At 41.2% G+C, this 72,089-nt stretch overlaps 2 protein-coding genes across 2 annotated transcripts; one reads left to right on the top strand and one right to left on the bottom strand.

Moving 5' to 3' along the window:
- Window positions 1–28,075: 28,075 nt before the first annotated feature.
- On the top strand, window positions 28,076–32,960 carry avpr1aa (arginine vasopressin receptor 1Aa). The gene is made up of 2 exons (XM_020929302.2): window positions 28,076–29,104; window positions 31,584–32,960. Exons 1-2 carry the CDS (start codon window positions 28,171–28,173, stop codon window positions 31,865–31,867), a joined length of 1,218 nt encoding a protein of 405 aa, XP_020784961.2. The 5' UTR covers window positions 28,076–28,170; the 3' UTR covers window positions 31,868–32,960.
- Window positions 32,961–46,540: 13,580 nt separating this feature from the next.
- Window positions 46,541–48,710, bottom strand: LOC129409404 (uncharacterized). The gene is made up of 5 exons (XM_055155357.1): window positions 48,585–48,710; window positions 48,356–48,401; window positions 48,054–48,239; window positions 47,111–47,330; window positions 46,541–46,912 (listed from the first exon to the last, which is right to left on the bottom strand). Exons 2-5 carry the CDS (start codon window positions 48,391–48,393, stop codon window positions 46,541–46,543), a joined length of 816 nt encoding a protein of 271 aa, XP_055011332.1. The 5' UTR covers window positions 48,394–48,401; window positions 48,585–48,710.
- Between the last annotated feature and the right edge of the window lie 23,379 nt (window positions 48,711–72,089).

Below are 72,089 nucleotides of genomic sequence, written 5' to 3' on the forward strand. Positions count from 1 at the left end.
AATCTAATTAAATTGTTCATTTCTGATCGACCATAAAACGGCATTGTCTGATCCAAGAGACCAGTGCACCTCATGGCTGCATATTTTCATCAGTATTTCACTTCTGGTTTACTGGCTGTGGTCTCAGTTGGCGAGGCTCTTTTGGCTCAAACATAACAGTGAAAAGTTGAAGAGGACTTTGGATCTCCTCTGACACATCCACGGGATGGAGATGGCTCAAACTACAAACATGTCCTCCACCAGTGATCCTGCACAATGCAATACCAGAACAAGAAACCCGGCCAAGACTCATCCAGGCATTTCCACTTCGATGTTTTTCATCTTTTACTCAACTTTTTTTTTTCAAAGGTGCATGATGTAACTTTCCTGGTGGAGGGTACTAGCTGCTTATCTCCAGAGAAATTGTGTTGCCTTGACTGGAACATTCCGCAGTAAGGCATTAATGTTATCTGTCTCATAGAGCAGGGCTGTCAAACTCAGACTCACAGAGGCCAAAATTAAAAACTGGGACTAAGTCGTGGGCCAAACTAAATGTTTATTGAAAATTTGAGCAATACCTGCATGTTTTCTCTCTTTCGAGATATGTAATGTTAAACCTTTTCTTATTAAAATAAATGTTTAATAATAGTTTTGCTTAAACTTTGAATCCAGAACAAGCAAAATATAAAATAATAACACAGTTTTAAATAAATAATGTCTCTATAGTCAATCTGTAGCCGGCGGGCAGCTCTAATGCATATTTGACACGATCTCACGGGCCAAGTATAATTATATGGTGTGCCAAATTTGGCCCCCAGGCCTGAGTCTGACATGTCTGTCATATACCATCAGGTCTAGTTACAGGTCAGATCATAAACAAACAGTGTTTTGTTTGTAGAAAGGCTGTGGGAGAAGATAGGTGCAAACGAACACTCAAGACTAAAATGCAGGATTAGTCTAAATAAATCAAGATATTAGAACAAAAATGTGGCTGTTTGCTGCAGGTGTTCCAATCAGTGGGAGCAAGTAGAGGGTGCTCTTGACTCCAGCCTGCTATTGGTTGATGTGTTCTACTTGAAGGCCACGCCCATGCTCTGTTTTAATTAAGCCCTGATGAAGACCAGTTAAGGTCGAAACATGTTGGCTTTGGCCATTCAAATAAAGGCCTTTTAACAATATTTTTCCTCGTGCGATGTGTTAACTTTTTCTACTTGTTTGGAGTGTCTGGAATCTGCTGTGTTTGAAATCAAGATATTAGTTGAGAAGCTCTTAAAGGGACAGACCAGATTTTTGGACATAGGGCATCATTTTCTGGTGAGCCAGAGTGTTGGAGACGTGTGGAGACACTTTTTGAAATATTCCATCCAGTCCTTGTATTTGCAGAGGTCACTGGTGTTAGACTAGTGCATGTCAATGGTCATAGTTCTCCTGCCACTAAAACCAGTCTTACCCACTCCACAAAACACCCGAAACAAATCTATTATTACACCAGACTGTCCATGTGAATGTCTGTGTTGATGGAATCATTTTAAATGTAAAACCAAGCTTACATTTGAAGGATTTCTGTCTGAGCAGCAGCAGTGAGTTGTACTTCCTGATAGAAAGTTTGGCAGTGGTGGACTGATATCACCGAGCACCTGTCTTACCAACAAAGTAAAATTCCATTGCTGCTGAGAAAATAGTCCCTCAACATGCGATGATTCACGCAATGCAAGGTTAGTTTTATTTCAAACATGATTCTATCGACACAGACATTCACATGGACAGTCTGGTGTAATAACAGATTTGTTTCGGGTGTTTTGTGGAGTGGGTAAGACTGTTTTTAGTGGCAGGAGAACTATGACCTTTGACACAAGTGACCTCTGCAAATACAAGGACTGGATGGAATATTTTAAAAAGTGTCTCCACACGTCTCCAACACTCTGGCTCACTAGGAAATGAGGCCCTATGTCCAAAATTCTGGACTGTCCTTTTAAAAATCTCCTTTAAACACATGCTACCACCTTTGAAAATGAGAAAAGAACATATATTTTTAAATCTACAAACAGCATTTTTAAAGATATGATGATATATGACATCCAGGATCAGCTCGGTTTGAAGGCGATGTCTTGCTGCGATCCAAACAGCTTCTTTAGAGCTTAAGTTTTTGATTGTGCATCTCAGCAGGTGCGTCCATGTGTCCTTCTCGCTGTCACGGGGCACAGGCCAAACTCCCATTCAGTGATGAAGAAGTTTGAAGACATCCAGGTGAGAAATAAATAAAACAGTCAGGCTCTAACTGCTGGATCAACAAGTCTGAAAGGCGATGTTTCCAAACTCTTTCAAACTGATCCAGCAGTTATCCGGATTTGCTGTCAATGCCGCTCTCGTCTTTGGGGTCGTGATGTTTTGCAAGGAGGGTGCTGAGCTTGACAGAAAATAAGTTCTACAGACTATAAAGTTATTCTAAAGTCTCTAGGTGCCTTGTTGATTTGTTGGTGCACATGAACGCTGAACATTTTACACCAATCAACCTACTTTCTATCATATTTTTAGAAACGTTTCAGTAATTCTATAATGACTCACGAGTTTGGATATAGCGCTGCTAAGTTGGAGCATATGTGACTGCTTTTGGTCACATATCCATTCACTAACATTAGCTTGAGCCTGTCCAGTCTCCCACTTACAGCGTGTTTATTTTCATTTCACAAACTCCATAGGCCTGCTTTATAACAGTGTCTCTCTCACTTATGAGCAGAGCCAGCCCCCCTCTCTTCTACCATTACATGCTATGGTGTTATGATTTAATGACATGTCGTGATGAAGATGGAAACGTCTAGCAGTCCGTAATTGTGTGTGCTATATTTAAAGCCTGTTGCTAGTACACAGCCGGCCGGTGTGAGTGAAACAGCTCATCAGCATGTGTTAAAAGGGACGCTGAAATCCCTCTGGAGCTCCCTGTAATGAATCTGATGAGAACTGTCTTTGATGTGCGGAGGTTTCCGCATGACCAGTCGACATGATTTCAGTGTGGTCACTCACTACTGCATCCCACTCACCTCCAGATTCAGACAGTATCATCCAGTCACATTTGATTATTTCAGTGACAGCTCATTGGTCACCATCATTTTCAGCAAAATCAAAGGTCTCTCACCTCAGATTAACACATTTTAGGGTTTCGCTCATTGATTCTGCAGAAATATTTAATGTTTTTCAGTTCCCTGTGATATTTTTTTTTTCTTTCCTTTGTAAGCAGTCATATTTGGTTTGATATGGATGGGCCTTGCATGTCCCTAATTGGATAATCCATCTGTCAATCACGCCCGTCTAACCCACAAAACTTAAGTCTTTCATAATATGGTTGATTAACTAGCCTTTTGGTCCTGACTTTGTGACACAACAATATTATAAAAGTATAAAATGGAGCTGCAGGACAGGTCAGAATTCTATGTTGGAATTTGACTTTTAACTGTCAAAATGCACATGTTTTTTCCTGATGTATGGTTCATATCTCTAAACCTATGTGGACCTTTCTACATCAGGGGAGTCAAACACCAACTCCTGGTTGACCAGTCGCCCTTGACTCCAGAACCTGTCAGACCAACCTGTGCACTGGATTGATTACAAGAAAACCTCTGACTCAATGCCATACACATGGATCTCTGAATGCTTTGGAGCTGTACAATATCAACAGGACTCTAAGGGCCTTCACTGTAAACTCGATGCGGTTGTGGAAAACCACCCTTGAAGCCAACAGGAAGCCACTTGCACAAGTGTCCATCAAATGTGACATATACCAAGGAGACTCACTCTCCCCACTGCTGTTCTGCATAAGTCTGAACCCCCTCAGCCAAATCATTGACCCCACTGGCTACGGATACCGACTCAGAAACGGGTCCAGCATCAGTCACCTCCTCTACATGGATGACATCAATCTGTACGCTAAGAGCGAGCGAGACATCGACTCACTGATCCATGCTACAAGGATCTACAGCACAGACACTAGAATGTCATTCAGAAATGTCATAAGTCACTGAGAAATGTAGCAGGATGGTGACAAAGAGAGGGAAGGTGGTCCACACAGAGGGGGTGTCACTGCCAGAGGGAACAATAGCAGATGTTAATTACAGTTACAAGTACCTTGGTATCCCACAAGCAAATGGCTCCTCGAAGAAGCAACAAGGAAAGTGGCTATGGCCAAATACCTGCAAAGAGTGAAGCAAGTCCTTAAGAAGCAGCTCAATGACAAGAAGAAGACCCAGGCAAAAAACAGTTATGCTCTGTCAGTGATCAGATCCCAGCAGGAATCATACACAGGCCAAAGGAGGAGATACAGACCATAAAAGCTCCTGACCATGCATGGAGGGTTCCATCCCAAATCCAGCAACCTGAGACTGTACGCAAGCCGGAAGGAAGGAGGCCGAGGACTAGTGAGTGTGGGAACCACTGACCAGGATGAAACATCCAAGCTCCTTGAGAACATCAAGAACAAGACCCTGACAGATGACGAGCTCAGAGAATGTCTCATGAATGAACTTGAAGCGTACCACGAAAATATAACTGAAGTGACTGATACTTAGAAATCTGTGGTGGTGGACATTGTGATACCAAGCGATGGTAACATCAAGAAAGAAGAAGCACTGTCCCTCTGTGTGTGAGACATTACAGAAGCACTGTCCCTCTGTGTGTGAGACATTACAGAAGCACTGTCCCTCTGTGTGTGAGACATTATAGAAGCACTGTCCCTCTGTGTGTGAGACATTATAGAAGCACTGTCCCTCTGTGTGTGAGACATTACAGAAGCACTGTCCCTCTGTGTGTGAGACATTATAGAAGCACTGTCCCCTGTGTACACACTGTCTCTGTGTGAGACATTATAAAAGCACTGTCCCTCTGTGTGTGAGACATTATAAAAGCACTGTCCCTCTGTGTGTGAGACATTACAGAAGCACTGTCCCTCTGTGTGTGAGACATTACAGAAGCACTGTCCCTCTGTGTGTGAGACATTACAGAAGCACTGTCCCTCTGTGTGTGAGACATTACAGAAGCACTGTCCCTCTGTGTGTGAGACATTACAGAGGCAGAGACAGATGGACAAGAGCAGAAAGGAGGTTGTTCAGCTGCTGAACTATGAGAGGCTCTTAGCTCTGAGAGTCTTTATGAGAGGACTGAAGTGACTTTGAAATGTATTATTAAGTAATGCAAAATCAATACAACTTGACAAACCTGATGCAATGTGCAGTAGTTTCATTAGTGGAATGCATGCTGAGTGTGTAAAGACAATTTGTCCAAAGCATCTACACACATGGGGAAATATGAGACAAAAATCACATATTGGAATCAGATGGAAAAATCAATATTGGATCATCCCTTGTTTTTCTTTCTACTGAATAAATTAAAGGTGCACTTACTAAAAGAACTCAAATAGCCCTGTTGTGGTTATTTTTCTCTGGACCTGAGCGTATTCTTTTTGTCCTGGTGTAAAACTCATTGTGCTGCGACCTTGGTGAAAACATCAGCTCCATCAGACCAGAGGCTGTGAGAGAGATTTGGGACTTTAGACTCAAAATTGAACTGTGAAATGGCTAAAGACATTTCAAAACATCTGCGATCCTGCAAAACTCTTTCCAAATCCATGCAATCATTATCTGCCACAAACTTGGGACATAAACAAAACAATAGAGCTTTGATTTTCCATAGAAAGTAAAGTGTTATTCTGCCTTTAGACACATCCACACCTCTCATGTGATGGACGCAACTAATGAATGAAATCCATGAAGCCAGACAGGGTGAGACTATTTTCAGTTGTTAATGAGCTTTTCTGCACAGCTTTTCTATGTGTTAATTAATATACGTCACTGCATGAGGTGAGCAGATGTCCTCCATGAACATATGTCTGAAAATATAGAAAGTTCATCATGGTGAAAGTCGGGGCTGTGAAAAATACGATACTATTTGAATATCATAAACACAGGGAATGCAAGCCACCAGGGAACTGAACCTGGGACCTTCTTTCTGTGAGGTGAGATTTTGAGTCACTCAATCATAAACTACATGTGAACTGTTAGCCTTCCTCTTGTAAAGAACGTCACACCTTGACCATTTAGCGAGCTGACGTATGAAACATTTGGCAAATACGCTGCCGGATAAAATACAGAGCGGTGGAGCGTCAGGAAATGCAAGGCCTTCTCTGCTGGGCTAAAAAATGATATGATATGAATCATATGACACAAAGAAACAGTGTAGAAAATTACAAATACAAAACTACTGACACACTGTTATTTTAAACCTATTGAACCATGTTGCACTTCCATAGACTGTATATATAAATGGACATGGATAATGCGCTCACCCTGGTGTTTTTATTTCACTCTTTTGTCTGTTAAAAACATCTGATTCATAATCTAGAGCCTGGCCCCACAGCAGAGCTCCTTCATCTGAGCAGAGCCGTACGGTTGACGTCAGTCACACTTGCTGAGTCCACTTCTGTATACAGTCTATGTGCGCTTCATTATGACATTTGCATGCACATTCTTCCCATGATGCCCCTGTCCCGGAATAACCCCTCCCCTGTCGCTTACATTACATTGACCCTGTTTGTATACAAATGTGTGGGATGCATGAGTCAGAAATAGTGATATGAGAACCTAAATAAAACCAAGGATGTTTAGACGAGTGTCCTGTGGCTCATCGGTTATTCATCCATAATATACTAATACATAATAACATGCAAACTCCACACAGAAAAGACCCAGTGCCTCCTGGGAATTGAACCACGTCACTCAGACAAAAGATGCCATGTTCACTGTGAGCCTTGTCCACTTACACTGTGTGATTCTCCAAATGATTCCCAAACTCACAGTGTGATTGAGTTTGAAATGTGTGTCTGGGCTCATGAGGGGGTGTGTCCACTGGACATGTTTGTTGTTCCAGCCTCTCAGACCTGTGTTAGTGTTAGCGCCCCCTGCAGACATATTTTAGCATCTTCGTGCTATTTAACTCTTCTCAGGGGCGCCCCCCTTACTACAAATCAAAGCTGTCTCTCTGTGACTGTACCAGTGTGGCTTCATTATGAGCAGGTAAGCACACCTCACAGCCCCCAGCAGTCGCCTCCCTGTGTCTCATCCAACAAAACCCACTTTAAAATGCATCAGGCATCAGTCATTCTGTTGTATTTTCCTCCCAAACCACTGCTTGTGTGTATTGGCACAGAGAATATAGACATTAAAACGGTGAGAGGTCCTACATTTATTTTAATATCCGTAGAATGCAGATGAACCACTCAAGTGTTCCACTTTAGTGATGAAAGGTGATTAAATGTCTATAGGTTCAAATGCACACATCGCTCCAGGTCTGAATGGCCGGGGGCTCTTGAGGTTAAACTGTGAATGAGCTTTGAGCTCGAGTGGTTTCATTTGACTGAGGAGCAGGCTTTTAAGGCCCTTCACCAAACCACTGCTTTGCACAAACTGAACTGTGCAAATATGGTTCAAAGCAAGTCAGAAAAAACACACTCTCCCCATTCACTGCTCCAGGATTTCACTCTGGCGTCACCTTTTAGGTTTAATGTCATAGTATTGAACAATTTAGGCAAAGAATTAACATCCTCTTGAAGTACAAGGTAATAAATTAATAAAAGCTACATATTGCATCTTTAACATTTGACAAAGTTTGTTTCTCTTTTTTTTTTTTTTTTTTTTTACAGAGGATATTACACTTGTACAGAGTATTAACTGTAACACATAACACATGTGTTTTTTTGGCCCCAAAACAATGTATTAAAATGCTTAATACATTGAAGCTGTCTTCATTTTGGACGCTCTGAGTCTCCCCTCTCTGCTCTCTGTGCTCAGTCACTCCCCCTTCAGAGTGACATAAACAAAAACAAAACTCTTAAAATAAAATAAAACCTTATCAGACATGTGTTGATGAACATTATAACATGGCTGAAAGCTCTAAAAAGTCTGTTTTAAGTTCATAAACTGTATGTATCACAGTGGAGGGCAGTCTCCTTCATATTTAATATGGCCACATATATTTAGTCAAAGCACTGGTGACGCACGGTCAGTCCCATTGACCTTGAGTCAGTAGGAGCAAACATGCCTGAGACCTCCACACTTCTGACATCTACATCGATCCTGAAGGACAGACACCTTCTCGGTTTCCACAAACAGCCCTGACAGCCAGTGCCCTCCTGACTCTGACTATCTGTGTCAACAAATGTGTCCTTAACTTGACTCAAATCCATTTCAAGGTCAAACAAACAGGTGCTCACCAGGCTCGTGACCGATGTTCTTGGTATTAATGGGGGAATGGTTGTTGTTTCCAGTGTGTTCCAGTTTTATTCATCCAAAAATGTTAATATTTTGTTGTCATATCTGTGTCAACGACTGGTAAAAATATGGAGACTTGGAAGTATAGAGAATTTATGGTGCAAGATTTTATTTTATTTTTTTACATTACAGCTAAATTGTTCAGAATGAGATATGTTACTATTTTGTCATTATATTTTCATTTACAAACTTTTTTTTCATCATATTAAATTCAGATTGGACTTTCCTGAGTGGCCTGGTGAACCCACGGGAAATACAAGTGAAATGAAGCTAAACTGCCTTCATACTCTGACTCATTTTCAGCACCTTTTTGCATTTAAATGACATTTTGGATGCGACGCATTCAGTTTCTTAGACACTGAACGTTTTCTGAATTGATGGACTACAGTCATGTCTGCACTAGACATTGTCACGATTCTGCAATATCGGTTCCAATACCACGATGATTATAAAAAACATTCTTTCTTTACGTAGGGTTAGGGTTTAGGTCTGGTTTGAGTCCTGGTTTAGGTCTGGTTTAGGTCTGGTTTGAGTCTGGTTTGAGTCTGGTTTGGTAAAAGAATGTGACAATGAGGAAGACATTCAGGAAGATTCATTTCTGTCCTGTGAATGGGACTTTTTAATATCGATACATGCTCAAATGAGTATCTAGTTTCAAAATACAGAAGTTTTAGTATTGATTATCATCGATTATCGATGTGAATTTAGATACTTTTGACAAACCCAGTGTGAACAGGAGGAAACTGGCGCTCCAGCCCGGTACAATGGATCTCCCTTGTTAAGGTTAATTGACTGTGTGTTGACCCCGTCTCTCAGTGCAGAGTTTTTCATTTCTACAGCAGCACACATAATGAGATCAAATTAAAGCAGCTGTTTTTGTTTATCCAGATGTGTAACTCTTTTACCGTCCATGTGGTACTTTTAATTTTTGTTGAGTTTAAAACTTTTGCATCAAAACACTTAATTTCCTTTCTCATTACCAAGATGTAGATCTAGTATCTTGTAAGCTGCATGTTTGGTATCAATTAAAATGTTATAATCATGTAAAAAAAAAAAAAAATTTCCATTGTTTGTTTAGGACACATGGCTCTTCGTGGTCACAACTGTCCCGAGGCGCTGATACACATGTGGCTCTCATTCTGTTCCTATGGACTCTTTAAAACTACACAATGCAATTTTTATGGTGTAAGATCTTCCACCTGTTGGTCTCCATGGAGATATTATTACTTTAGCTTGTATGTTACACAGTGTGGCATTAAAGTGTGACTAAACACAACACATTTTCAATCATATCTTTTCTTTAGAACAGTTTCTAGGGTCATTAAAGTGTTCAAAACCTCTGGTATATTGTCTTGTTTGAACACCGATGCCCTGATTCCATGAGATTGTCAAGCATTTAATCCACAGCAAATGACTCCCATTAACACTGGGAGTGTTACACACTGGGAGAGGCTGGCACACTGTGTGTAGTGTTTATGCACTGTCATTAGCGCTACATGCCAAATCTGCTCATAAATCAGGTTCACATGGCTCTGGAGCCTGATGTTTGCAGCTAATCCTCACTTCCAGAGACATTATAAAGTACTCTGTCAGAGTTAATGATCAAATAATTATGTGTAATTCTGCTAAGTTAAGAAAGGAGATGTGAATTATGTTATAAATATGGTTCTTGTGAGCACTATATTTTGGATCACTTAAAGATCCAAGATCACTTTGCTTGTCTCCATGGAGATGTTCTTGCTTTCCCTAGAATGTTCCACAGTATGGTATTAAAACGTGACACTACCAGACCAAATTACAAGTCAGATCTGGTAAGCCATGTCACAGTTGTACCATATATCACTATGCAGTACCATATACTCACTGTTCTCCTCTGTACACGTCCACACTATCTGAGCCCGTCTGTCCTTGTGACCTCTCCACTTGTACTCACTTCAACACCGCGCTCTTTCCATTTTCACTCTGGTGTGGCAGGCGGGGAGCACAGACTGGGCCTCGTATACGTGCTCTCTGTTCTCTTTTTATGAGATATGACATAACACCATGAAACTTTAGGTATATTTTAAAAAGAAGTTATTAGGTTCATTTCTGGAGACTCGGGGTCATCTTAAGACATGTTCTAAAATGCATATCAGCACTAGATGTTATCTGTGTTGCTGCTGTCTGACAGTGTGTAGGTGAAGAGCAGAGGGCACGGGTGAGTCTGAACAAAGGCCAGGTGACGGGAAAGAGAAACAGGTCACACATCTTGTAAAAGGATCAAATAAGCATAAGAGATAATAGCTTTAATTGTATGTTTTTACTCGCAGAGCACCTTTAACCGAACTAATACCATACCACTTAACCACACCACATCTAATTTGATCCTCATGTAGGTCTAATTTGTGTCCTGGTTTAGGTCTAGTTTAAGTTCTGGTTTAGGTCTGGATTGGGTTTTACTTTAGGTCTGGTTTTCATTTAGATTTAGGTCTAGTATAAGTCCTGGTTTAGATCTGATTTGAGTTCTGGTTTAGGTAGTTTGAGTCCTGGATTAGGCCTGGTTTGAGTCCTGGTTTAGGTCTGGTTTGAGTCTTCGCTTAGGTCTGGTTTAGGTCTAGTTTGCATCCAGTCCTGATTTATTAAGTCTTGTTTTCATCCTGGTTTATGAATGGACAGAATGGACTTTTTGTTCACTTTCGTATTAAATTCATTCCATTTTGTAAAGAACAGTTTGCTCTTTTGCTGTTTTCATGTTCATAATTGGCTCTGCTGAAGCTCTGAAGCTGAGATGTTGCGTAAGTGTCTGGCTGGTCACTTGGAGGTCAGAGGTTATGTTTAGAGCGGGACAGATAGAGCTGCATTATTAGACTTACATAACAGCGTGTGCTAGACGTGTAATTAACAACCCGCTTCATAAAACAGGAGACGGACCACGAGACTTTTGCTTTAATTTCATTTTACTTATATTTCACTTTTTAATAAACCTGTAGAGTTTGGAGAGCTCTCATTTGGGTCAGTTACAGAGAGTATTTTTAAAGGCGGAGGGTCGGCCGCATACATTTCCCCTTATGGACATGTTATCGTTGTTGTTGCCCAAGTCAGAATACATTTAAGGTATAAAAACTACAGGTGAAACATAACATTAATATGGCAATGTTTATACGGCAACCTTATTGTTACCGTATTTTTCAGACTATAAGACGCACTTAAAATCATTTAATTTTCTCAAAAACTAACAGTGCTTCTTATAATCAGACGTGACACAGTACCTCCACTCAATTTCATTTCTCTCCAGTGACTAGGTCAGGAATCAGAATACACTAGACCAGGTGTGTCAAACATATGGCTAAGGGGCAGGATCCGGCCCTCCAAGACCTTTAATCTGGCCCTCGACTGATTTTCTACTAAAATATTTGAATTATATTTTCTATTAAAATATTGGTAATTTTCTGTGGTGTTTATCACAGCAGCGTCTCCAGTGTCTCTGTACGTGGCCCCTCCCACCAGAGCAGCACAAATGAAGACTTGTCTCTTTCCAAACGCTCTTAAAGGACGATCGTTTTGACTGTTGACCGTGACACCCTCATCAGAAAAATGTCCAACATGAGAAAAGTGGAGCCGAGTGCAGGATTTTACAACAAAAATTGACATACAAGTTCATGTTAAAACATTGTGTTGAAATAGAATTTTTCTTAAAGTTTCAGGTTGTTCATAATATTATAATATTTTGTAAAAGAAAGAGTTCATCAATTAAAAAAGATTTCTGTAATAGATTTGTGTTTCTCTGCACAAATCTTTGAACTTATTGTTATTTTTGGGGTTTATATGACATGAGTTTTCTGTTCTGGCCCCTTTGGGATCAAAGTAGGTTGGATACGGCTCCTGGACCGAAATGAGTTCGACACCCCTGCACTGGACAGTTTGCAAAAACCCCGGAAGTGCAAGTTCGGGCACCAGCCAATCAGCAAAGAGTCTTATAGTGTTGGCAACGCTTCCCGAGACTGAGGATTTAAAACTGGAATAAAGAGAATGTTTGGTGAATTTTATCAAGGGGAAAGACGTTATTTTTCTTCTTCCTACAGGATTTGGGAAAAGCTTAATATACCAGTTCGCCCTGTTAGTGGCGCATTACATACATCACAACCAAACAGCAGCGATTGGTTAAATAAAAAAAGTACCCGCCTTCGAGCGAACGAATCGTAATGCTGCGAGGTCAAACGTTTCTATGAAGTGAAACCTGCTGATGAATCGGGCTAACACTCCGGTGCTCCTTACGTGTTAATTCTGGTTGTGTTACTGACCTTGAACTTATTTTATGTGGAACACGGCACTCAAAAATCTGTCAAAATGTTTTAGTATGATTTTGGTAAACCATGAAGCTTGATGGATTGTCGGAGCATTACAACTGCCGTAGTCAGAAGCTTCGCGAAGTAAAACACATTCACCAAGACAGAGAGTCCACACCGGGCGAGTTGTTACCTGAGTTACCTCAAAGTCAAGTCTTTATGGGAACATGTGTGGGATAAATTTGGATTATTTTACAATGGAAATAATATGCCACGATAAAGGTTTAACGTGACAATACAGCTGCAGCAGTTTTGTGTCTGTCTATAAATGAATGGACAGAAACATTTGGCCCGGACCACACTCTCGCCTGGGCTGAGTTTTTGTGAATGAGTTGAATAAAGTTTGACTTATCTGACTGCTTTGTTTGGCTTAACGCGCTTCATAATCTGATGCACTTTATGTATGAAAATAGACGAGAGAATTCAACATTATTGATATCGTGCCTTATAATTTGGTGCACTTTATAGTCCTAAAACTACAGTATACAGACCCCTGCCTCCATCTGAAATTATAACATCAAATGAAAGCATTAGATACTTGAAAGTTGTGAACGCAAACTATTTGGAATATTTCTTGTCTCAAAAGTACAGCAACAAGAACATTTTCCCTATAATTATTTATTTGAGTTTGTTGTTCATTTCCATCTTGGTCTGACCCACAGCGTCACCACATCATTACATGTACAGTCTTGTGTATATTTGTGGCTTTTCCTATAAAGACTTCCATTTGGGGTAGTGCTTAATAGCGATATCCTGTGTGCGTGATGTTATGTGACAGAGGAGGGACCGGGCCGAGCACATAGCTGCACAGTGGAGGTGTGAGAGACAGAAGCCAGGGGCTCACAGGCATGTGGCTAAGTACAGCACAAGCAGACAGACAGACAGGCTTCTAAACAGACATTAGTGACAGGCCCCTGCTCCATTTAGAACACTGCTAATGGGAAAGTGGCAGAACATGCAAAATAAATGTACACAAGTTCACATGAGGATAAACCAGTCGTATATTTGAGCTTGTGCTGCAGATGTGTGTGAGCCAGACCTGGATGGGGGGATCTGGAACATTTGATGTATGTGAAAGATCGTCTGCTGAGAGAAGTCTCCAAAGATCTTGTCGTTGTTGCGTAATTTTCCTTGAATGTTTCCTTTTATGAACTTTAATACCAGCCTACAGAGAGACTACAGCGGCCAGAGCCCGTCCCTCTCAAACATTTTCCTCAAACAGAAAACACTTTGTTTCCACCTTGTGAACACAACTCCGGGTATGTTTTTAAATACGTAACAACGTTCTAATATGACTTAAAGCTCACAAGAGTCCATTTGGCATAATATAATATATAATGTATAAAGTGCACTGTCCAGCGATGCCCAAACACCTTCTCCAGATGTCACTGGCACTGCCCACATGGCTGTTGAAATCCCACAGTAGAACAACAGTACTCCTCCCAGGAACTCTAGAAGGAGGACTCTGCAGAGACCTGTCCCTGACCCGGATTTTCACGTGGTGGTTGAGCTGCTGGGCTATAAGCCCCACGGGCAACGCCAGAGAAATGGAGATTCCAACCTCTCAAGAAGTTGGGTTCCAAAGCCCAAGTTGTGCTGTGAGGTCAGACTCCTTCTCTTTTCAGGTCACAGAGGTCCCCGGCTTTGACTGCCCAGATCCCCTCATGATCCTCCTGCAGGTGGTGGGTCCACAGTAGGACAGACCCACATGGCTCCTTTGGACTGTGCCCAGCCGGGCCCCACGGAGGAAGGCTTGACCACCAGATGCTCACTGTCAAGCGCCCACCCCAAACCTGGCTCCAGGGTGGAGCCCTGGTAAAGCCAGTCTGAGCAACATAACTGGCCTTGTTGTTAAATTCATCATTCAGAGCTTCTAAATTGCTCCTAGGACCTGTTTGCCACAGGTGACCCTTCCAGAGGTATGACACCCATGACAACATATTAACTCCAAGGCTCATTCTGGCGCCCAAACCTCTCCACGGCGTTAAGGTGGAGGTTCAAGGAGGTGACTGTCACTGTCTTATAAAATAGACTAAACTAGTACGTACAATATTGTTAGATCTGTTTGTTGGGGCTTAACATGTGCCTTTAAAGATGATTTTTTTCCAGTGGAGACTGAGTTGTTATTGTTTTGCCTGAGTGGTTAATGTCTGTTTCTCACTGCCTTTTGACTGTTTTATATAATGCACTGTTGTGTATGACTCTTACTGCTGTGTTTTTAGGGTGACCTCCAGGGTTACCATCTCCCCAGGGACTGCAGATGAAAAATAGACTCTGGCTAATTCTGGTACATTTCCAGAGATGATGATTAATGAACACTGTCCCTGCGAAAGAAACCAAATACATGCAAATAAATAGAATATCCCACAGTATGGCATTCTCTTTTGTGTTTATTCAGTGATTTTTGTTTTTATTGCGCACCTAGAAATACAAATACAAAATACAAAAACATTCTTAGTTGTGATGCCTCTCCACACATCTGACCTGTAGCTTGGTTCTGTTTGTTTCTATAGTGAGAGATAAACAGCTTTGCTTCAAATGTAATTTGCTCCGGACCCGCAGAACCACCAGCCTCCTCAGCCTCTTCATCTTCTGTTCCCAAACTAATCCATCAGTCTGTCCTTTATCTGCCTAAGCCCCAAAGTTTACAATAAACGAGTCACCCCCTCACCTGTTTATCTGTTTAACACCCTCGTAGTTGAGCTCTGACCCTGAGTTTACTGTCACCACGCCCTTGGGCAAGACACTTGTGATTACTGCACAATTGATTCTTTCTGGTATCATTACATTTCATCAGATATATGAAACGCCCGAGAGCTTTTGTGGACATGAGGACTCCACTCCCCCTCATCTTAATGCATCTGCTCCTTTCTGTCCTAAAACAGCTTTAATGAGACGTTTCAAACAGAAAAGTCAGTGTCTGCAGTGATCATGTGGACGAGACAAAAATGACCTTATCTTCATGTACTCCTCCTTTATTATTTCACATCAAACTTTGAGAGATTTTCACCATAGCATAACTGTTTTCCTTCTTGTTTACCCAGTTATCCTGGCGTGATTCATCCATGTTGAGTCATCTTCATTCTCCTGAAGTCAAGACGTCATTGCTCCAAAGTTTCCTGTTTTCAAGTCCAAATGTTACAATAGTCAGTGTTGTGGAGTAACAGATTACATGTACCAGAGTTATGTAATCAGAGTACAAATTATGAGTAACTGTATTACTGTACTGTACTTATAGTTACTGTTTCAGTGAGTGGTAATTGGATTACAGTTACTTTGTTGAAATAAATAGATTTCACAGATCTATTTTCCTGTTTTCACATTTTGAGCTAAATCCCTTTTTTTTTTTTTTTTTTTTTTTTTTTTTTTTTTTTTTTTTTTTTGGTAATTCCTCTCATTGCCGGACACTAAACCAGGTCTAAACCAGGACTAAAACCAGGACTAAAACAGGTCTAAACCAGGACTAAAACCAGGTCTAAATTAGATCTAAACCAGGTCTAAACCAGGTCTAAACCAGGACTAAACCAGGACTAAAACCAGGTCTAAATTAGATCTAAACCAGGACTAAAACCAGGTCTAAATCAGGACTAAACCAGAACTAAAACCAGGTCTAAACTAGATCTAAACCAGGTCTAAAACAGGATTTAACAGGACTAAATCATGCCACACGGACATGTCTCCTCATCTTCTATCAATAATATTTTTAATTTGTTTAAGTAAAATCTGGGCTTTTTATTGTTTTTTAACAGACAAATCATCTTATGTGAAGATTTCCTCGTCTTTGCTTCTCTAAAGAAAATCAAGTAATCCAAAGTATTCAGATTACGTTACTCACCTTAGTTACTCACTAAGTAATTTAATAGATTACTTTACAAACTACATTTTGGAGTATGTAATCTGTAATCTGTAGGGGAATACATTTTAAAAGTCACCTTCCCAACACTGACAACAGTGTCATAGATTAAAATTATTTCACAGAAAAAGCATAAAATGTTTTCTGTAAAGGTTCATTTTGGGCTATTTTCTGATTTACGTTATAGTTTCCTCATCCCAAACAGACTAGAGTTGTGTTTTGTTTTATTCACACATGTTTAACACACAAACTCTCCACATTTACTATTATTTGAAACTGAAAACACTCTGTTCCACCTTGTAATGTCATGTGGGAATACAGGAAGTGCTTAACAGTCTTTTTAAACTCCATTCATCTTCACTTGAATCATTTGGATCATTACAGCCCAATCTTTACTGAACAAAATGTAAAAGAAGCTGTTCACTTGAAAACTACCACTTCATGACATCACAAAGTGGAACAGAGCACTTTAAGCATAAGAGATGTAGACATAATAATACAGGATTACTCAAGCATGTGTGAATCAAACCACATAACACAACTCCAGGTCTGTTTTAGATGAGGTCACAACATTCTCACATGATTTAAAGTTCACAGGAGCTCGGTTTGTGTAATATAAGACGTTTAACTTGAGTGACTTCAGGGTGGAGCTCTGTGTCAAATTAAAATCACAGTTTCAGTTGGTGCATTTATCAAATGGCAAAGGCTGCGTTTGTTCAGATAAATATGACCAAACATGAATCCCTGTTATATAATTAAACTAGTCCATGCCCACTGTCCCGCCCTGCAGTAAAAGGCTTCACTATCTGCTCTAGGATCAGGACTCCCCTTGTTAAGCACAATGTCCCGGAAATGGCGCAGACAGAGACAGAGCGCTCTGAAGCTGCTGCTGGAAACCCCTGAACAACAATAGATGCCCAGGGCGGCCATAATATTCATAAAAACACTGTCTTCTTCAATGAGCATCTTCACAAACAGGACGTGAGGTTAAAACAGTGTGCACATCCGCAGAGCCGGCCCTGACCCCCGGGGGACAGTACACGGAGGGCGGGGACGGGGACAGAACTCATAACAGGGCACCCATGGGAGGGGGCGGGGTCAGGGCACGGTGCCCATGAGAGAGAGCTATTGTGGAGGTCCGATGTGGAGATAAGCTCATGGACTAACAAGGAGATAATTAGGAAAAGTCATTACCTGCCTAAAGGAGTTCAAGAGGGCAGTGGGCTTTTTCATTAAGGCCCACTCAGTACACGATGTAGAGTTCTATTTGTATGTATAATGTACCGGATTTTTCGGACTATAAGGCTACGCTCAGACTGCAGGACTTAACGCTCAATTCCGATTTTTTTGTGAAATCCAATGTTTGCGAGGTCGTTCACATTTCCAATTAAATGTGACTTGTATGTGACTCCAGTGTGAACGTTAAATGGCCCAAAAGTGTCCCACATGTGACACTGGAGACACAAAGACGTCAACCACAGCGAGCGTCTCTGTGTTTACGGAAGTTGTCCAAACATGGACATCGAGCACCTGGAGATTTTAAAGTTCCTCTCGTACCGGAGCCAGAACATGAACAACTGACTTGTTTTAAGGAGGAGATTGAGAAGGAGAAGGACGAGGTTGAAAGGAACGTGTGGATGTGGAGACGGAGCCAAGAGTGGTGAGTGGAGATGTGCTTCACTTCAGTGACACGGAGTTCATTAACAATTTTCGCCTACTTCAGCGCAGAATAGTGACGTTTGTGTCTTGTTGATAACGTGTAGGTGGATGAATGCACTTTGGCTGTTCACACTGAAGTCACATGTCAAAAGATTGGACATGTATGGGCTTCAGGAGCACATATCCAAGTGTCCTGGGTCACATTTGAAAAAATCGGATCTGTGTCGTGCAGACTGTCATTAAAAGATCAGATACAGGAACATAGAGGTCAAAAAATCGGATTTTGATCACTTCAGGCTGCAGTCTGAACGCAGCCTAAGTCGCTGTTTTTTCCATGGTTTGGGTGTTTCCTGCAACTCATACTCTGGTGTGACTTATGTATTTATTTATTTATTTCTGACAGGCGCGAGAGGCTCTAGGCTCGTGTGTCAGTTTTCTGTGCATGTCTCCTGCAGAAAAAGCTGCTGTCCTGCTGCAAGTCGTGAAATATGCAGCAGAAAATGGTAATCGAGCAGCAGAAAGAAAGTTTGGAGTGAGCGAGAAACTTGTGAAGAACTGGAGAAAACAGCTTCACAGCAACCTGACGGGTCAACCATGAAACTTTCCTGGAAGTCATTGGATGACAAAGCCTGGACTCCAGTGACAACCGAAGTTGTGCTGAGTTGCTCAGAAGTGACACCGACGATGAAGAATAACAATGGACTCAGTGGATTTAGTGATTTGGAGTGAGATGGACAGTTTGGTAAACTTAAACTTGTTGTTCATGCTCTAGTTATCTGAAGTCACTGTGAATATGTGACACCTGTTCAGTCTGTTGTTCTCTGTTCTATTGTTGTTATTAGAACTTGACTTTCAAGATGAAATGTCGGTTCCTGGTCTCTGATTTTATAAAACAAATTTCCCCCAAAAAGTGTGACTTATACTCAGGAGCAACTTATATGTTTTTTTCTTCTTCGTTGCACATTTTTTGTCTAGTGTGACTTCTAGTCCGGAGCGACTTATGGTCTGAAAAATACAGAATTCTTTTATTCATTTGATTTTATTCACTCTATTTTAACCACTTTAACTTCACTTATTTTAATGCTTTTTATTGTTTTATGTATTGATTTATTTGATACAGGCAGTGCACATTTATGAACATTTTTAATTACAATGTAAATATAAAGCTCATTTTCATCTGGTGTCCCTCAGCAGGGACACAGAAAACTATTACAAAATACAAAACACATAAAGAGACACAACACACAGTAAAGAGGCAGAATCCATGTACCATTCATTCATTTCAAAATCAAATCAAAAATTAGAAAATGAAAAACATAACAATTTCTCTGTGTCTAAAACCAAAATGAAAAAAAAAACAATAACGATTTTTTTTTTTTTTTTTCAGTTTTCGATTTTTAAATGATACCAGACTGAACCAGGACTAAAACAGAAATATAACAGGACTAAACAAGTATTTTTAAAACAGGATTAAACCAGATCTAAGCCAGAACTGAACCTGGACTAAACCAGGTCTAATCTAGTCTCAGTCCTGATCGGCCGACAGTCGACACGGGCGCACCTTTGGGCCCGTCCTGACACTCCTAGTTCAGTCCTGGTTTAGGACTGAAACCAGGACCAGACCAGGACTGAGACCAGGAGTGAGACCGGTTTAGACCTGGCTTAGACCTGGTTTAGACCTGGCTTAGACCTGGTTCAGTTCGGCTTCATAGTTTAAGTTTCCATTATTCATTTAAACAAAAATCAAAAACTAATAAAAACAAATCGACATATTATGGAGAAAATAGTTTGTTTGTTTGTTTTTTTTTCATTTTCTTATTTTTGGTTTTATTTTGAAAAACAAACAAAAGTAGATTGTCTCTAGCAACTGCTCTGCAGCAGGCCCAAGACTATGCCTGCTATGAGTTTGCCACCTCCAGTAGAGTCACCAAGAGGAGACATAGTGTGTGCAGGTGGCAGCCCAGCCCTGCTTGTTCAGCCCTCCTTCCTACACCTCAGCTCCCATCTGTTTCTCAAGAGCCATTGATGACATTGTTAAAGTTCCTAGGACCTGGTGCACTGCCTCTAAAGCCATTGAACTTCCCTGGGCCACCTCCATGGCCACCCTTCAAGCTGCCTTTGCCTCTGCCTTTGGGACAACAGACTGTTCTGACTGAGTTTTTTCAGATCTCTTGTCCCTCCTCCAGGTGACCCTCCACCCTCCCGACTTCATTGTGACTCCTTGGGACGTCTGGGAGCCGTCCCTTCGGGGGGGGTACTGTCATGGTTCATGTTTTGTAGTCGTTGTTTTTGCTTATTTTGATATCTTTTTCCTGCGGTGTAGTGTGCCTTTAGTGTTTTATTTTGACATTTGTCTAATGTCTCGTGTCATGGCATTTTAGTTCAAGTTTTGAAGTTTTGTGGATTGGTCACTGAATACTTTGAAGCAGTCCTGCATTTTGGGTCCTCCCTCTGTTTCTACATGACAGTTTTTTGGTTTCTTTTATGTCTTCTGTATTGTCTTGTTCTGTGTCTGTGCATCACTCTAGAAACTCTCATGTTGATAAAATGTGTTGTATAAATAAAGTGGATTGGATCAGATCAGTTCTCTTGTCATCTCGACTTCCCTTTTATCATTTGAGCTTTGTGTTGTGTTGGAGGCAGTACAGAGGTTGTGTTAGACTTAATAAAAAATGCAAAAAAATTTTTTAAAAATGCAAATCATTGATCAAATCCAGACAAAATGACAAAAGGCAACAAAAGATGATAACACACCACCAGAAAAGTTACTCGTTTACTAAAATGATCCTCAGTTGTAGCCCCACTGGTGGACAAAGTACTCAGCTTTGTTACTTAAGTAAAAATACAGAGAAAAATTCTACTTAAGTAAAACTATTGAAGTACCTGTTTAAAATTGTACTTTAAGAGTAAAAAGTAAATGTATTTTGCAGAGACTTTTTGAACAATTAAAGCATCAAGTGTATAACCTGATTCATCAGACGGTTTCACTTCTGACCTCGCAGCATTAGGATTCGTTCACTCGACAGTATTGGTACTTTTTTAATTTAACCAGTCACTGCTACTTGGTCTTGATGTGTGTAATGTGCTGCTAACAGATCTAACTGGTATATTAAGATTTTCCCAAATCCCGTAGGAAGAAGGACAATAAAGTCTTTCCCCTTGATAAAATTCACCAAACATTGTCTTTGTTCCGACTTTAAATCCTTGATCTCAGAATCGTTAACAACACAGAATGTCTGACACTTTTCTGTTTGGCTGGTGCCTGAACTCACACTTCTGGGTTTTTATGAACCATCTAGTGTATTTTGATTCCTGACCGAGTCACTGGAGAGAAATGAAACTGACATGTCTGTGTTATGGCTCGCGGCCTGGCTCCACCTCGCCTGGCGCTCCCCGTTTGTTTTACTGCGTGTGCCTTCCATATTTACATGTCCTGTGTGGTATCTGGCGCCTGATTGGTGGGGTGTGGTCCCGTCGCTGTTTGGCGAATTCTGATGTTCCTTGTTCCTGGTTGGAGGATTGACGTCCCACTCCTCCAATCCCATCCATCCATCCATCCATCAATCCCATCACCTCGTCCAGTAAAAGTGCTGTGCGCCTGTATGTCAGTTTCAGGTGGCCACCGTCGTTGCTAGACGTGTGTTTGCCACATCCCTTTGCAACTCTAGGGGTCGCTATTGACCTATTGTTTGTTTGTATTTGCCAGTTTGGCTCAGCCCTTGGGCATTTGTATTTTCTTTGAGTTATTTAACCCAACAGAGGTATTGTTTAGTTGTATTTGGAAATTTGGTTTATTTATTTTATTTAAGTCTTTATTTATATAGCTCTTTCCACAGACATTTTTTGCCACAAAGACACTTTACAGAGCATTACATTCACTCACTCTATACCCGGTGATGGTAAGCTACTGTTGTAGCCACAGCTGCCCTGGGGCAGACTGACAGAAGCACAGCTGCCATGCCAATCAGCACCATCAGTCCCTCCGACCACCAACATCACTGTGTCTTGTCTAAGGACACATGATTGAATTGCTTGTATTTTAACTGCCCTTTAACTATCAACTGTTCTGGAGACCTGGAGCATGTTTTGGGTTGATGGGGGAAACCGGAGCACCCAGAGGAAACCCATCCAGACACAGGGAGAAACATGCAAACTCCACACAGAAAGGCCCAGGCGACAGGGGATCGAACCCAGAACCTTCTTGCTGTGAGGCATGAGTGCTAGCCACTCAGCCACCGTGCCGTAAGTAAAACAGCTTTTTTTGTTATTATACTTACTTACATTTACTTTATAAAAGCCACTTACCTTATATCACATCTTGTTTGTGTTACTTTCCTTCGTCCCTCGCACTGGTTCGTAACAGTCTGTATTTTGCGTCCTGTCCTGGGCGTCTGCAAATGTCCAGGTTTTCATTACCGTTCATTGAGGACATTAAACTGAGCGTCTCTCGTAGCATCTGTGACTCAGAAGGAGCGAGCAAACACAAACAGTCGGTCAGTCTGCAACACGCCGAAGTGCAAATGCTTATTTAACAATCACTTGTACAAGAAATTTTCTGGTTTCCGTCCCAGTCGAGACAAGTGGGAGAACATGTGCACAGGTCGTGAGGTGAGAGTAGCTCAATGTCGAGGCCTCACCTCCCAACCCCCGAAAGGTGTCCCGGTTTTCACAAATGGAATTATGGTCACCTTAAATGTAGAGATTCTGATAAAGAATTTGGCTGATTTTAAGTGATTCAATTGTTTTCTGAAAAAAATCTCACTGTTTTTGTGTATTTGTGTATTTGGTTTGCTCAAAGTTGGGATGTTAACTCAAAAGAAAAGTGCTGAAAATAAATCTCAGTTATTTCAGCAGGTCTTAAAGAAAAGTACTTTTAACTTTTCAGTCCAGATCTAAAATATAGTGGAGTAGAAAGTACAGATACCTGCTGTCCAGTGTAGTGTTGTTAACGTACAAAAAGTATCCACTGTAAAAGTAGTTGAAAATTCTACTTAATTATAGGCGAGTTTCACCTGACATCATTGTTATTAAAAGCCCGCGTTGCATGCTGGGAAATATTTTGTTCGGAGGCAAGAAACATGATATCGGTCAAACACAGTGCGTAACCTCACGTATTTCTCCCCGATAATAGTAAATTCCTGCTGTATTATCGGATGCACAAATAGAAGCACAGAAGAAGGAAAATGTCTTTTTCGTATTCTGAGTGAAAAGAACCACTAACGGTGAATTAAACGACTTTCAAACATTCACAGAGCAAACGTAGAAGATCCTAACAAACCGTGGACTCCAACAAGTTCAACAACACATCGAGACTCTTGGAGGTTTTCATCTTTTCTGCTGTGAATGGCCCAGGAGTTTCCACCAAGTCATTGTGGATATCACCCAAGTGAATATTTGTCCAGGTAGTTGGCGATTCTGACCAGAAATTTGGTTTGGTCCACCTTTTGTCGGGGTTGAAAAGGGTGATTTGGCTCCATCGATGCTTATGACCAATTTGTGGTCAAATGGTCTTGGGTCCTCTGCCGTTAGAGTGGATAAATAACCGGGATCAATACCCTTTACGTGCTTTCTCACTCCGTCCGTCATGTTGAATTCATGTTTATTGCCGCCGACCAAAATAATTCCCAGCATGCAACGCACGCTTTTGTCAACAATGAAACTCGCCTATTGTACTTTTACTTTTGTACTTTGTTACCTTCCAACACAGTGTAGCTTTATGCTTGAGTAATATTGTCCCACACAAAGATATAAGCTGCGTCTGAGTGAGTGGAGTTTGTCTTAGTGGAGGTCTGCTGGAGGCTCAGATTAGGCCTGAGATGTGCAGTGTTTATAACGACTGGAGCGGTTGAAGAAGGCAGCGGCGTTGTCAGTGGAACAGTCCTGGTCCATGTAGGGTCGGCTCCTCCAGCGCGGGGCACATGTCGGAAATGAAAGAAAGCAGACGTGCAAATTGAGAGCCACAATAAAGATAAGGATCTGGTGGTGTATCGGCGCATGGATCAGAGCCTCTGCAGACACACATGTGCTGTCGCAATGGAAACCCTAATAAACACTGTGCTGTGTTATGGCTGAAAACACAGGCAGAGTAAAGAAGAAGCAATCATCGATAAAGAGAAAGTCAACAAGGCCAAGCAGCTGCTGTACACGAGCACACTCCATTACAGTTATTCAAGTTTGTTTTTTCTGATTAGGCGACGAAGAGATTTGAAATACATTATGGAAGAAATAAAGACAGACGTATGGGACTGAGAGCTGAAAAGACCATGGATCATTCAATCGTTTTTCAAACTAAAACTAAAAAGAAGAAAACAAAAAAACATTTTTCTTTATTGTTTGTCTCCAAAACCAAAATGAAAAAAATGAATAATGATTTGTTTTTTGTTTTTTTTCAGTTTTTGATTTTGTGTTTAAATGAATAATGGAAAAAACAGATCACGGCCGTTTCCTGTTTCATCCAATTTTGACCCTTACGGACTGAACCAGGACTAAACTAGGACTAAACCAGGTCTAAACCAGGTCTAAATCAGGACTAAACCAGGACTAAACCAGGTCTAAACCAGGACTAAACCAGGACTGAACCAGGACTAAACCAGGACTGAACCAAGACTGAACCAGGACTGAACCAGGACTAAACCAGGACTAAACCAAGACTGAACCTGTCTCAGTCCTGGTCTGGTCCTGGTCACAGTCTTGGTCTGATCCCCGTCTCAGTCCTGATCACCTGACAGTCTACGTGGGTGCACCTCTGGGCTCGTCTCAACACTCAGTCCTGGTTCAGTCCTGGTTCAGTCCTGGTTTAGTCCTGGTTTAGTCCTGGTTTAGTATGTATGAAGCGCAAAAGTCTGGCATCACAGTTTAAGTCACAGAAACAGGACTTGGCTGTTGCCCTTTTTTTTTTTTTTTTCATTTTGGTTTAAAGACAAATAATGAAAAAAGTAGTTGTTATTTTGTTTTCTTATTTTTGGTTTTATTTTGAAAAAACAAATTAACAAATTATTAATTAATTAATGAATTAAGCATTACATTTATATAGTGCATTTCAATACACCCAAAGCACTTTACAGTTCATTATTCATTCATTAATCACTCAGTGGTGGTAAAATACTATTGTAGCCACAGCTGCCTTGGGGCTGACTGATGGAAGCGAGGCTGCCAATCTGCACCATTGGCCCCTCTGACCACCACCATCACTCACACACACACTACTTTCATACTAGGCAATGTGGGTGAAGTGTCTTGCCTAAGGACACAATGAGAGTTTTTGCCACTGGCGCCTCACTGTGGCACCTGATTTTCCCAGTGTCTCTCATCCAAATACTGACCAGGCCCGGTCCTGCTGAGCTTCTGAGATCTGACGGGATCAGACTTTGACAAGCCGCTGTGGCCACTACATATGATATGATCCACGGATTGTGAAAGTGCTGCTGCTTTTGTTATTGGACTTTTTGGCATGTGTTTTGGAGCTTGCACAGTCCACATAGAGACAGAGATTACAGTCATGAAATTCCATCCGTTTTTATTATTCTTTCTTAGTCTTGATTAGGCAATTTCTTTTTGCAGCCCTGGATCCTCAAGCAGCGTGTTTGCTTCACTTAGAGTTATGATGTTAAAAGAATATTTTTGCTCTTGTTTCTCAGATATACAGATAAACAGTACAGTGTAACAGTACAAACACTTTCCTACTTCCTTAAAAGTTGTGGTTATAACTGTGACTAAAAATGGTTCTTCACAGTTTTTCTACCTCACTTTGCATTCACACACTTATACACTAGTGTACACAGACACAAGGCGGGCTAAGTGTCTTGCCCAAGGGCACAATGACACATACTAGGGCTGTAACTATAACCGAAATATCGTGATATCGTATCGTCAAAGTTCTCACAGTAATATCGTGGACCATCACAATATATCGAATCACACGTCTCTTTGTTTAAAGGATGAAATGTAGGGATTTGGTTGATTTTAAGTGATTCAGTTGATTTCTTCATTTTTCTAGCTGATTTGCTCAGAGTTGGGACATTAAAACTCAAATTAAATGTGTTAAAAATACATCTCAGACATTTCAGCAGGTCTCAAACTTTCTTCGTTTCAGTCCAGATCAAAAATGTAGTGGAGTAAAAAGTACAAATACAGATACCTGCTCTTAAATGTACTAAAAGGAAAATGCATTCACTGTAAAATGTACTACCGTAAAGTACAGATGACTAAAATGTGTACTTCATTTACCTTCCACCACTGCCGATCAAGAAGCAATTTGTGAAGAAAAGTTGAAAAATCTGTTGAGAATTACAAGAACATCACACTGGGAGAATTCTTTCCAAATATTTGACACAATTTACACAAAATAAACTAATTTTTCTGATACTTTAAATGAAGAGTTGTGGTGCAGCAACAGCTAAAAAAAAGATACAGGGAACTACCTAGACCATGATCCTTTGCTCCATTCCATTTCACTGCAGACTACAAGAAGAAATAACAGTTCTAAACACTTAAGTTTTTGGATTAAGTCTTGTTGAGGCATTTTAAGAGAAAAAAAGTAGCACATTAACAGTTTTAGCCTCCACAAAATATCACAATAAATATCGTAGTGTGAGGTTCATACCGTGATGATATCGTATCGTGAGACTTGGATATCGTTACCCTCCTAACAGATACTCTTACTTGAGCAGTACATTCTCTTTTTTAAAACTTCTAATAGAGTAATATTTGAGTCCTGTATTTGTTTAAATAACAGTATTTGTATTTTGTTTCGTCACACCTGTATCAGAAGAATAAACAGATAATCTCGTGGTGTTGTCGTGAGCGTTTAATCACATGATCCTGTACTTTATTAGTTTAGTTTGATTTGAGGCTTAGGTGCTCTGAATTTCAAAATCAAGAATAAGAAAAGAGGAGGAGAGGAATATTATGTTGATGTAGCACAGGTCACTGCAGACGAGTAAAAGAAAAGGGTTTTTCCAGAGTCAGCGTGTCGTCACAGGTTTAGATCACACATTTTTGATCAATATTTGTCATTTAAATTCAAATCTGGTGAAGTGCACAGGTTAGCCTGAGGGGGCGGCGATCATTTTTACCTGAGGCCCCTGCTGGAGCGCAGGCATGTGGAGGAGGGCCCCGCACACATGTTAATAAGCTCATTTATGCTGCAATAATTACAGGCCCTTAAGGCGATCTTATCAGACTGCACAAGACTGTCAACAACAAGCACGAATAAAAGAGGAGAGGAAAGAGGAGAGGATGAGCCTGTGGGCTCGTGTCACTCCAGTCACTCCAGAGTGTTAAATGTGAGCTTCAAGTCACCAAATAAAGAGTTCACATGTTCATGTAGACGACGTGCTTGGACAGATTAGTCTGTGTTCAGTCCTGAGCTGTCGGGGCAGTGCTGATGTGGAGCTGCTCAGGGGCAGGACTGCACTGCAAAAAATACCACACTCCCAGAGTTAAAATGTTACACTCTGTAGTCTTTTGTCCTTTTGTCCATTTGACAGAATTGAATTTCTTAGTTTGCTGTACACTGTATAATGTTTCACTCAAGAAGAAACAGAAAGTTTGTGTACAATTCTATAAACAATATTATTGTCATTTTATTATTTCTTTCCTCCTACATCTGATAGTCATTAAATATGTCAATATTCTATTTTTTATTTTTATTCACCTTAAAGTGCATTTGTGAGGAAATCAACATTTGATGAGTCTTAAAATCTTCTCTTTACAGAGGCCACAGAACATTATTCACTTTGACTTTATGATGAGCAGGACGTGTTTTGTGGATGTTAATGTCATATCCAGGTTAAATCGTAAATGTCTTATGAAAGTGCGCGTGTTTTGGTGTGAACAGAGGGTCTGGGCAGAGCTCTTTCTCTCTCCTCTCTTCATGAGCTCTTGGTGGGAGTGAATTTTGCAGTGCGTCGCTTGACGCAGGGGCGCGTGAAACCTGACTCGGCTTTAAAAGCCCGTGGCAGTGGTCGCCCTGAACACAACGACCACTGTCTGCGCGAGCTCAGGTCCTGACCACTCACGGCCCGCGCGCACAGGCTGTGCCATGCACGCAGCGGAGCGCGCGCTGCTGCTGGGCGCGGGGAACTTCTCTGACGCGCTCACTCCTGACCTGACCATGGACAACAGCAGCGGCAGCACCAACGGCTCGGACCCGTTCGCGCGCAACGAAGAGGTGGCCAAGATCGAGATCCTGGTGCTGAGCGTCACGTTCGTGGTGGCTGTGGCCGGGAACGTGAGTGTGCTGCTGGCCATGCGCCACACCAAGAAGAAGATGTCCCGCATGCACCTGTTCATCCGACACCTGAGCCTCGCGGACCTCGTGGTGGCCTTCTTCCAGGTGCTGCCGCAGCTGTGCTGGGAGGTCACGTTCCGTTTCTCGGGTCCGGACGCGCTGTGCCGCATCGTCAAGCACCTGCAGGTCATGGGCATGTTCGCCTCCACGTATATGATGGTCATGATGACCGTGGACCGGTACATCGCCATCTGCCACCCGCTCAAGACGCTGCAGCAGCCCACGCAGCGCGCGTACATCATGATTGTATCCACGTGGGTTTGCAGTCTCGTGCTCAGCACGCCACAGTACTTTATTTTCTCTTTGAGTGAGATCCAGAACGGCTCGGAGGTGTACGACTGCTGGGCGCACTTCATCCAGCCGTGGGGAGCCAAAGCGTACATCACATGGATCACCGTGGGCATCTTCCTCGTGCCCGTGGCCATCCTCATGATCTGCTACGGCTTCATCTGCCACAGCATCTGGAACAACATCAAGTACAAGAAGCGCAAGAGTGCATCTGGAGCCGCGGGGAAGAATGGGCTCATAGGCAAACACTCCGTGAGCAGCGTCACCACGATCTCCAGAGCCAAGCTGCGCACGGTCAAAATGACTTTTGTGATCGTCCTGGCCTATATCATCTGCTGGGCGCCTTTCTTCACCGTACAGATGTGGTCCGTGTGGGACAAGAACTTCCAGTGGGACGGTGAGTTTGGACAATGATTCTTCAAAACATAAACACTCCACTTTTAGTGCGCAATGAGGGAAATCCCGTGCGTAGAGCCAGAGCGCACCACTTTTACGCATGAGTGTTCGGAACAAAACAGGAGAGAGCAGGATAATAATTACAGTGCTTAAAATTACCAAAACAAAATAGATGAAAGAGGCATAATTTGACACTGACTTTTAACTTTTAATGAAGGTCATGAGGGGCGGGTTAGATTATGTTTTCTTATGTCAGAGCGGAGCCGGAGAGATGAAGTTACGAGGCTCCTGTTGCGTTTCTTATGGACTCCTCGTCTGCACAGTTTCTCCCGCTGAGCTGACGTGCCCCACACGCACGAGCCTGACCTCCACTTTACCATCAATCACCTACACCTTATTTATCTTACTCTGTCCCAAGCTGCAGTCACTTTGATTGATGTTCAGTCACAAAAAAACATTATATACATGTATATTTTCAACATGTGGTGTAGGTACCCGGGGCTCTTGTATTTCTATAGAACTCTCCAAGAACTGTGGATTTTACAAGTCTGCACCAACCCTCTGTCCTCCTGCTGTTAACGTAACAGTCTGTAGTGCAAAGTTGTTCTTTTTTATTATTTCTGGCTGTGCTTTGGTTCTGTACAAGACGCCGTCACTGGAAGAGTTTGAGTTTTTTTGGGGTGATTTACAGTTATGTCCTGAAAGAGATAGAAGTATTAGGTCTCGCAAAGTCCTGGTTTAGACATACCATATTCTTGCATTGACTGGCAGGTTGTGCCTATGGACTGAGCTCAGTTCAGAGTTATTCTTGTGAAGTTAAAGGTGTACAGTCCAAATGTTCTGGAGGAGGGTTCACCACCTGCTCGTCTCCACGGAGGTCTTATTGCGTTGGTTAGAATGTTTTACAGTTTGGCATAAAACCTGTTTATCTCTATAGAGACAAGAAGAAAGCACAGCTAAGCCATGTTACAAGCGAGATCTGTGGAGAGGTGATCCTTCTCACAATAGGAAAGCAGTATTTTTTGAGCAGTAAAAACAGCCTGACATAAATGAGTCACACAAAATGCCATTCTGAGTGTAGATAATAAAACGATGTTACTCTGATGTGTCCAAGAAACCCGAGCGGCAACGTGCCAGAGTGTAGTGGCTTTTAATCGGACATCTTCAGAATCACTGACATCATATGTACATGCAGTGTTGGGAAGGTGACTTTTAAAATGCATTTCCCTACAGGTTACAGATTACATACCTCAAAATGTAGTTTGTAACATATTCCATTAAATTACTTAAAGTGAGTAATGTAATCTGAATACTTTGGATTACTTGATTTGCAGTAAAGAAGCAAAGACGAGGAAACCATAAAATAAGATGTTCTGTCTGCTAAAAGAAAATGAAAAAGCCCAGACTTTACTTAACCGTATTAAAAATATTATTGATAGAAGAGGAGGAGACACGTCCACACAGCAGGATTTAGTCCTGGTAAATCCTGGTTTAGACCTGGTTTAGTCCTGGTTTAGATCTAGTTTAGACCTGCTTTTAGCATGGTTTTAGCCCTGGTTTAGTCCTGGTTTTAGTCCTCGTTTAGTCCTGTTAAATTCTGGTTTAGACCTGGTTTTAGACCTGGTTTTAGACCTGGTTTAGACCTGGTTTAGACCTGGTTTAGACCTGGTTTTAGACCTGGTTTAGACCTGGTTTTAGACCTGGTTTTAGTCCTGGTTTTAATTCTGGTTTTAGACCTGGTTTAGACCTGGTTTTAGTCCTGGTTTTAGACCTGGTTTAGACCTGGTTTTAGTCCTGGTTTTAGTCCTGGTTTTAGTCCTGGTTTTAGACCTGGTTTAGACCTGGTTTAGTTTCTGGCAATGGAATTACCAAAAAAAGAAAATAAATAAATAAATAAATAAATAAATAAATAGCCCAAAATGTGAAAACAGGAAAATACCGCAGTGTAATCCATTTATTTCAACAAAGTAACTGTAATCCAATTACCACTCATTGAAACAGTAACTGTAACTGAATACAGTTACTCATAATTTGTACTCTGATTACATAACTCCAGTACATGTAATCTGTTACTCCCGACACTGTTTACATGTAACATATGCACATGCACACACTCTCATACACTCCGATCTCCATGGAGACAAGCAGAAGGTGAACCAGCAGGCTATGTGGTCCTAGTTTGGCCCAGTTTAGTCCTGATGTAGACCTGGTTTAGTTCTGGTCAAGGTTTAGTTCCAGATTTAGTCTCATTTCAGACGTGGTGTATGTGCGAGGGCGATTCACTCTGTTGTCTCTGTTGTCTCTGTTACGTGCAGCACTGGAGACTTTTCCTCACTTAAGAGATATATATGTTTGTTTTAAATTGTTGCTATGGGAACGGTGCTAATCTTTCATCCTTGTGAAACCTATGGAAAAACAGCTCAACATAATCACAGCGTATTGGTCTAATGAGTGTTTTCCTGTTCCTTTTCTTCTCACAGATTCGGAGAACACGGCTGTGACCCTGTCCGCGCTGCTGGCCAGCCTCAACAGCTGCTGCAACCCCTGGATCTACATGATCTTCAGCGGGCACCTCCTCCACGACTTTTTGCACTGTTTTTCCTGTTGCCATAGATTCCGCTCAGACCTTAAGAAAGAGGATTCGGACAGCAGCCTCCGAAGGACCACTCTCCTCACCAAAATGACCAACCGCAGCCCCACGGCCAGCTCTGCCAACTGGCGCGAGTTGGATAATTCTCCCAAAATGTCCATTCAAGCAGACTAACGGAGCTCGACAGTCCCTCCCATTTCACAGCCTGCTCTGGTTAGTTGTTAAGTCCAAAAAGCACATTCTTTCTCTTTTTTTTTTTACAGAAAGTCTATGGGAAAATGAACGGGAAATGTATTTTGTGAACCACTTACTGTCGAGCTCCACACAAGCTTATGTTTACAAAGGTACTCATTCATACGCAAAGGGACTTGAGGACATGTAAGATAAAAAAAAAAAAAAAACTGAGCAGATGTCTTAAAAGCTGTTTTTAAAGTGTGTGTCTCATTCCCGACCAGATGGATTGTTATTGTGGGAACTCCAGGAATAGCCAGAATACTTTGATTATGCGAAACTCATTTTCCAGGAACCCCCTCTGCCCGGCTGACGCTTTAGTGCCACCGAACACCACATCCTTTCTGTGTGTTTACAAAGATAAAAGTTTGGTGCGGCCAGAAGGTAGAAGCGCTCACACTCTCTCCAGACCACAGGCGTCTAAAGTAACACAAGAGTCACTCAGAAAAACAGGCCTGAGCTACAGTTTGAAAGTTTATCTGCAGGTAAATAAAGAACTGCGGATTGATTTTGGCTAAAGGTGCAATCTGTAACTTTTATGGTGGAGCGTTACATCATCAGCTCGTCCCCATGGAGATTTTATTGCTGTTATTGCTTCGCTGTAATGGTCCGCGGCATGTCGTTGCGTTTTACAATCTCCACGGAGACGAGCGGACCAACATCGCCAGGCCGGATGACAGGACAGGTCTGTGGAGAGGCAGAGAGAATGCACGATCTTTCAAGGAATTCAAGGAAAGTTTTCATTTCATTTTTGAGTCTGCTTAAGAGAAACACGATGGCCAAATCATGTGATAATTAAAGGTCCTATAGTACACAAAATGGACTCTTGGAACGTTGTTACCTCCTCAAAAACAGACCTGGACTTGAGTTTCGTTACGTTCGCACGCGTTTTAGTCACTTTTATCATTAGTCTGTCCATATCTCCAAAGCTCAAACTGCTCTTTTCCACAGCTACAGCAGCTTTTACCTTTAGTTCAGTAGAGATTCTCAATTCCAGGACTGAATCTGTCCAACAAAAAACACATTAGAGCAGTTACTGTATTACCTCATGACATCACAAGGTGGAACAGAATGTTTTATGTTGTAGAGAAGAACTCAAAAGTGCAGGGTCTGTGTGTTGAACATGTGTGAATGAAACAAAACACAACTCCAGGTCTGTTTGTGATGAAGAAACAATATTAGAACATAGATCAGCTTAATTTGGAACCTTTAAGAATCGCTTTAAGATCAGTGAGTGTGTACACATGCACATCAGTATCCCGGTTATGATCCATATCCCGGTTCTGTCAGTATTCGGGTTACTGTGTTTACATGCGCACTGAGAAACTGGGACACTCATATCCTCATATCCTTTAGCATAAGAAGCTAAGGAGCTACGAGATCTCCCACAATCCACTGCACACATCAAACCAACAGATTCTTCAATAAAATCTTCTGCATAAATAAACTCAACTTTACAACATATAAACCAGAACCACTGTAGAGCCACATCAGCCCGTTTGATCAGATCATTCAGCTCTGATCACATTTGTTTATGTTTTACAGAAACAAAACTTAAAACCGCATCGCTAATTAGCATAAACTGTTAGCGGTGATAAAAACAGCTGCTCCTTGTGCCGCTGATGCGATTCAGCTTCTTTTGGACTAAAAGACATGATTCTGTGGATTATGTGTGTTCTTTTAGTGACAGAAGAGGTGCTGATGATGGTGAGTCTGTTCTGTGTGTGTGTTGTGTAGGAGATAGTTCATGTTTTAACTTTTCATTGATCACACGAGTGCAGGTCGTACGAGTGCAGATTGTACATGTGCAGGTTTAGCGCAGCATTTATGTTGGTCAATTTATTTATGTCGCTACTGTTGTGGTGAAAATACTGGAAAGTGTCTTTTGGACTCATGCGCACTCAACTTTATGTTGCAGTAACCGGGATACTGTGTTTACATGCCACAAGTATCCCGGTTACTATCGGAATAAACCAGCTACACTAAGCGGGTTTCTAATAACCGGGATACTGAAACTCAAGAAACCCGATCATAACCGGGTTATTGATGTGCATGTATACACACTCACTGGTAGAGTCCAAAAATATCTGTACAATGAGTAATGAAAGTCAGCATTTTACCATCTGTACCATTGCGAGACAGGAGCAGTGCCTTGGCAGAGTTCTGTGATCTTGAATGTGCTTTTTTTTAGTCAAGATATTCCACCCTTTTGTTGCAACTTTTTCTTCTTCTTATATTGAAATCCCTAATTTCATATCCTTAATTTGACTTGGGTGCGTATGAAGATCATTTGTTCCATTGCATTTTGAATTTTTTACATACCATGAATTTGTCACTCTGAAAAAAGAGGTTTGAATTATTTTTATTCAGAATTTTACTTGCTGAAATTTTAAGAATCCTTTTTCAGTTTCAGTTCAAAATCAAAATTTCACCTTTTAAATATTCAGTACTAGGGGTGTGCAAAAATATTGAAATATCATTATATCTTGTCGGTTAATGTGTTGATACAGTATCGATATCGTGGGCTGCTGTATCGATATATCTCCAAGAGTATTTTTTGGTGTATTTTGCTCAATTATTTTGTTTCATTGCTACAGTTTTGTTGTTTGTTCAGAGGAAGGAAACTTTTTTATGCAACACATTTGACATTTTTACTGTTTTGATGATTCATTTTGCGCAAGAAGTGAAGCTTAACAAAGACTTTTAGTATCAGAGCCATGATTTAGCCTCTACTTTTTTTTAAACATATCAAATTGATTTCAAATATATCGCATTGAAACGAAAGCTCACTGTATCAAGGTGTGTATCGTATCGGCAGTTTGTTAATGATACTCAGTCCTGTTTATTACATATGATTTTCAAGTCTTCAAAGTCAACAGTGAAAATTCAGAGTGGAAAATTCGCAGTGGAAACATTTCACAACAAAGATCCAAGATGCCAAAGCAGAAGCAATCGTGAGTGAGGAGGACTGTTTCCAATTGGCTGTTCTCATCTGTGGGCGGGGCTTACACTGAAGAAATCAAAGAGATGAGGTTTTGATGAGGCGAATTCTGACCAATCAGATCGTTCCTGTTAGATCAGATCATTTTGGATTGATTCCTTTTGCCTTGGCGTCTTGGATCTTTCTTGCAGATCTTTTTTTTTTTTTTTTCACTGCAAATTTTCCACTCTCAATTTTAACTGTTGAATTTGAAGACTTGAAAATATTTGTGCTGAATATATGGATTTGTTTCATCAGATTTTGAATTTTATACCAATGAATTTCTTATTTTGAATTTTTTAACTCTGAAAAAACATGTTTGAATTATTATTATTTTTTTTTTTAATTATTATATTTTTTATCTGAATTTTAGTTGCTGAAATTGTACGTTTTCATAAGTGTTAAAAAAACAAAAAAAAAACAAACTTAAACTTAAACTTAAATATTCAGCACAAATATTTTCAAGTCCTCAAATACTGAAACATATTCAAAAAGTACACTTTAAATTTCAGCAACAAAAATTCTGACAAAAAAAATAATTAAAACATCTTTAATCAGAGTTAAAAAATTCAAAGTGAGAAATTCAGTGGTATGTAAAATTCTAAATCTAATGGAACAAATGATCTTCCAGATAATTTTTTAAAGGTGTTTTTTTTTTAAATATTGAATTTTAAACACTTAAATTTCAGCAGCAAAAAATCAAAATATAAATAATTCAGAGTGAGAAATTCAACAGTATTTTAAATTCTAAATCAGATTAAACAAATGATCTTCTATAGTTTGGGGCATTCCTCAGAAAAATTGTCTTCTAATTTTCTTTTCAACAAATTTTTTCAAGTTCGGACCAGTCAACATGATGAGTCAGTGCGTGTACGGCTTCAGTGGACTTTGTCTCCAAAAGATGTGCTTGGGTTTGTGGCTGAAGGTGCCATTTTCAGGACTTTTGACCATACGAGACACAATATTTAGACTTGAATTGTTAAATGATACGAGAACAGTCCGGAATTTATCTTCAATCTGCCTCCCGTGGATTAAAGTAGGTTTGGAGAGGAGGACCCCCCCCCCCTGTGCCTCCTCATAACGGCCGGTGCATTCCTCTCCCAACACGTCACTTCCTTAATATTCCACATCCTGGATCATGGGGGGGGTGAGTTTTGGCTTTCATTTAACCACCAGATGAAAACTATTGTGTGGAGTTCGCATTATGCTTTGAAATATCGTCAACTGTCTCACATCCGCCAGTGTAACAGTGTTTGAAGCCATGCCAAAGAAGTTGTTTTGAGCTTTACAGGTGTCACTACACGACTGAAGGAGGTTGAAGTCGTTCAGGTCGTGGTTTACAAGAATACAAGCAGGAATCTGAAATCAAAACTTGAAAGAATTTCCTCTCAAATACATTCTGTTTTGTTTTCGTAGGTGGATGTGGCGTGCTCTTTCACTTTGTACCGCTTCGGGGTTTTGGAGTCTTCCAAAAAAAACAAAAAAAGCGAATTTGCATTGCGATTTTCTAGTGAAGGGCACTCCACCTGCCTGTCTCCACGGTGATGTTATTGCTTTGCCTGGAATGTTCCACTGTATGGCATTACATATAACAATTCTACATTTATTCCATCAAAGGTGTTTTTATGTACCGTATTTTTCGGGCTATAAACTACTAAAAATCCTTTTGTTTACTGAAAAATCGACAGTGCGCCTTATGTATTAATTCTGGTTGTGTTTACTGACCTCGAACTGATTTTATGCGGTACACGGCGCTCAAAAATCTGTCCAAATGTTTTAGTACGACTTTTGTAAACTACGAAGCCGCACCACTTGATGGATTGTTACCGTAGTCCGGATCCTCGTGGAGTAAAAGGCGAAATATAGTTTTGCGTCGACTCACCTTGTCACCGATGTTTTTGATTTATGGATCTGCGTCGAGGTCTATGCGTCGCAAAGTAATCCTCTGCCACAACACTAGGAGCTGATTTAAACCTGGCATTTGTGTTTACCAGGGGTCGAGAACCTTAAATACTCCAAGAGCCGTTTGGATCAACTCCCACAGAAAAGAAAACACCCAGAGCCACAAAACCCTTTTGACTCTAAAATGAGGAGACACTGCAGATCTTTTTTGGATTAAACTAAAGTGTGTTGCAGTTATCAAATCACTGAAATGCTCCAGAGAATATTTGTTCATTCATACATACAGTTTGTGCGTATGATCTACAGACTTATTATCAGTGTTGGGAAGGTGACTTTTAAAATGTATTCCCCTACAGATTACAAATTACATACCCCAAAATGTAGTTTGTAACGTAATCCATTAAATTACTTAAAATGAGTAATGTAATCTGAATACTTTGGATTACTTGATTTGCTGTAGAGAAGCAAAGATGAGGATATCGTAACATAAGATGTTTTATCTGCTAAAAAAACTAAACAAAACAGACTTTACTGAACCGTATTAAAAATATTATTGATAAAAGAGGAGGAGACACGTCCACGCAGCAGGTCTTGTTAAATCCTGTTTTAGTCCTGATTTAGACCTGGTTTAGGTCTAGTTTAGGTCTAGTTTAGACCTGATTTTAGTCCTGGTTTAGACCTGGTCTAGTTTCCGGCAATGAGTTGAATTATTGAAAAAAAACAAAAAACAAAAGGGGGATATAGTCCAAAATGTGAAAACAGGAAAATCCCGCAGTGTAATCCATTTATTTCAACAAAGTAACTGTAATCCAATTACCACTCACTGAAACAGTAACTGTAACTGAATACAGTTACTCATAATTTGTACTCTGATTACGTAACTCTTGTACATGTAATCTGTTACTCCCTGACACTGTTTATTATCTTTGAAAAATTTCACATGAACCATTTCCAATGCACAGAACAGACTCACCATCAGCAGCACATCCTCTGTCACAGAAAGAACACTCATATTTCTCTGAGTCTTGTCCAAAGAGCGAGCTGTTTTTTCAGCGCTTAGAGTTTATGCAAAAGAGCCATGTGGTTTTAAGTTTTGTTTCTGTAAAACGTAAATAAATGTGCACAAAGCTGCGTTAAACACATTATTACTGTATATTTGAGTTGTCCTCGTAGGAAATAAAAAAACTCATAAACTTAAATGATCCACCCACATTCACCAAGACAGGGAGGCAACGCCAGGCGAGTTACGTCACGATCTGCCGACGGATCGTGGATATCTCTAAATATCAGTTTCAAGTGTCATCTGTTTGTTTCACTTAATGCTCTTTATAATCCGGTGAAACTTACGTATGAAAATAGACGAGAGAATTCAACATGATTGATATTGCGCCTTATAACCTGAAAAATACGGTACTACCCAAAAAGACGCGTTCTTACTGTGCGCGGGCTTGCCTTTCCACTGAACTGACCTTTAACTCAACAGGCAAAATTTATTTCATATTTTGGAACATTCCAGGGAAAGCAATAATATCTCCAGGTCCTCCGTCGAGAAAGTTCCGCAGTGCGTCTTTATGTCACGTAATGTAAAAGCTGCATAACTCTGCCTTCAGCCTTGAGTCTAAAATCTAATATCATAAAGTTAATGATTGTCCCGAATGTTTACAGCAGCATGTGTGGATTCCATTAGTGTCGGATTTTTTGATCTTTGCCCAGTTTAATGAAGAGAGTTTCCGTTGACGCAATTTCAGATGTTAAGAAGAAGATGTTTTGTTTTGTTTCGTGCTCCCAGGCTCCTTAAAACACAAAGCGTGGAGCAGCGTGGGGCCGAGAGCCTTCTGAATGTTTAGAATAGAAATAATAGTAATAATTTTGACCTTTTCAAATGACTCCAGTTTTTGTTCAGTGCACCTCTCCCCTGCTGTCACAAATGTGGTTCCTTTTAAAACAAGACTGCATTAGATCACTGTTGTATGCTCTGTAAATGTTTGTACATAAAAGTGTAAATATAATTAATATATGTAAATGAAGATGTCTGTATTGTCCTGAAAGTGTTTTATGAAAATATATATCTGATATCAAAATGTCCTGATGCTCGTGTTTTATTGTTGAGCACAAGTAGAATTGAAATGGTAGAAAATTTATCAGCAGGTTTCACTTTGTAGAAACCATCTGACCTCACAGCATTAGGATTCGTTCACTTGACAGTAGGCGGGTACATTTTTTTATTTAACCAATCACTGCTATTTGGTCGTGACATATGTAATGCCCCAAATCCTGTAGGAAGAAGGACAATAACGTCTTTCCTCTTGATAAAATTCACTAAACATTCTCTTTGTTCCGGCTTTAAATCCTCGATCTTGGGAATCATTGCCGACACAGAATATATGACTCTTCACTGATTGGCTGGTGCCTGAACTCGCACTTACGGGGTTCTTGTACACTGTCTAGTGCAGGGGTGTCAAACATATGACCCTCCAAGACCTTTAATCTGGCCCTCGGCTGATTTTCTACTAAAATATTTGAACTATATTTTCTGTTAAAATATTGGTAATTTTCTGTGCCGCTTAGCATAGCAGCGTCTCCAGCGTCTCTGTACGTGGCCCCTCCCACCAGAGCAGCACAAATGAAGACTTGTCTCTTTCCAAACGCTCTTAAAGGACGATCGTTTTGACTGTTGACCGTGACACCCTCATCAGAAAAATGTCCAACATGAGAAAAGTGGAGCCGAGTGCAGGATTTTACAAGAAAAACTGACTTATTCCTATTTGCAGACAAGTTAACATTAAAACATTGTGTTGAAACTGCATTTTTTCTTAAAGTTTCAGATTGTTCATAATATTATAATATTTTGTAAAAGAAAGAGTTCATCAATTGAAAAAAAAAGATTCCTGTAAGAGATTTGTGTTTCTCTGCACAAATATTTGAACTTATTGTTATTTTTGGGGTTTATATGACATGAGTTTTCTGATCCGGCCCCTTTGGGATCAAAGTAGGTTGGATATGGCCACCGAACCAAAATGACTTTGACACTCCTGGTCTGGTGTATTCTGATTCCTGACGTAGTCGCTGAAGAGAAATTAAATTGAGCAGAAGCACTAGGTGACACCACCCTGGCAAAGAATATTGAAATTAAACTTGAAAATGTTTGTAAAATCACTCAAATTCAGATGTAAAACAATATTTTTAAAGGTACTGTGTAACTTTTCCAGTGAATGGTCTGTCTCCTTCTTGTTTCCATGCAGATGCGATTGCTTTTCTTCACTAGCATATAACCTGTCTTTCTCCATGGACACAAGCAGGTTACACCATCTGGCCATGTTACAGGTCAGATCTGTGCTGAGAAGAGCCTGCACACAGTAAGAATAAACACATATGTGGCAGACAGCAGGGGGGGCTCTTCATTTTTGATCACCTGACACCAACTTCCTGTACCAGAGGAAGTCGGGCTTAAATAGGCCAAGTGGCAACGCCTCAGTCCCAACTTCAGAAGACTGGTGTCACAGCTACAGAAACCAGCGGCAGATCTTCTCCACCCGTGTACTGTATTTTTCAGAGTATAAGTGGCTCTGGAGTATAAGTCACAGAAGAACAAGAAAAAAAATCATATATAATCACACTTTTGGGGGGAAATGTATCTTATAAACTCAGAGACCAGGAATTGACATTTCATTTGACTTTAAAGTCAAGTTCTAGTAATAACAATAGAAGAGAGAACAACAGACTGTTAACGTCATATGAACAGTTCTTCAGATAAACTATAACATAAACAACAGAACAGAACAAGTCACTAAATCCATTCAATTCTTCATCCTCCGTGTCACTTCTGAACAACTCGGCCTCGACCTCCGGAGGTAAACAGAGCGCCGCTTCCTCTTCTGTGTCGCTGTCGTCAGATTCAGCATCAGTTCCAGGTAGAATTATTCAGGCCTTTCTGAATCCCGACAGGATGGTTTCAGTGTCACTGAAGTCCAGGCTTGGTCCATCCATCCAGTGACTTCAGGAAAGTTTCATGGTGCATTCTCCTGGTGTCACAAATTTCTCTCTCACTCCAAACTTTCTTTCAGCTGCAGATTTCACGACTTGCAGTTTGTAATCTGCAAAATCTGATTTTCTTTTTGGCAGCATTTGTGTTCAGTCTTCTCAGTCGTCTTTAGAAGTTTGTTTAAATGTTAAATTGTTCAGTGGTGCTGTGACCAGGACGGGTAGAGCGGCTGGATTGCAGTGAGAAACACCAGAAAAGATGATGGAGGCAGGTTTAGCGTGGTCCACATTTTTTTTATTTCTTTTTTCCCAATATTCCAAAAGTGTCAGTGCAAAAAAAAAAAAAGTGTGGTGCAAAAAGTGCAGGGAGGATAAGGAGCAGCAGGTGTCTCCTGCAGCAGAACATCGAATGATCTAATCAAGCGCCTGATATACTACTGGATAAAACCATAAAAACTCCAAGGGGTGTAAAATAACCTTAGCTGTATAAAACTAAGTTAAAATCCTCCAATAAAATACCCATAGCCAAATAAACTATATAAAACCCAAATACAAAAAATAAATAAAATAAAACCCTGGTAACACTTTATAATAACTACACCTTATTTAGCCTTAATAAAGCATGAACAAAGACTTAATTAATAATGATTCAGGCTTAGTAACTACTTAATTACTACCTGAATTAACACTTAACTTGCACTTAATTCACTTGTGCTGTAAATAGTAACTCAATACTTCTTAAGTACTCATGAACTAACCATTTGCATGTTTACAAATGTATATTTAAGTACAAATTTGAGCATTTACTAATAATGCAATGCAATGATCATTCAGGCAGCTGTTATCTGTTAGTTAAATCTTTCTGAGAGCTTTTCTAAAGTGAAGACTAATTATGCTTTATTAATCATTTGTTAAGGTTGATCAAATTCCAGAGAAACAATAATGCATTACTAGTAAATCATTCTCTCATGGCTTATTAATCATTAATAAATGCTCAAATGGTTAGTTCATGAGTAATTAAGTAAGAAATACTTATGAGTAACTATTTATAGCTCAGGCGAATTAAGTGCAAGTTAAGTGCTAATTCAGGTAGTAATTAAGTAGTTACTAAGCGTGAATCATTATTAATTAAGTCTTTGTTCATGCTTTATTAAGGCTAAATTCCAGTACTCGCTTTTCCTTCTCTCGGTTAGAATGATTGGCACAGCCGTAAACTACACAACACATAGACATTTTCCAGACAAAGACGCGACAGTGTTTCACTAGCTTCCTCCAGTCGGTTCACTTCCTGCCCTCCATTTGATTTCCCGCGCTGACAAACGTAATGTCACGTGAAACCCAGCTATTGCGTTTTATATTAAATTGGGCCTAGTGTCGTGTATAAACAGTTCCTCTGTTATTGTACATCCAATGCTAGGAGACTATTTAATCGCTTAATCACTTAACAAGAGGCTTATACTGAAACTAACTCCAACTCCAGTTTAAGCCTCAACTCGTTCCATGACAGAAATAAATCTCTGACCAGAGCTAACCTTCTCGGAGCTGTGGGCGTAAGGTCTGTGGTGCCTGTCGCGGCGGCAATCCCCGAACCCGGTGGTGGACACCGGAAGTAAGGGATGCTGTCAAGCTGAAGAAGGAGTCCTATCGGGCCTTGCTGGCTCGGGGGACTCCTGAGGCAGCTGATGGGTACCGGCGGGCCAAGCGTGCTGCAGCTCGTGTGGTTGCGGAGGCAAAAACTCGGAGCTGGGAGGAGTTCGCAGAGGGCATGGAGGAGAACTATCGGACGCCCTCAAAGAGATTCTGGCAAACCGTCCGGCGCCTCAGGAGGGGGAAGCAGTTCTTCACCAACATTGTTTACAGTGCGGGGGGAGAGCTGTTGACCTCGACTGGGGACGTTGTCCGGCGGTGGAAGGAATACTTTGAGGATCTCTTCAATCCCACCGTCACGTCTTCCGAGGAGGAGGCCGAGGCTGGGGACTCGGAGGCGGACTTGTCCATCACCCTGGCTGAAGTCACTGAGGTGGTTGGAAAGCTCCTTGGTGGCAAGGCTCCGGGGTTGGATGAGATCCGTCCTGAGTATCTTAAGTCTCTGGATGTTTGTGGGCTGTCTTGGCGGACACGCCTCTTCAACATCGCGTGGCAGTCGGGGACAGTACCTCTGGACTGGCAAACCGGGGTGGTGGTCCCTCTGTATAAGAAGGGGGACCGGAGGGTGTGTTCCAATTACAGGGGAATCACACTCCTCAGCCTTCCCGGTAAGGTCTATGCCAGGGTACTGGAGAGGAGAATCCGGCCGATAGTCGAACTTCGGATCCAGGAAGAGCAGTGTGGTTTTCGTCCTGGCCGTGGAACACTGGACCAGCTCTACACTCTCCATCGGGTGCTCGAGGGTTCATGGGAGTTTGCCAAACCAGTCCACATGTGCTTTGTGGACTTGGAGAAGGCATTCGACCGTGTCCCTCGTGGTGTCCTGTGGGGGGTGCTCTGGAAGTATGGGGTCCGGGGCCCTTTGCTAAGGGCTGTCCGGTCCCTGTATGACCGGAGCAGGAGCTGTGTTCGCATTGCCGGCAGTAAGTCAGACCTGTTCCCGGTGCATGTTGGACTCTGCCAGGGCTGCCCTTTGTCACCGGTTCTGTTCATTGTATTTATTGACAGAATTTCTAGGCACAGTCAGGGGCCGTAGGGGGTCCGGTTTGGGGACCGCAGGATCTCATCTCTGTTGTTCGCAGATGATGTTGTCTTGTTGGCTTCATCGAACCAATACCTGCAATGTGCACTGGGGCAGTTTGCAGCTGAGTGTGAAGTGGCTGGGATGAAGATCAGCTCTTCCAAGTCCGAGGCCATGGTTCTCGACTGGAAAAAGGTGGCTTGCCCTCTCCGGGTGGGTGGGGAGTCTTTACCTCAAGTGGAGGAGTTCAAGTATCTCAGGGTCTTGTTCATGAGTGAGGGAAGGACGGAACGTGAGATTGACAAGCGGATCGGTGCAGCGTCTGCAGTGATGCGGTCGCTGTATTGGACCATTGTGGTGAAGAGGGAGCTGAGTCGAAAGGCGAAGCTCTCGATTTAACGGTCAGTCTACGTTCCTACTCTCACCTCTGGTCATGAGCTCTGGGTAATGACCGAAAGGACGAGATCGCGGATACAAGCACTCGAAATGAGTTTCCTCCGCAGGGTGGCTGGATCCTCCCTTAGAGATAGGGTGAGGAGCTCAGTCACACGGGAGGAGCTCGGAGTAGAGCCGTTTCTCCTCCACGTCGAGAGGAGCCAGTTGAGGTGGCTTGGGCATCTGTTCCAGATGCCTCCTGGGCGCCTCCCTCGGGAGGTGTTCCGGGCATGTCCCACTGGGAGGAGGCCCCGGGGAAGACCCAGGACACGTTGGAGGGTCTATGTCTCTCGGCTGGCCTGGGAACGCCTCGGGTTCCCCCGGAGGAGCTGGAGGACGTGTCTGGGGTGAAGGAAGTCTGGGGGTCCCTGCTTAGACTGCTGCCCCCACGACCCGCCCCCAGATCAGTGGAAGAAAATGGATCGATGGATGGATGGACTTCCAATTTTCCAAACAAATTGAAAATAAGAGGCCTTGATAGTTTTAGCTCAGCTCAAAGTATATGTACTATTTAGGCGTGTCATAAAAATGCTCCTGTTCTGGGTATCCCACCTGGTCGTATTGAAAACGGCCGACTGTAAGGCATTTTTAGCTCAGCTTGTGAGCTGTAAGATCAAACTGAGTTTATGCGATCACCCATTGTCCTGCATCCATCCCTCCGTCCGTCTGTCTGTCTGTCCGTTAACCATGGCTGGACAAATCTAGACCAATCTAGAGTCCATATGAATGTCTTTAGATTCCTTAGGGTAATAGCTCTTTCCAATTCTTGAATTATGTCACAGTGACCTACTTTGTGGATTTTATAGTCAGTGTTGGGGAGTAACAGATTACATATACCGGAGTTACGTAATCAGAGTACAAATTATGAGTAACTGTATTCAGTTACAGTTACTGTTTCAATGAGAGGTAATTGGATTACAGTTACTTTGTTGAAATAAATGGATTACACGGCGGTGTTTTCCTGTTTTCACATTTTGGGCTATATCCCCCGTTTCTTTTCTTTTTTTCTTTTTTTTTTCAGTAATTACACTCATTGTTGGAAACTAAACCAGGTCTAAGCCAAATCTAAACCAGGTCTAAACTATATCTAAACCAGGTGTAAATCAGGTCTAAAATAGGACTAAACCAGGACCAAAACAGGACTGAACCAGGACTAAACCAGGACTAATTCATGCTGTGTGGATGTGTCTCCTCTTCTATCAATAATATTTTTAATTTGGTTCAGTAAAGTCTGGGCTTTTTATTTCTTTTTTGCAGACAAAACATCTTATGTTACGATATCCTAGTCTTTGCTTCTCTACAGAAAATCAAGTAATCCAAAGTATTCAGATTACATTATTCACTTTAAGTAATTTATTGGATTACGTTACAAACTACATTTTGGTGTGTGTAATCTGTAATCTGTAGGGGAATACATTTTAAAAGTCACCTTCCCAACACTGTATATCCATGTAGAGAACATTTAAAACTATGGTGGGTCAACATTTCTCTATTTGTCCAATAAATATTAAAATCAAGGTTTTGTTTTAATCAAAAATGCATCATAATCTCCTATATTAAATAAACAGACAGAATATAAAGGACACTTGTAAATGTCAACTTGATATCACTTATGTAACCAAGTGCAATACTTCAGAATACTACAAGGTCAACAGGTATTTACTTCTGTTTAACTGGAGCATTTCTTATAAACAATACACATGAAAAAGGAGATCTTCACTTTAGCATTACAGCATACAGATACAGCGCGGTCAAAAATCCTCCGAGTATATTCTTATATTTATTTCTTAAGCATTTATTTATTTATTGGAAAACAGACAACACACATTAATGAATATTTAAAATGTAAATATGTAGAGATTATAGCCATCACATCTTCATTTCTTCGGCAGGTTGATGTGAAATGACGTACAGGACTGGGAAAAGTACAGCAACAATCACACAAAAGCACACAACTACAGCACACTCACTGTACATACAATTCACTCACAACTTTCAACTTCAACTTTATTATTGTTCCAGAGGGAAACTGTTGTGCAGACACACAGTAGACTTAGAATACAACTCAATAACACACTAAACCACAGCTTAAGTTTAGCTCAACAGTGCAGACAAACATTCCCTTAAAAATAGAACAAGAAATGTAACCGCATTTCACCACGACTGATCCAAGCAGTAAGATTCATTCTAGCATCATCCTAGGTATGACTTCAGAAACAAAGGAAGTCCGAGCTCTCTGAGTTCTGATCCGGGGCATTCTCAGATGTCGCCCAGAAGGAAAGAGGTTCAACTCCTCACAGAGTGGCAGCTCAGGGCTTGCCATTATTTGTTGGGCCTTGTGAATCACCCTTGTAGTATTTTAAAAAATGTCATTCTGCTAAACATGGTGACATATTTGACCACTGAACATCACTGTTTTAAAGCTTTAGAAACTGCTGCCAGTGTTGAAAGTTCTCATACATGAACTGCCCTGTGTTCCATGTTTGAACTGTTCCAGAAGCAAAAGAGTCTGTGCAAAAGCACTTTGAATTTCTTTTCACAAACTCTTTTACAGGAGGTGGAGCAAGATTATTAAAAATGTTGTTTTCATTTCACTAGTGGCACATCCATGTATCTGTGCCTGTTCACACATACTGTATCTGAGGAGGCTTCACTGGTCCAGCCACTGTCCTTTGTCCAGTTGGTGACGGACATACTGACAGAAGCACACAGTTCTGGGCAGGTGGCCACTAGAGACCGGTGTGTCGAAGGGGAAGTGTTTTTTAGCGAGACAACATGTGTAGCCCGAAGAGAAGAACAAGAGTGCTCGGTTAAACATGTCTTCAGAGCAGGCCCTCTCTGAAAAAGTCTCCTCAAACACCTGTCTGCATCCGTCCAGAGAAACATACACCAGGTAGATCTTGGAATTAGACCGACAACCCATCAAGACCTTCTCCTTTGACATGAGAACATTTGCTTGGCCTACAGCTTTCTGCATCTCCCTCACTATGTTCCGATCGTCATCCCGTCTCCAGAGACAGAGCTGAATGAAAATCCCCAAAGGGACAGTAAATATAAGTGTTAAGTTAGCGAGCAAAAGTCCAAGAGGGAGTGTGGGAAGTATTGTCTCATCTCCAGATAATAACAGAAGTGAAACTGCTTGTATTGCATACCAACACAGGATGAATAAGACCCCTGCCATGTAAACCAGGATACGTTTCCAGAGTGGTTTTATCCACACTTTGGTTTGTGAGACTTTGTTGATGATGGCGATGGCCTGCCTGTAGGTGTCTTCATTGTGCACGATGAGGCGGAGCTGGTCGGGGATGTCCATGTCACTAAACACGCCGGCGTCCCAAGACCTCAGGCTCTCCTCGTTGGCGGCGGTGAGTGACTGGAGCGCTTTACCGTTGTAGACTGAAGGAGGCTGGTACGGCACCACAGACGCCCCCCGGAGCTCCCTGTGAGGTACACACATATACTGAGATCATCACATCAGAAGGACCTGTTTAGTTCCTGTTACTGATGCATCCACCCGTCATTCATGGACAGCTACAGACGCATTTATTTTAATGTGCACAGATCAGGATCCTGAAATATCAGCACATTTTTACAGGCAGAGTGGATCAGAATATGGATTTGAACTAAGGTTGGGTGACACACACACACTAGTTTTTTGTACATATTCCTGTATTCATTGTGTGTTCTAGAATAACATTTATTTATACATTTCATTGATGATAACTGAATATTCCTCGTCTAAAAAGATCCCAAGAACTAACTGCACTATTTAAGCCCCGTGTGAAATGGCTGATGCTGGAGAGGGTGGCACTAAAGCTCCTGGATCATGCAGGAGTGAGGAGCCCCTGATACAGTGTGTGCTCTGGGCGTGTGCTCAGGTGAGGAGCTGTGTGTTGGCCTGTATGATCTGTGGCTGGAGCATGGTTTGTGTAGTTCCAGTGTGGAGCTATAAAACTGTACTGACAAAGTGTCTGCTGCGCACTTAATGCCATGCACTTTTTTTCTCTTCTCTCTTTTTTCATTTGGTGTTAAACACATGAGCATGTATCTAGTGCATCTTTTTTTTTTTTAAAAAACCTTGAAGTGTAGTTGCAAAGCCACTTTAATTCCATGTCGTTATTATGACGACTGGAGTATGTATGATGATATTAGAGCAGTCTTGCCTGTTGGGGGTGCAGAGCACGTGCAGCAGCTTGTTGATGAAGTCGGGGTGGTCGGCCTCGAGGTAGGTGAGGTGACACAGGTGCAGAGGGACACACACCTCTGGCTCCAGGAGAACAGGGATGATGGGCTTCCTCTCCAGGCAGTCTCTGAACAGAGACATGTTGGCTTCCAGAAGGCACCAGCGACTGCGCACGAACTCTGCACTCAGCACCAGCAGAACCTTCTGACTCTGCTGGATGCACTCGGACATGTTCTCCAGAATAGTGCGTCCTGGAATGAAGTCTCGCTCGTGGTAACACACCTGCAGCCCAGCAGCCTCCAGTCTGTCCACCAGTGCATGGGTCCATCTGAGAAGAAACAGAGGTGTCTGGGTCATTGTTCTTAAAGGCCTTATTGCATGCACTGGTACTGTTTTATACTGTTTTCTATTCGGACATTGAAATAGTCATTAGGCCCTTTAAATTACATACTTTGCCATTACAAAGAGATGGAGGTGTGTTGAGGGGATGCAGGGAGTGTGTATTTTGTACCTGTAGTCAGTGCTGCTGTAGCTTAAGAAGACATGGTAGTATTCCTCTTCTCTCAAAGTGGGCGGGACAAATGCAGAAATGAGATGTGATTGGACATCAGAGCTGTCAGTCAAATATACAGGCTCCATTATCTATCAGAAGCACAAACTCTATTCAAAAAGTTTATTGTCAAATTTCCATCTGAAAATAATGAAAAACTGTCATTATGTTCTCACTTTCAATCTTGTAAATTAAATAATAATAAAATAAAAGGAAATGTCCAAAGTTCGTCTTTAGGGAGACACAGATTCCTGCTTCCTGTTCACCTGGTGGTTAGAGAGGGGAGAGAGTTCAGCATCCTAACAGCCTGGAGGATGAAGCTGTTGGTGAGTCTGGTGTATATGTGGGTGAGGTGGGTGGTGTATATGTGTGTGAGGTGGGTGGTGTATATGTGGGTGAGGTGGGTGGTGTATATGTGTTTGAGGTGGGTGGTGTATATGTGGGTGAGGTGGGTGGTGTATATGTGTTTGAGGTGGGTGGTGTATATGTGTGTGAGGTGGGTGGTGTATATGTGTGTGAGGTGGGTGGTGTATATGTGTTTGAGGTGGGTGGTGTATATGTGTTTGAGGTGGGTGGTGTATATGTGTGTGAGGTGGGTGGTGTATATGTGTGTTTGAGGTGGTGGTGTATATGTGGGTGAGGTGGGTGGTGTATATGTGTGTGAGGTGGTGGTGGTGTATATGTGTTTGAGGTGGGTGGTGTACATGTGGGTGAGGTGGTGGTGTATATGTGTTTGAGGTGGTGGTGTATGAGGTGTTTGAGGTGGGTGGTGTGTATATGTGTGGTGAGGTGGGTGGTGGTGTTATGTGTGTGAGGTGGGTGGTGTATATGTGTGGGTGGTGGTGGGTGGGTGTGTATATGCGGGTGAGGTGGGTGGTGTATATGTGTGTGAGGTGGGTGGTGTATATGTGTGTGAGGTGGGTGGTGTATATGTGTGTGTGAGGTGGTGGTGTATATGGTGTGGTGATGTGGTGAGGTGGGTGGTGTATATGTGTGTGAGGTGGTGGTGTATATGTGTTTGAGGTGGGTGGTGTATATGTGTTGAGGTGGGTGGTGTATATGTGGGTGAGGTGGGTGGTGTATATGTGTGTGTGAGGTGGTGGTGTAATGTGTGGGTGGGTGGTGTATGTGTGAGGTGTGGTGGTGTATATGTGTGTGAGGTGGGTGGTGTATATGTGTTTGAGGTGGTGGTGTATATGTGGGTGAGGTGGGTGGTGTATATGTGTTTGAGGTGGGTGGTGTATATGTGTTTGAGGTGGGTGGTGTATATGTGGGTGAGGTGGGTGGGTGTGTGAGGTGGGGTGTATATGTGTGAGGTGGTGTGAGGTGTGGTGTGTGTATATGTGTGTGAGGTGGGTGGTGTATATGTGTGTGAGGTGGGTGGTGTGTATGGGTGTGAGGTGGGTGGTGTATATGTGTGTGAGGTGGGTGGTGTATATGTGGGTGAGGTGGGTGGTGTATATGTCTTGCAGGGAGGGGAGTGGTGCACCTGTGATCTTCCTGGTTGTTTTCACTATGTGCATAAATTGATTCATAAGTGACTTTTAAAGTAGAGACACTTTCAATTGTGTTTTTGCAAAAACAAAGTCCAGATGAGCAGCTCTACTCTGACCTCTTCACATTACACCACCACATACACTGGACTTGTTTTATTTAGTTCAGTGTGAATCACAGGTCTGTACACTTCCTGTTCAAAATGCAGAAGTGATTATCTGCTGCTGGCACGCACTCATCAGTGCATTTGCTTTTCCTTGTTTTGTTTGAACCATGAACATGAACCAAACATGTGTGAAAGAGTCTGAACCTCTGGACATAGGCCATAGGTGTAAGGAGAAGTCCCTGAAGTATACATGTGGGTGCAGTACATTACTAATGTAAAATATAAGCACATTTGAACTCTTTCTAGAATGTTTTCTTCTTCATTGCTCCTGACGCTCCAGTGGCACTGAAGCATGTGAAGAACGCAGATGCTAATTTCCCTCAAAGTTCAATAAAGTTCATACCTTAACCACAATCAGAGATGTTTTAATGAGCACACAACCAGTGGGCTCCATGTGCAGTGTCACAGAGCGTTACAGAACAAAAAGGCCAGTCCATAAAGATACAAGGCAACACCAGATCGATCAATACACGTTACATCAGAGACAGACTTAGAGAATGAATGGCTCTGAAATCTATAGCTGTTTTTCAATCTGACTGACTCGGGTGTAATGGTTTATTTTTCTCTTCAAAAGTTTGAAGTATGTCATATTTAAACAGACGCCCCCCCTCAGTCCCAGTAAATCAGACACAAATCCTACCTGACTCAAACTGTGGGAAATATTCTGTGTTGATCATGTTGATTCACCCAATATTTTGTACCTTGGAATGACAACAGGGAGAAAAACATGTTTGTCTATCTAGGGTTCTATAAAACACATGTTTTTCTGTAATTTGAGATGCTACGAAGCAGAAAACTGATGTATGTGGACCCTGTGGCATGTACCCACCCATGATAAAGTGCACCAGGTCAGCATTATTGTTCATTTTCTTGCTGTATATGCTAAATGAACAAGTTAATGTTTTGTCAGATGTGTGGTATAAAGCTAACCCTCATTGTGAGTTGGGCAGAGGCGTCGTTCCGGGGTGACAGTTGTACTTGGTAATCAACTTGAATTCTCTCTGAATGGAAAATGCTGAAATAAAGTGGCCTGTTCTCGGATCCTCCATCTTTTGTGCTTCTTTCTAGGACACGCACTGAACTCTTCCGAAAAAACCCACAAAATGGTGACCCCGATGGTGATTTGACGGAGCAATTTCTGCAAACGATAACTCCCACAAAATCCTGGAAGTAAAGACACGAAGAACGCGTTCCCAAAAGAAGGTATGACAGCGACCTTTCAGAATTCCTGTCAGATTGGTTAAATGTAAAAAAAAAAAAAACTAGAAATTGTGATTTACTTCTTGGGACTTTTGTGAGATTAATTTGAGTAAACTAATCCAAAAAATAATTAAAGCATGTTAGGCTTCATGGAAACAAAAAAAGCCCAAATCTGTGTTAAAGCAAAATAAGCCAGAGTTTTTTAATTGAGCATGTTTTATAAACTTTCACGAGGAAAAAAGTTGGTGAATCAAAAACAAAATTAATAGTATGTTTAGGCTTTAATCAGATAAAGCATAATTAACAAAGTTATTAATCAAAAAAGGTTCCGTGTTTAAGCAAGGCCTTCACAAGAGACAGAAAAGGCTGTTTTATAAGAAAATATAAAGTCTGTGGTTAAACTTTTACGCAGAAAGAAAAACAAAACTTTTAATGAAGTTTATAATAAAAATAATAAAACAAGTTGCGCACAAAAAATTTTAAGAAAAGTAAAAAGAAAAAGAAAAGAAAAAACTAACCTAGAACACAAACAAAAAAGAGAAACCAAAGAGGAGCACTGATTAAAGAAGCAGTGTTGTAAAAAAACAGATTAAAAATGAGGCAAAAACTATGTTTATTAATGTTAGCGCTTGCCCAAGTGTTAATGGCAAAAAACAGACCAGTACAACTAAAGTATTTTGAGTATAATAACGAGATCACATGTCATTGTAAGATTGATTACAACAAATAGGGGTGTTATTTATTCCATGCGAAGCAGAAAATATCGGCTTAGTAAACGTAACAAGAGAAAAACAAGAAATCGCCGTGTATTCAACCCAAAACAAAACCTATTCAAACGTATGTCAGTCCCTAAATGTTACAGACAATTTAATGAATGATACAGACGTCACAATCCAATGCACATGGAAGACAAAACCGATCAGATCAAATATGGGATGTGTGTGTGTGTCTTTTCCCCATGGCTTTACAGAGTTGGTTACTCGAAAACCATGTGGAAATAAAACAACATTGGGCACTTTTAATACTACGGACAGAGAAAGTCCCCCGACAGAGATAAGCACTGTAAATACGCCAGAGACAATCAGAGAAGTAAGAGCATTCAGAATAAATAGCATGACAACTCCCATGAAATTAGGCACAGAGGAAACAAATATAAAATATCAAACCAAAGAAGAAATATCCACAGTACCTGCAGCTGTAGCTGTCGATCCGGCAAAGTTATCTACAATAACCTTTGGACCTGTAACTGCCCCACCTGCGCGAACCATATCAAATACCACGTCTACGCCTAATAAGTCAGAGGAAATCATTAGCGAATTAACTAATACCACAAATAGATTTGGTCTGTTTGACATTCAATCAATAAAAAACTAAATTAACAGTCTCATGGAAAAAGTCACTTTTTTTGGAGCAGTTTCCAAACCAATGTTCAAACAAGATACAAGCCTAGAGAATATGACTAAGAAATTAAAACATGATATGGTGAAAGAAATAACTGAGAATGCTGTAAATATAACGCAGAACCTCTGTGCTTCAAACTCATCTAATATTGCTAAAATACTAAAAGATCTAAAAGGAGAATATGATATATTAAAAACAATGTTGAAAGGAAGTTTTGGTTACGCTCTAACTGCATTTATTTCCGTCCTGTTGACCTTAATTAGTGTATTAATCATTGCTTTGCTATTGTGCTTGTGTTTACCATGGATTGTTAAAAAAGGGCAATGAAATTTTATTAAAATCATGCAATCACATTTTCCTGATTTCACATCTGTATCTAGCTGGGATGATGGGAAAACAGGACTGTTCAGAAGTTTAATCGGGCCACATTTGAAGCATAAAAGGATTATTTAATTAAATAGACATTTGAGAAAACATTAGACCAGATATATTAAATTTGACTTGCGATATAATCATGTTTGACCTGTGAAGATGATATTAATGTATCAGGAGCGGTCTATAGACTGCGGGTAGAACAGAGAGACGGATATTCACTGTATTTAAAGTAGTGGTGGCATTGTATTCTGGGGTACATTGTTGTTATGGTTGTTATGGCTGCCCGCTGGTTGGCATGATGGTAAATGATTGAATTGTTGTTCATTGGCGTTTGCTCGGCTTTTGTCAGTGTCTGATGCCCCATGAGGTTGTTTTGCTTGTTGGCTGGGCATTTTGCGTGCGCTCACCTGTGGGGGCGTTACTTGCCGCTGCTTTTCGATGCGATACTGACCATGTGTGAACTCAATNGAAACTAACTCCAACTCCAGTTTAAGCCTCAACTCGTTCCATGACAGAAATAAATCTCTGACCAGAGCTAACCTTCTCGGAGCTGTGGGCGTAAGGTCTGTGGTGCCTGTCGCGGCGGCAATCCCCGAACCCGGTGGTGGACACCGGAAGTAAGGGATGCTGTCAAGCTGAAGAAGGAGTCCTATCGGGCCTTGCTGGCTCGGGGGACTCCTGAGGCAGCTGATGGGTACCGGCGGGCCAAGCGTGCTGCAGCTCGTGTGGTTGCGGAGGCAAAAACTCGGAGCTGGGAGGAGTTCGCAGAGGGCATGGAGGAGAACTATCGGACGCCCTCAAAGAGATTCTGGCAAACCGTCCGGCGCCTCAGGAGGGGGAAGCAGTTCTTCACCAACATTGTTTACAGTGCGGGGGGAGAGCTGTTGACCTCGACTGGGACGTTGTCCGGCGGTGGAAGGAATACTTTGAGGATCTCTTCAATCCCACCGTCACGTCTTCCGAGGAGGAGGCCGAGGCTGGGGACTCGGAGGCGGACTTGTCCATCACCCTGGCTGAAGTCACTGAGGTGGTTGGAAAGCTCCTTGGTGGCAAGGCTCCGGGGTTGGATGAGATCCGTCCTGAGTATCTTAAGTCTCTGGATGTTGTGGGGCTGTCTTGGCGGACACGCCTCTTCAACATCGCGTGGCAGTCGGGGACAGTACCTCTGGACTGGCAAACCGGGGTGGTGGTCCCTCTGTATAAGAAGGGGGACCGGAGGGTGTGTTCCAATTACAGGGGAATCACACTCCTCAGCCTTCCCGGTAAGGTCTATGCCAGGGTACTGGAGAGGAGAATCCGGCCGATAGTCGAACTTCGGATCCAGGAAGAGCAGTGTGGTTTTCGTCCTGGCCGTGGAACACTGGACCAGCTCTACACTCTCCATCGGGTGCTCGAGGGTTCATGGGAGTTTGCCAAACCAGTCCACATGTGCTTTGTGGACTTGGAGAAGGCATTCGACCGTGTCCCTCGTGGTGTCCTGTGGGGGGTGCTCTGGAAGTATGGGGTCCGGGGCCTTTGCTAAGGGCTGTCCGGTCCCTGTATGACCGGAGCAGGAGCTGTGTTCGCATTGCCGGCAGTAAGTCAGACCTGTTCCCGGTGCATGTTGGACTCTGCCAGGGCTGCCCTTTGTCACCGGTTCTGTTCATTGTATTTATTGACAGAATTTCTAGGCACAGTCAGGGGCCGTAGGGGGTCCGGTTTGGGGACCGCAGGATCTCATCTCTGTTGTTCGCAGATGATGTTGTCTTGCTGGCTTCATCGAACCAATACCTGCAATGTGCACTGGGGCAGTTTGCAGCTGAGTGTGAAGTGGCTGGGATGAAGATCAGCTCTTCCAAGTCCGAGGCCATGGTCCTCGACTGGAAAAAGGTGGCTTGCCCTCTCCGGGTGGGTGGGGAGTCTTTACCTCAAGTGGAGGAGTTCAAGTATCTCAGGGTCTTGTTCATGAGTGAGGGAAGGACGGAACGTGAGATTGACAAGCGGATCGGTGCAGCGTCTGCAGTGATGCGGTCGCTGTATTGGACCATTGTGGTGAAGAGGGAGCTGAGTCGAAAGGCGAAGCTCTCGATTTAACGGTCAGTCTACGTTCCTACTCTCACCTCTGGTCATGAGCTCTGGGTAATGACCGAAAGGACGAAGATCGCGGATACAAGCACTCGAAATGAGTTTCCTCCGCAGGGTGGCTGGATCCTCCCTTAGAGATAGGGTGAGGAGCTCAGTCACACGGGAGGAGCTCGGAGTAGAGCCGTTTCTCCTCCACGTCGAGAGGAGCCAGTTGAGGTGGCTTGGGCATCTGTTCCAGATGCCTCCTGGGCGCCTCCCTCGGGAGGTGTTCCGGGCATGTCCCACTGGGAGGAGGCCCCGGGGAAGACCCAGGACACGTTGGAGGGTCTATGTCTCTCGCTGGCCTGGGAACGCCTCGGGTTCCCCCGGAGGAGCTGGAGGACGTGTCTGGGGTGAAGGAAGTCTGGGGGTCCCTGCTTAGACTGCTGCCCCACGACCGCCCCCAGATCAGTGGAAGAAAATGGATCGATGGATGGATGGACTTCCAATTTTCCAAACAAATTGAAAATAAGAGGCCTTGATAGTTTTAGCTCAGCTCAAAGTATATGTACTATTTAGGCGTGTCATAAAAATGCTCCTGTTCTGGGTATCCCACCTGGTCGTATTGAAAACGGCCGACTGTAAGGCATTTTTAGCTCAGCTTGTGAGCTGTAAGATCAAACTGAGTTTATGCGATCACCCATTGTCCTGCATCCATCCCTCCGTCCGTCTGTCTGTCTGTCCGTTAACCATGGCTGGACAAATCTAGACCAATCTAGAGTCCATATGAATGTCTTTAGATTCCTTAGGGTAATAGCTCTTTCCAATTCTTGAATTATGTCACAGTGACCTACTTTGTGGATTTTATAGTCAGTGTTGGGGAGTAACAGATTACATATACCGGAGTTACGTAATCAGAGTACAAATTATGAGTAACTGTATTCAGTTACAGTTACTGTTTCAATGAGAGGTAATTGGATTACAGTTACTTTGTTGAAATAAATGGATTACACGGCGGTGTTTTCCTGTTTTCACATTTTGGGCTATATCCCCCGTTTCTTTTCTTTTTTCTTTTTTTTTCAGTAATTACACTCATTGTTGGAAACTAAACCAGGTCTAAGCCAAATCTAAACCAGGTCTAAACTATATCTAAACCAGGTGTAAATCAGGTCTAAAATAGGACTAAACCAGGACCAAAACAGGACTGAACCAGGACTAAACCAGGACTAATTCATGCTGTGTGGATGTGTCTCCTCTTCTATCAATAATATTTTTAATTTGGTTCAGTAAAGTCTGGGCTTTTTATTTTCTTTTTGCAGACAAAACATCTTATGTTACGATATCCTAGTCTTTGCTTCTCTACAGAAAATCAAGTAATCCAAAGTATTCAGATTACATTATTCACTTTAAGTAATTTATTGGATTACGTTACAAACTACATTTTGGTGTGTGTAATCTGTAATCTGTAGGGGAATACATTTTAAAAGTCACCTTCCCAACACTGTATATCCATGTAGAGAACATTTAAAACTATGGTGGGTCAACATTTCTCTATTTGTCCAATAAATATTAAAATCAAGGTTTTGTTTTAATCAAAAATGCATCATAATCTCCTATATTAAATAAACAGACAGAATATAAAGGACACTTGTAAATGTCAACTTGATATCACTTATGTAACCAAGTGCAATACTTCAGAATACTACAAGGTCAACAGGTATTTACTTCTGTTTAACTGGAGCATTTCTTATAAACAATACACATGAAAAAGGAGATCTTCACTTTAGCATTACAGCATACAGATACAGCGCGCGGTCAAAAATCCTCCGAGTATATTCTTATATTTATTTCTTAAGCATTTATTTATTTATTGGAAAACAGACAACACACATTAATGAATATTTAAAATGTAAATATGTAGAGATTATAGCCATCACATCTTCATTTCTTCGGCAGGTTGATGTGAAATGACGTACAGGACTGGGAAAAGTACAGCAACAATCACACAAAAGCACACAACTACAGCACACTCACTGTACATACAATTCACTCACAACTTTCAACTTCAACTTCAACTTTATTATTGTTCCAGAGGGAAACTGTTGTGCAGACACACAGTAGACTTAGAATACAACTCAATAACACACTAAACCACAGCTTAAGTTTAGCTCAACAGTGCAGACAAACATTCCCTTAAAAATAGAACAAGAAATGTAACCGCATTTCACCACGACTGATCCAAGCAGTAAGATTCATTCTAGCATCATCCTAGGTATGACTTCAGAAACAAAGGAAGTCCGAGCTCTCTGAGTTCTGATCCGGGGCATTCTCAGATGTCGCCCAGAAGGAAAGAGGTTCAACTCCTCACAGAGTGGCAGCTCAGGGCTTGCCATTATTTGTTGGGCCTTGTGAATCACCCTTGTAGTATTTTAAAAAATGTCATTCTGCTAAACATGGTGACATATTTGACCACTGAACATCACTGGTTTTAAAGCTTTAGAAACTGCTGCCAGTGTTGAAAGTTCACATACATGAACTGCCCTGTGTTCCATGTTTGAACTGTTCCAGAAGCAAAAGAGTCTGTCCAAAAGCACTTTGAATTTCTTTTCACAAACTCTTTTACAGGAGGTGGAGCAAGATTATTAAAAATGTTGTTTTCATTTCACTAGTGGCACATCCATGTATCTGTGCCTGTTCACACATACTGTATCTGAGGAGGCTTCACTGGTCCAGCCACTGTCCTTTGTCCAGTTGGTGACGGACATACTGACAGAAGCACACAGTTCTGGGCAGGTGGCCACTAGAGACCGGTGTGTCGAAGGGGAAGTGTTTTTTAGCGAGACAACATGTGTAGCCCGAAGAGAAGAACAAGAGTGCTCGGTTAAACATGTCTTCAGAGCAGGCCCTCTCTGAAAAAGTCTCCTCAAACACCTGTCTGCATCTGTCCAGAGAAACATACACCAGGTAGATCTTGGAATTAGACCGACAACCCATCAAGACCTTCTCCTTTGACATGAGAACATTTGCTTGGCCTACAGCTTTCTGCATCTCCCTCACTATGTTCCGATCGTCATCCCGTCTCCAGAGACAGAGCTGAATGAAAATCCCCAAAGGGACAGTAAATATAAGTGTTAAGTTAGCGAGCAAAAGTCCAAGAGGGAGTGTGGGAAGTATTGTCTCATCTCCAGATAATAACAGAAGTGAAACTGCTTGTATTGCATACCAACACAGGATGAATAAGACCCCTGCCATGTAAACCAGGATACGTTTCCAGAGTGGTTTTATCCACACTTTGGTTTGTGAGACTTTGTTGATGATGGCGATGGCCTGCCTGTAGGTGTCTTCATTGTGCACGATGAGGCGGAGCTGGTCGGGGATGTCCATGTCACTAAACACGCCGGCGTCCCAAGACCTCAGGCTCTCCTCGTTGGCGGCGGTGAGTGACTGGAGCGCTTTACCGTTGTAGACTGAAGGAGGCTGGTACGGCACCACAGACGCCCCCCGGAGCTCCCTGTGAGGTACACATATACTGAGATCATCACATCAGAAGGACCTGTTTAGTTCCTGTTACTGATGCATCCACCCGTCATTCATGGACAGCTACAGACGCATTTATTTTAATGTGCACAGATCAGGATCCTGAAATATCAGCACATTTTTACAGGCAGAGTGGATCAGAATATGGATTTGAACTAAGGTTGGGTGACACACACACTAGTTTTTTGTACCTATTCCTGTATTCATTGTGTGTTCTAGAATAACATTTATTTATACATTTCATTGATGATAACTGAATATTCCTCGTCTAAAAAGATCCCAAGAACTAACTGCACTATTTAAGCCCCGTGTGAAATGGCTGATGCTGGAGAGGGTGGCACTAAAGCTCCTGGATCATGCAGGAGTGAGGAGCCCCTGATACAGTGTGTGCTCTGGGCGTGTGCTCAGGTGAGGAGCTGTGTGTTGGCCTGTATGATCTGTGGCTGGAGCATGGTTTGTGTAGTTCCAGTGTGGAGCTATAAAACTGTACTGACAAAGTGTCTGCTGCGCACTTAATGCCATGCACTTTTTTTCTCTTCTCTCTTTTTTCATTTGGTGTTAAACACATGAGCATGTATCTAGTGCATCTTTTTTTTTTTAAAAAAACCTTGAAGTGTAGTTGCAAAGCCACTTTAATTCCATGTCGTTATTATGACGACTGGAGTATGTATGATGATATTAGAGCAGTCTTGCCTGTTGGGGGTGCAGAGCACGTGCAGCAGCTTGTTGATGAAGTCGGGGTGGTCGGCCTCGAGGTAGGTGAGGTGACACAGGTGCAGAGGGACACACACCTCTGGCTCCAGGAGAACAGGGATGATGGGCTTCCTCTCCAGGCAGTCTCTGAACAGAGACATGTTGGCTTCCAGAAGGCACCAGCGACTGCGCACGAAACTCTGCACTCAGCACCAGCAGAACCTTCTGACTCTGCTGGATGCACTCGGACATGTTCTCCAGAATAGTGCGTCCTGGAATGAAGTCTCGCTCGTGGTAACACACCTGCAGCCCAGCGGCCTCCAGTCTGTCCACCAGTGCATGGGTCCATCTGAGAAGAAAAGAGGTGTCTGGGTCATTGTTCTTAAAGGCCTTATTGCATGCACTGGTACTGTTTTATACTGTTTTCTATTCGGACATTGAAATAGTCATTAGGCCCTTTAAATGACATACTTTGCCATTACAAAGAGATGGAGGTGTGTTGAGGGGATGCAGGGAGTGTGTATTTTGTACCTGTAGTCAGTGCTGCTGTAGCTTAAGAAGACATGGTAGTATTCCTCTTCTCTCAAAGTGGGCGGGACAAATGCAGAAATGAGATGTGATTGGACATCAGAGCTGTCAGTCAAATATACAGGCTCCATTATCTATCAGAAGCACAAACTCTATTCAAAAAGTTTATTGTCAAATTTCCATCTGAAAATAATGAAAAACTGTCATTATGTTCTCACTCTTCAATCTTGTAAATTAAATAATAATAAAATAAAAGGAAATGTCCAAAGTTCGTCTTTAGGGAGACACAGATTCCTGCTTCCTGTTCACCTGGTGGTTAGAGAGGGGAGAGAGTTCAGCATCCTAACAGCCTGGAGGATGAAGCTGTTGGTGAGTCTGGTGTATATGTGGGTGAGGTGGGTGGTGTGATATGTGGGTGAGGTGGGTGGTGTATATGTGTGAGTGGTGGTGTGTGGGTGAGGTGGGTGGTTATATGTGTTTGAGGTGGGTGGTGTATATGTGTGGGTGAGGTGGGTGGTGTATATGTGTTTGAGGTGGGTGTGTATATGTGTTTGAGGTGGGTGGTGTATATGTGTTTGAGGTGGGTGGTGTATATGTGTGTGAGGTGGGTGGTGTATATGTGTTGTGAGGTGGGTGGTGGTGTATATGTGGGTGAGGTGGGTGGTGTATATGTGTGAGGTGAGTGTGGGTGGTGTGTATATGTGTTTGAGGTGGGTGGTGTACATGTGGGTGAGGTGGGTGTGGTGTAATATGTGTTTGAGGTGGGTGGTGTATATTGTGTTTGAGGTGGGTGGGTATATGGTTTGGGTGGTGTGGTGGTATGTGTGTGAGGTGGGTGGGTGGTGTGTGGGTGGTGTATATGTGTGTGAGGTGGGTGGTGTATGTGTGGTGAGGTGGGTGTGTATATGTGTGTGAGGTGGGTGGTGTATATGTGTGAGGTGGGTGGGTATATGTGTGTGAGGTGGGTGGTGTATATGTGTTGAGGTGGGTGGTGTATATGTGTGTGAGGTGGGTGGTGTGTATATGTGTGTGAGGTGGGTGGTGTATATGTGTTTGAGGTGGGTGGTGTATATGTGTTTGAGGTGGGTGGGTATATGTGTGAGGTGGGTGGTGTATATGTGTGAGGTGGGTGGTTATATGTGTTTGAGGTGGTGGGTATATGTGTGAGGTGGGTGGTGTATATGTGTGTGAGGTGGGTGGTGTATATGTGTTTGAGGTGGGTGGTGTATATGTGGGTGAGGTGGGTGGTGTATATGTGTTTGAGGTGGGTGGTGTATATGTGTGTGAGGTGGGTGGTGTATATGTGGTGAGGTGGTGGTGTATATGTGGGTGAGGTGGGTGTATATGTGTGAGGTGGGTGGTGTATATGTGTTTGAGGTGGGTGGTGTATATGTGTGAGGTGGGTGGTGTATATGTGTGTGAGGTGGGTGGTGTATATGTGTGTGAGGTGGGTGGTGTATATGTGTGTGAGGTGGGTGGTGTATATGTGGGTGAGGTGGGTGGTGTATATGTCTTGCAGGGAGGGGAGTGGTGCACCTGTGATCTTCCTGGTTGTTTTCACTATGTGCATAAATTGATTCATAAGTGACTTTTAAAGTAGAGACACTTTCAATTGTGTTTTTGCAAAAACAAAGTCCAGATGAGCAGCTCTACTCTGACCTCTTCACATTACACCACCACATACACTGGACTTGTTTTATTTAGTTCAGTGTGAATCACAGGTCTGTACACTTCCTGTTCAAAATGCAGAAGTGATTATCTGCTGCTGGCACGCACTCATCAGTGCATTTGCTTTTCCTTGTTTTGTTTGAACCATGAACATGAACCAAACATGTGTGAAAGAGTCTGAACCTCTGGACATAGGCCATAGGTGTAAGGAGAAGTCCCTGAAGTATACATGTGGGTGCAGTACATTACTAATGTAAAATATAAGCACATTTGAACTCTTTCTAGAATGTTTTCTTCTTCATTGCTCCTGACGCTCCAGTGGCACTGAAGCATGTGAAGAACGCAGATGCTAATTTACCCTCAAAGTTCAATAAAGTTCATACCTTAACCACAATCAGAGATGTTTTAATGAGCACACAACCAGTGGGCTCCATGTGCAGTGTCACAGAGCGTTACAGAACAAAAAGGCCAGTCCATAAAGATACAAGGCAACACCAGATCGATCAATACACGTTACATCAGAGACAGACTTAGAGAATGAATGGCTCTGAAATCTATAGCTGTTTTTCAATCTGACTGACTCGGGTGTAATGGTTTATTTTTCTCTTCAAAAGTTTGAAGTATGTCATATTTAAACAGACGCCCCCCCTCAGTCCCAGTAAATCAGACACAAATCCTACCTGACTCAAACTGTGGGAAATATTCTGTGTTGATCATGTTGATTCACCCAATATTTTGTACCTTGGAATGACAACAGGGAGAAAAACATGTTTGTCTATCTAGGGTTCTATAAAACACATGTTTTTCTGTAATTTGAGATGCTACGAAGCAGAAAAACTGATGTATGTGGACCCTGTGGCATGTACCCACCCATGATAAAGTGCACCAGGTCAGCATTATTGTTCATTTTCTTGCTGTATATGCTAAATGAACAAGTTAATGTTTTGTCAGATGTGTGGTATAAAGCTAACCCTCATTGTGAGTTGGGCAGAGGCGTCGTTCCGGGGTGACAGTTGTACTTGGTAATCAACTTGAATTCTCTCTGAATGGAAAATGCTGAAATAAAGTGGCCTGTTCTCGGATCCTCCATCTTTTGTGCTTCTTTCTAGGACACGCACTGAACTCTTCCGAAAAAACCCACAAAATGGTGACCCCGATGGTGATTTGACGGAGCAATTTCTGCAAACGATAACTCCCACAAAATCCTGGAAGTAAAGACACGAAGAACGCGTTCCCAAAAGAAGGTATGACAGCGACCTTTCAGAATTCCTGTCAGATTGGTTAAATGTAAAAAAAAAAAAAACTAGAAATTGTGATTTACTTCTTGGGACTTTTGTGAGATTAATTTGAGTAAACTAATCCAAAATAATTAAAGCATGTTAGGCTTCATGGAAACAAAAAAAGCCCAAATCTGTGTTAAAGCAAAATAAGCCAGAGTTTTTTAATTGAGCATGTTTTATAAACTTTCACGAGGAAAAAAGTTGGTGAATCAAAAACAAAATTAATAGTATGTTTAGGCTTTAATCAGATAAAGCATAATTAACAAAGTTATTAATCAAAAAAGGTTCCGTGTTTAAGCAAGGCCTTCACAAGAGACAGAAAAGGCTGTTTTATAAGAAAATATAAAGTCTGTGGTTAAACTTTTACGCAGAAAGAAAAACAAAACTTTTAATGAAGTTTATAATAAAAATAATAAAACAAGTTGCGCACAAAAAATTTTAAGAAAAGTAAAAAGAAAAAGAAAAGAAAAAACTAACCTAGAACACAAACAAAAAAGAGAAACCAAAGAGGAGCACTGATTAAAGAAGCAGTGTTGTAAAAAAAACAGATTAAAAATGAGGCAAAAACTATGTTTATTAATGTTAGCGCTTGCCCAAGTGTTAATGGCAAAAAACAGACCAGTACAACTAAAGTATTTTGAGTATAATAACGAGATCACATGTCATTGTAAGATTGATTACAACAAATAGGGGTGTTATTTATTCCATGCGAAGCAGAAAATATCGGCTTAGTAAACGTAACAAGAGAAAAACAAGAAATCGCCGTGTATTCAACCCAAAACAAAACCTATTCAAACGTATGTCAGTCCCTAAATGTTACAGACAATTTAATGAATGATACAGACGTCACAATCCAATGCACATGGAAGACAAAACCGATCAGATCAAATATGGGATGTGTGTGTGTGTCTTTTCCCCATGGCTTTACAGAGTTGGTTACTCGAAAACCATGTGGAAATAAAACAACATTGGGCACTTTTAATACTACGGACAGAGAAAGTCCCCCGACAGAGATAAGCACTGTAAATACGCCAGAGACAATCAGAGAAGTAAGAGCATTCAGAATAAATAGCATGACAACTCCCATGAAATTAGGCACAGAGGAAACAAATATAAAATATCAAACCAAAGAAGAAATATCCACAGTACCTGCAGCTGTAGCTGTCGATCCGGCAAAGTTATCTACAATAACCTTTGGACCTGTAACTGCCCCACCTGCGCGAACCATATCAAATACCACGTCTACGCCTAATAAGTCAGAGGAAATCATTAGCGAATTAACTAATACCACAAATAGATTTGGTCTGTTTGACATTCAATCAATAAAAAACTAAATTAACAGTCTCATGGAAAAAGTCACTTTTTTTGGAGCAGTTTCCAAACCAATGTTCAAACAAGATACAAGCCTAGAGAATATGACTAAGAAATTAAAACATGATATGGTGAAAGAAATAACTGAGAATGCTGTAAATATAACGCAGAACCTCTGTGCTTCAAACTCATCTAATATTGCTAAAATACTAAAAGATCTAAAAGGAGAATATGATATATTAAAAACAATGTTGAAAGGAAGTTTTGGTTACGCTCTAACTGCATTTATTTCCGTCCTGTTGACCTTAATTAGTGTATTAATCATTGCTTTGCTATTGTGCTTGTGTTTACCATGGATTGTTAAAAAAGGGCAATGAAATTTTATTAAAATCATGCAATCACATTTTCCTGATTTCACATCTGTATCTAGCTGGGATGATGGAAAAACAGGACTGTTCAGAAGTTTAATCGGGCCACATTTGAAGCATAAAAGGATTATTTAATTAAATAGACATTTGAGAAAACATTAGACCAGATATATTAAATTTGACTTGCGATATAATCATGTTTGACCTGTGAAGATGATATTAATGTATCAGGAGCGGTCTATAGACTGCGGGTAGAACAGAGAGACGATATTCACTGTATTTAAAGTAGTGGTGGCATTTTATTCTGGGGTACATTGTTGTTATGGTTGTTATGGCTGCCCGCTGGTTGGCATGATGGTAAATGATTGAATTGTTGTTCATTGGCGTTTGCTCGGCTTTTGTCAGTGTCTGATGCCCCATGAGGTTGTTTTGCTTGTTGGCTGGGCATTTTGCGTGCGCTCACCTGTGGGGGCGTTACTTGCCGCTGCTTTTCGATGCGATACTGACCATGTGTGAACTCAATTCACCTGCGGGAGCGGTTTGGTGTCGTGTTGATGAGCGGTGGTGGGTGGCGCGTGTGCGGGGAGCGTATGTACTGGTGTCCGGCTGATGGCGGAGCGAGTTTGTGGGGTTTTTGACACTGGTACGTGCTGTGTGAAATGCTGATGTTGCTTAAACTGCATTGCATATTTGCTTTAGATTTGTTTAAAAAGTGCTTTGTTTTAAATTTGACTAGGCATGTTCAATTGTGTTTATGGTAAAGAGTAAGTCTATGCCATTTGCTTGTTTGAAGGTGCTTATTTATGGTTTAAATGAATATAATGGGCTATTGCTGAAGTTTCTGAAACAACGTGGTTAATTGTTAAAAGCTTTGTCGGCTTGATTCAATTGATGTTGTGGCTTTAAATTTAGTAATAGCCTATTGTTCCTTGTTAGAATAACAAATCTGTGTGAAATTAGTAAACGGAGCATTTTTGATTAGATACAGCATTTCATTTCTCAGCGGTGTGGGGCTGAGCGAGTGCTGATGGTTAACAATTTGTAACTGTTGAGGGTTATTAAAAATTGATGAATGTGCCCTGGATTATAAGGTTACCAAATGTAGTCGATCGTTTAGTGTTAAAATTTGAAAACATCCTTGAAACTCATAATCCGTACATTTTAAAATTGCGATGTTTAGTTAAAAAAGTCATTTACGTCATTCTCTCATTGCGCTTATGCGTATGTGAACCGTTCAAATAACCATCTCTTTTATTAATGTATTGTCGTTTTACAGACCTGATATTAGTGTTTACCCCTGTACCTTAAACCTGTTTTCAGTTGACGTGGTACAAAATAAGTTTACTTGTTTGAATACCGTCTCTTAATGTTGACCGCTAAAATAAAACTGCGTTGTTGAAGTTTGTAATGATTAGATTTAGATGTTGTGAATTCTGGTTTTGGAGGAGCAGATGGGATCGGTGTTTCAGACCTGATTTGGTCCTGGTTTAGTTTTGTTTGGGCCTTGCGTGGACCAGTTTTGGACCTGGTTGGGTTCAGGTTCAGATCTGGTTTAGACCTGGTCTGGACCTGACTTAGTCCAGCTTTGGTCCAGTCTTGGTCCTCTTTTGGTCCAGTTTTGGTTCTATTCCAATCTAAGTCTACATTTAGTTCAGGTTTAGCACTGTTCATGTCCAGGTAGTTATTATAAAGTGTTACCAAAACCCTAAAACTTATTCCTAATAAAACACAACGTGAATATCCCAATTAAAAACGAGTGCCATCCCGCCATAAGTCACAACACCCAAACCTTGAAAAAAAAGTGCCACTTACAGTACAAAAAACACAGTAATTGACATTTTAAAGGATTGGTCTGCTACTTGTTTTGTTTTGTTTCTTTGGTTTATGGTTTGGTTTTGTATTTGTTCGTTTACTGTTTAAAGTTATGTTATATAATCATGTTTAACCTTTAGCTCTATTGCACCGTAAATAAACATGGTTTTAATAGTTGCTGTCCGTGGTCTTTTAGTTTTAGTTTGGTTTAAGTTCCTGGGTTGGTACCTTGGAGGGTTTAGCCTTTGTTTTGTTGTGATTGCGTGCACTGCAAAAACAAAAATCTAGCCAAGTTAAGATGACTTGAATTAAGAAAGTTTTATCATGACTTGAACAAATTTCACTTGACAAGTCCAGTGGATCAAGACTGTTTGTAGTTAAAATATGAAAATACACCTTAGAATAAGAAAAACAACTTTCTGCACTTAAAATAAGAAATAAAATCAAATGTTGCTTGAATTAAGAAACACACACTTATTCCATTAGTAGATCTTTTGATTGTCAAGCTGAATCAACTCGAATAAACAAATGTTCTTAATTTCAGTCATTTTCTGTTCAGTTGTGGGTGGGGCTGCCTCTCTCAAGTCGTCCTCGTTTGGTTGATTTTTAACACTTCAGGACTTGCTTCCTCTGCCCAGGGGATTTATTCTGATTTCATTGGCCATTTTTGTTATTTTCACCACCACCTGTTTTTTATAGAATAAATCATTTTAAATTTTACTTGCGTCTTTAGCCTTTTAACTAATTTCAGTGACATATTTTAAAGTCAAGCCTCTGTCCTTTTATTATAAACTTTACCTTGGGTATTTTATGACACTGTATTTTAGTGTTTTAAATATTATTTAATGGAAAGGGCCCTTAGATTACACATTTCTTAGTTATAAAAACACCTGTATTTGAATTTGAATAAATGTAAGATATAAAAGTTAAATATGACATTGTGGAACATTCCAGGTTAAGCAATAATATTTCCATGGAGACGAGCAGGTGAAGAACCTTAACAGCAGAAAAAACAGACCTTCCTGCAGAAAAAACTACCTTGTGAACTTTTAAATATAGTTATTTTATGTTATGAGGTTCTTTTTTCAAGCCAAGAGTTTGTTTTCAGACCTGACACTTTTGACTGTCCACTAGTGTTCTTCTGCAGAGTCACTTGATGTTGCTGTGACGTGACTGTCAAGTCTGAAAACAAACTCTTGGTATGAAAAAGAACCTGATAACAAAACTTATCACAAGGCTAACAGAACCAACAGCTCAGCAGTTTTCTTCAGGAGTTTACAAAATGTCATTATTCTGTCCTCACGATGGCGTCTCTACCAGGACTGGACAGACAGCGAATGTACAAAAAAGAGTCCACACGACCATATGGAAAAGACTTGTCTTTACTGATGTTTATTCCCACATTTGCTCTTATCAAGGTGACAAATGACATCCGCCTGAACATTGATGCAGGCAAAGTCTCAGTCTTGATCCTGTTAGATCTGAGTGCTGCTTTTGACACTGTCCATCATGGATCCTCTTACAGAGACTAGAGGACTGGGTGGGCATCTCTGGTACTGTACTAAACTGGTTCAAGTCCTATCTAGAAGACAGGAAGTATTTTGTTGAAATTGGAAACTGTGTCTCAGATCACATGGCCCTGACCTGTGGGGTGCCTCAGGGGTCAATCCTGGGCCCCCTGTTGTTCAATCTCTACATGCTGCCATTAGGCCAGTTAATAAGCAGCAATAACGTGTCCTACCACAATTATGCAGACGACACTCAGATCTACGTCTCTCTGGCAGCAGGAGACTATGGACCAGTGGAGTCACTTGGTCACTGCATCCAACAGATCAGTGTGTGGATGCAAAACAACTTTCTCCAGCTAAACTCTGACAAGACTGAAGTCATAGTGTTTGGTCCACAGAAACAAAGGGACAGTGTCAGCAGTCACCTCCAGTCTCTCTCTCTAAAACCTTCAAATCAGGCAAGAAATCTCGGGGTAATAATGGACTCAGACTTGAACTTTAACAGCCACATCAAATCAATAACATCTGCAGCCTTTTACCATCGAAAAAACAGAGCAAAAATCAAAGGTTTACTGTCTAAATCAGACTTGGAGAAACTTATCCATGCGTTTGTCTCCAGTAGATTAGATACTGTAATGTTCTGCTCACTGGTCTCTCCAAACGAGCTGTGAGATGCTGCAGAACATCCAGAACATCCAGAACATCCAGAACACTGCAGCTCGGGTCCTGACTCGAACTAGGAAGTACAAGCACATGCGTCCTGTGCTCAGGTCTCTGCACTGGCTCCTGTGGCTCAGAGACTTTAAAGCAGCTCTGCTTGTACAAGTGTCTCCATGGCCGAGCACCAAAGTCCATCTGTGACATGTTAGTGTCATATGAACCATCTCACACTCTGAGGAGCTCAGGGACCGGCCTCCTGCTGGTGCCCAGAGTCACGACTAAACAAGGGGAGTCAGAGTTTCAGGTTCATGCAGCTAAAACCTGGAACAGTCTGAACATGTGAGACAGACTCTTCTGTGACGCTGTTTAAATCCAGACTCAAAACATTTCTGTTTGACTGTGCATATAACTGAAAGGTTTTCATTCTGCACTCTTCTCTCCAATTTATGTCTCTCTTTTTTAATTTTAATCTTCATGATTATTTATGTTTTGATTTGTTTTTATTATGATTTTAATGTATTTCTTATTCTGTAAAAAACTTTGAATTACTTTGTGTACGAATTGTGCTATACAAATAAACTTGCCTTGCCATTTGTCTCTTTATCTTTTTTCGTTTTTCTTTGTAAAACTGCAACAAAACACACAAAAAATGTACACGTTACAACAAAATAAAAGCCCCACTACCCAAACACAGGATGGAGCTAGCAACAAAAACTAGCAATGGGCAACACCATGAATGTATCAAAACTACCGTTCCAACCTTCAAATATGTAGAACAATACAAGAACACAATATTACAACACAAAACAAGCCGAACTTACGGACAAAGATGCCCCAAGGCCCAAAACAGAGACGTATTCTGTCAGACTGCACTGCAAACCAACCGCGCTTGAAAGTGCGTACATGTGGTAGAAAAACAAAACTTTATATCTTTAACCCTCTCAGGCTCAAATAAATTTTTAGTATCAGGAAAAATCTGATATTTGGGGAAAATTATAATATGGGGTAGTAATATACAATCCTGACTTTTTTATCCTTTGTAAACAAAAAAAGTACTTTGCACTTCTGGCAGGCCGTTTGTGTGTAGTCATTCTTGCACAGTCTGCATCGTCCACGTTTATCAGCATGGATGGGAGAAAAGGCTCCTGAGTAAAAAAAGCTCATAAAATATGGATGTGGAGTAAGTAGGTAATTGGAATGTAGCTGTTGCAAATCTGCAACGTCTGCCTGGAGAGGGTTAAACTGTTACTATCGCCTCTCTGTCTGTATCACTGTTTGCATCTCACACAGTTGGCAGTAAATACTTGTGTTAAAATTGTGTTATTTCTGCTCTAAACATTTAAAAAGTCAAGACTGAGGCCTTGGACCCTGGGAAAGTGCTCGCCTTTTTATAATCGACTTGTGTTATTATCACATTCTTATAAAAGTTTTAATTAGCAGATGACTCTGAAATGAAAACTTCCTGTGGGTCCTCACTTGATTAATACCAGCAATGAAACATCACAAAGTAAAAGTAATAAAGTACTTAAGTGTTTTTAAAATGGATACTTTTGACTTTAACTTCACTACATTTGAGAGCAGGTGTCTGTACTTTCTACTCCAACACATCTGTGAACAGGACTGAAAAGTAAAAGTATTTTTCATTATAGTTTGAGACCTTTGAGAGTTTATTTTTACATTTTTATTTTATTTTATTATTTTTTTTACAAATATACAAAGAAAAATAAATAACTGCATAGTTTCTGTTGAGCAAAATTCTAAATCAAAATCTCTACATTTGAAGCTTCATTTCATCACAGAAACTGCAAAATACTTTCACTCTTTACTCCTTTACATTTTTAAACAGGTACTTTAATAACTTTAAGGCAACATTTTGATGTTGTACTTTTACTTGAGTTTTTTTTTTTTTTTTTCTCCTGTATCTGAACTTTTAGTAGTAACAAATCTGACTTCTTCCACCACTGATTGATCCAAATCTGTTGTAGAGGTGAAACAGACTGAGTTTGTGTTGCCTGTTTTTAACATGAATTCAACCTACAGACAACTAAATGAACCAATACATGCACATTTTTTATTCAAAGGTGAGTCATTAAAAGCACAGTTACTTAAAAATAATAATACTCAAGTGGAAAAACTGTCATCAAGAAATAACTCAAGAGTTAAAATGTATTTGGTGAAGCTACTCATCATGTAAGAATAACATTGCATTAAACATGAACATGTTGTGTCTGTATCTAAATTATGAAGTGGTTTATTGTCTGATAATCAGGAAGTGCACATTAGCATCTGTGGTAACTGAGAGTTATGAAAAGTGTTTATGAACTCATTCTGGTGAATAACTGGGATGCTCAGAATATGTAAGGAGCATCCTAGGACCACTGCAAACAGTTTGAAATGAACTAGTTCTGGGTTGTTGTTTTTTTTTTTTTACATTTTTAAGACAGTAAATCATAGTTGAGGTCATTGTTTTTGTTCATTCTGATCTGTTGATGAAGCGTGACAGTGCCAGGTTCTCTTAGCTTTTATGAAAAAGTATTTTCTAGAAATCTTGGTGTCATTTTTGATTGCAATTTTAAATTTGAAAAGCAAGTAAGCTCTGATCTTAAATCAAGTTTTTATCAGTTAAGGGTTTTAAGCAAAATTGTACATTTCACCTCTGCACTTTGAAAAGAACGTTCATACATTTGGGCCCGGTCAAGCAGAAGTAAACAGCAAGACCAAAAATTCAAGTTAATGCATCTGATATAAAAATGTATTGAACAGATACATATGTACTCTAGTTTATGAAACTGTTGACCTTTTTTCTGTACCATTTTTGGTTCTAAAGTTCCATATGTTTTAAACAGACCATGTATGAAACATGGAACAAAAATTATTTCCCAAATTTCAAAGACCTGCAAATCATGTAAATAAATGGATGTATTTAATCATATCTTGTGTTATTCCATCTTTGAACTGTTGATGAAAGTACATGATTAAAAAAAAATAATGTATTTAAAATGATAAAAATTTGCTTGGAAGGACTGACATATTTTATAGAAATAGTTTCCTTTCATTTTGAAGTAATATTAAAGTATTCAGAAGAAAAAAGTTGACAAATGATGTAAAATCCTGCACCTTCTACTTGTTTGAAAAATTTTCCCTCTGTTACTTTTCCCTCCGTTACCATGACCTTTCTTCATAAAAAATCTCATGAGTCAAAAAGTAAGAGGTTTTTCAACCTAATCTTGTACCATATGGTAGAAAACTATATGAAGCAAATATTCAAACCAGTTTGTTAAGGATATGGAAGTGAGAACCAAGAGTTATCACTGTTTGGATTTATTGCCCAAAAAGTGCTGCATATTTCATTCCCTCTGTTACCAACATGAGTTTTAAAATTTTTTGTCAACAACTTGAAAGAATATCACAGGTTTAACTTG

This window comes from Boleophthalmus pectinirostris, unplaced genomic scaffold (assembly GCF_026225935.1).
Source record: "Boleophthalmus pectinirostris isolate CB_2022bp ecotype Guang Dong unplaced genomic scaffold, ASM2622593v1 HiC_scaffold_2, whole genome shotgun sequence".
NCBI lineage: Eukaryota > Metazoa > Chordata > Actinopteri > Gobiiformes > Gobiidae > Boleophthalmus > Boleophthalmus pectinirostris.

Coding starts and splice junctions, on each gene's coding strand:
- avpr1aa (XM_020929302.2), top strand. CDS start 28,171: ATGCACGCAGCGGAGCGCGCGCTGCTGCTGGGCGCGGGGAACTTCTCT. Junction 29,105..31,583: donor CAAGAACTTCCAGTGGGACG/GTGAGTTTGGAC, acceptor TTCTTCTCACAG/ATTCGGAGAACACGGCTGTG.
- LOC129409404 (XM_055155357.1), bottom strand. CDS start 48,393: ATGCACTGGTGGACAGACTGGAGGCTGCTGGGCTGCAG. Junction 47,331..48,053: donor GTGCTCTGCACCCCCAACAG/GCAAGACTGCTC, acceptor TGTACCTCACAG/GGAGCTCCGGGGGGCGTCTG. Junction 46,913..47,110: donor ACAAAGTCTCACAAACCAAA/GTGTGGATAAAA, acceptor ATTTTCATTCAG/CTCTGTCTCTGGAGACGGGA.